The sequence below is a fragment of the Labrus mixtus genome, chromosome 7 (assembly GCF_963584025.1).
Source record: "Labrus mixtus chromosome 7, fLabMix1.1, whole genome shotgun sequence".
Taxonomy (NCBI): domain Eukaryota; kingdom Metazoa; phylum Chordata; class Actinopteri; order Labriformes; family Labridae; genus Labrus; species Labrus mixtus.
Window position 1 is genome coordinate 23171659 of NC_083618.1, and position 72089 is coordinate 23243747.

Consider the following 72089-nt stretch of genomic DNA (forward strand, 5'->3'; position numbering starts at 1 on the left):
ATATTATTCTGGACGTAGTTCTGGTTTTCTTGATTTCATGGCAGATTTTGTCATGTTTTCTTCATGTTTCCAATTAATTGATATGAAATTGACCTGAGGGCCACGTTGAGGGTTGAAAGGGGGCCACATGGGGCACCCAGGCAGCCAGTTGCCCACCCCTGGTGTAGAGACACTTTCTGGAAATGCTGCTTGTGTCTCAAATATTGCAAAATATTACGAGGGGACGGCCAAATGCTGAACTCCAGATTTATTAAAGGGGGTCTACAAACTAATAGGGGACATCATAATGGCTGCCATGATTACTTCTCAGTATGTTTTCCTTATGGTATTTTAAAAACTGTGCTGTGTGATGTTTGGTTTGTGTTAAAGTCTTGATGTCACAGCTTTGTTTTAAAATGAATTTACTGCGAGTGATACATTCATATTCACGCAGCTTGAACTGAACATTTTATAGGGAAAATGTCTCCGCCCTCGTTGAGCCTCGGCGCTGCGACTCGTTCAGCTGTTAGAGGCTTCAGTAGGTTTCCTGATTAGTCGAGTGTTTACCAGCAGGGCCTGATTCCACAGAGACACAACATCAATCCACATATCCATTTTAATTAACACTTCATCACAATTAGCTTTGTGATCGGCAACGCAGAGCGAGGGCACACACACACATTCATGCACACACACTCCTGAAAATGACAGAGGAGACGGCCCACAGAGACGGTGTGTGTGAGAATATTTTTCACGCGGAGGTGCCCGAGGTAAAACATGAAAACATAATGGAGGTCAACTGACCTCTCTGCTGTCCATAAAAAAATAATGTGTTACCTCGGCGCTGCAGCATCGGTTTGAATTACTCTGAACCTCCTGAGAAGATGTGAGAAATGAAAGACGGACAGGGGACGGCAGGGGTCAAAGGTCACACTGGACAGAGAGGGAGAAGACGGCTCTCAAGCGGCCGATGATGCTCATACCTGCCAAAGCTGTGATCATGAAAATAATGGGAATTTTGGAAGGAAAAAGGGTTTCTCCTTGTAATGATCTGTGTCTAGTGCTACCGTCAATCTTTTGAAAATTAATCAAATTCATTACAAGCTTTTTAATCCGCAGGCTCATCTTCTCTCTGACCCTGTTTCTACTTGTTTTTTTCAAGCTTTCACATATAACTGTTATCCTGTTTATCGCGTCATTAAGAGTTTTACTTAAACCGATCAAGTTGCTTCCCTTCAGTTTTCAGCGTGAGCTTCATTCAAGAATGCAAAGAGACACATCTTTCCCCCTGGACTTTACCCAGTGTTTCTCCTGCCAGTCCCCTCGTTTTTCTTGTGCAAAAAGTCTGAGTCCCGATTTCCACATACACCATGCGCCGCAGCTTTACGGTGCTCAATGCTCCTGATTCCACATCACGCGCCCTTGGTCTGTCTCCAGAGCGTGCCAGCAGTGTTAATCCATCCTGCTGTGCTTCAAATACACACCAAGTCGAACCAACAGGAAGGAGCCCGCTGCAAACACATGCTGAACAGAATAGATCGACAAGGACAGGAAGTCAGACAAGCTTACGCACAGAGCGTCCGGTAAATTTCAAAATAAAACACAACATACTAGTTGGGTCCAAAATCTAAATTCTGTGACCATTGTCTGGCTAAGATGTTTTGATAATTGATCTGACCTCTATGGACCTTTTTTTTTTTTTTAAATTGCCCCCAGGTCCCTCCCAAAAATCCCCGGGCTTTTTTGCATGTTGAAAAAATTAACTTTTGAACCCGAGCACCTAGAATCATGTATGAAGACACTTTTTTTTAATATAAGTCAACCATGAGGATTCTGATTCTGACATCAGTTTGATGTTATGACATCATATTGACCCAGAAATCCAAGATGTAGGTTTTGGACCCAACATACAGACTCCTGATCGTATGATCACTTTATCAACATTACATCAAAACAGGCACCGAATGAGCAACAAATCATCCTCAGGAAGACAAAGCAACATGTTGTTTTCCCCTGTATTCCCGCATGATCTTGTAGTTCTCCTGAGATCTTGTGAACCCGTGTGTACAGCCGCTTACTTCCCGCTCCAGAAACGGACCCAGTGGGGCAGGACGGAGCAAAATTATGTGGAACTTGCAGGTGAGTGTAATTCTGCAATAATGCTTTCTAGAAGACGTTATATAAATGTGAGAACGCAGCAGGATATAATCAGGAGAATTCACCTGGAGCGAGTGGGGGGAGGGGGCGGTGACGTTTATCCCCTGTGATCGCTGCACAACCATAGACTGTCTGCACGCCACCTCTACCATCTCCGTGCTCTAATGAACCTGCTGCATTATGTTTCCTGTTCTCCAGTATGTTCTTCTCCACTCTTTAGTTCAGATTGTGAGGCGCCGCTTTAACCGATGCAGCTTCACTAATTCAAGAATCCTGTAAGAATAAATTTACAGACACTGAATCCTGTCCAGTTTGTTTATTTATGTTTGGCCTTTGTTTACCGATTCATCAAACAAGTCGTATTCATCATTAATTCATGAGACTTATTTCTTCCAAAACAAAATCATAACCACGAGTTCCCCACAACAAAACAGAGCACTTCAAATTACAGTTCATTCAGAGCGAGAGTTCATTAGCAGCGTCCAATCAGGCTGAGAGGAGCCGGCTCTGAAACAAACAGCTGGAGAGAGGAAGGAGGCTGATTGAACAGATGGGTTTACATTTTCCTTTGAGCATTTAGTTTTTTTTAAACAACTGAGCTGTAACACAAAAAAAACATGGCACCCAAAAAAAAAGCACTAGTTACCTGATATCTTTAAATTGAATCCCACTGTGTTTGATACCCAGGAGTCAGTGTGAAAGTGGTCCATCTGTTAGAATTAGAATAAAACACACTTTTTTGTAACAGTCAGAAGAAAATCAGATTACTTGAACCCACATGGAGCAAAGGGGGGAACTAGCATCTTTAAAGCGAAGACAAAAAGCTTCTGCAGGAATCACACTCTAGTCAAAGCTCCTGTTTCCACAGCGTGCGCAGCCGCCCGGAGTGTTCCAGCAGCGCCACTATGCTCTACTCTGTTTTATCTAAACTGCAAGGGAGCTCGCTGCAAGCTCACATCAAGCTGGACAGGAAGTCAAAATAAATGTTTAATATTAAACCAGAGAGACTTTACTGTGATCTCCACATAGAGTTTAAATGCACAGTATGTAAAATCCACCACCAGGGGGCTCTCCATCAAAACAATAACAAGAGATGACGTCGAGGCTGGCGGGGAATCATGGGAGTGATTCTCTCTGCTACCCCTCCCCCCAACACCCCAGATGAAAATGAACTCAGAGTCGACAGTAGTCACGACGACCGGGAAAAACCGACCTGAGGAAGAAAATGTGTTTACAGACGAGCTAATGTACGAGAGTATAATTGACATGACGTTTTTATCACAGCAGCACATACAGCAACAGGACAGTAGTTTTCAGTAGCAGCTCATGCTTCCTCATGCAGCGGTCTTTGACGTAACATTCGGTGTTTCCACGGCAACGATGAACATGTCGTGTCTGTCATGGCGGCTCATCCTGAATGTTAACGTCATAAAATTCTATGCGTTAGTATGCCGGGATTCAGCTCTGTAGTGGTTGAAATGTTCAAGAGGAATCTCACACACACACACAGAAAAAATATACACACACACACACACACACACACGCACACGCACACGCACACACACACACACACACACACACACACACACACACACACACACACACACACATAAAAAGGGAGGCACACTGATGAAGGCAGTGAGCTGCATGGCAATACATCTTACACATACAGAACTCTATTACACTGTATGCCTGCAATTAGAGTCAAAGTGATGGAGTGAACACACACACACACGCACACGCACACACACACACACACACACACACACACACACACACACAGTGATCAGTCTATTTGTCAGTGAGTTAGTTAATGTCATTGGCTTTGCTGAGAAGAAGTCTCCGCGGTCTCTTCTCAATCAACACTCATTGATCGGCCTCCTGAGTGTGCACACATGGCATCACTGTGAACATGTTTGTGTGCAACCATTCATGCATGCGACTGCGACAGTGCGTGTAGAAGCAAGAGAGTGTGTGTGTGTGTGTGAGTTGTATAACTGTTGTGCACTTGACGTACAGCCCTTCTTAAACAGATTTAATCTCTGAAGTAAAGCTGAGAAAATGTGTGTTTGCATGAAAACTCTGACTCGCGTTTAGGAATAAGTTTGAGACCAGAGACATTAGAAGCAGAGGATGAGGTTGTGTATCAATGTTGTTAAGATGCATCACATTAAAGGTGATCCACGTTAGCACAAATTTAATATGAATATACGATGTATGACTGAGAACGATGGCCAACTTCTTCGCAGTAGCTAAAGGCAAGGCAAGGCAAGTTTATTTATATAGCACATTTCAACAACAAGGCAATTCAAAGTGCTTCACACAACATCAAAAGCATCATGACAGAGGGAAAAAAAGAAATATTAAAATAGAAAATTTAAAAATCACTAAAACAAACAATTCAAAATCACATAGAAGACCCATTCAGACATTCCTTGGCATTTTTACTACCTCCTGATATTCCAGATTTTATTAAGGGAGTCGGTTTGGTTTACTGTAACCAGGACACACTTTATCTTGAATATTCAGTTTATTGCTTCTTTCCTACCCAGTAATTGGTATCACACGATATGTTTAAAGTCCTTCTAAGGACTCTTCAATTAAAGCTAAGCTAGAGGTTAGCGTTTAAACGACTTCATGTCTAGACTTCCTGCTCTGTGCACGGCTTTGTTCACAGTCCATTTAGCAACTTGAGAAGCGTCCATGGCGGAGAAAACGGCCTCTCCAGATATGTCACTTTCATTTCCTGGTTCATAAGAACCTGTGTCCACCTAGCATTTTTCTCAGGCAGAAAAGCGCTCGCTGTGCACTCTGGAGCACTTGGATGGAGCGCTTGTGCACTGACAATAAAAGTGCTGCACATGCGTGTGGTCTCTATGGCAACAGTATGACGGACACTGCTCCACTGTTTTTATAAATAGATTTTAGAGATCGTTTCTTCCTCTACACTATGAGCATCAAACGGACGATTTGGGTAATCGGAACGATCTGCAGGAGACAAATATCATATATTTTGAAAAGAGCGCCGGTGATGTCAACAGCGCCTTTCCAAAAGGTTAAAGATGCTAGGAGCGGCTGCACAAAAACAGCGAAGCGCTCAGAAAAAGGATGCAGGGCGCTGTGTTTTTTTTTTCTGGCCGGCCGCCTGCTGCTGCAAACGCTCTCTCCTTCTTGACAACAATTGAAAAAGGACGCCGCGCCTCAGAGGGCCTAGCATCCATCTGAGGAGCGGCCGTTCATGTGTTTGTGCTGCGTCACAGTTTAACTGTAAAAAGTAAGTCACACAGACTGTTTTTAAATCCAAACAGGAATTACGTTTGAAGCATTACTAAAATGTATTTATCATGCAGGTTTTTAGAGCGACTGAGTGAGAGATACATAAATTAGCATGCCTCTTAAAGTCTGTCTGGATTAATATTAGCTTACATTTCTTGTTTTGTCAGTCTGATAAGTGACAAAGTGTTGCTGTGTTTTTTGCCCTTAAGCAAAGAAGCCCCGAGGGAACTGAACCGCTTATTCAGGCGAGGTCTAGACCTTCACTGCTCATTGATCCACATTGTTTCGATGAGTGTCTGTATGTGTGTGTGCTGTCATTACTGCCGATTGCTAATTGCTAGCAAAGAGAATAATGAAGCAGTTTCAGTTTGTGTGTGTACATGTGCACACTCTATCATTTTGCTGTCGTTAGCACTGCTGCTAATTGCTAGTACGCAGAGTAATTAAGCACTCTGTGTGTGTGTGTGCGTGTGTGTGTGCGTGTGCATCATCAGTCACTGTCCTGTCTTTAGCACTCCGGCTAATTGCTAACAGACTGTGTTATGGAGTGCTCCCTCGGGACTGTTAAACAACTTCAAACTTCGATACATTCAACACACACTGCTCACACTGACCGTGTGTGTGTGTGTGTGTGTGTGTGTGTGTGTGTGTCTGTGTGTGTGTGTGGGAGTGGGGGTGCTGCTTATCTGAGGATTAATGAAGGTAGCAGGTGAGGTATGTGCACTCGTCAGAATGTGCAACAGAGAATCACTTACTAATGTGTCTGTGTGTGTCGTCCTAACAGTTATTTTGTCAACCAAAAGGTGAGCGAGAAATGTGACATCGAAGGGGCTTTGGGTTCTGTTCAAACCAATAAACAAATATTACAAAAAGAAAAATGGCCACTGATCTCTCTGAAGTGAAACAAAATTGTGAAAACAAGTAGAACTGACAAACCAAATCAAAGAAGTGAGCAGTGTACAAAAGAAATATCCTAAGTGTAAGGCCGGAGATATACTTGCAGCCATCTGTGTCATGAGTGTAATTTTTGATAATATTTAACTATATGAGACGCATGTAGCTAGACAATACCACAAGAGGGCACACCGGGGAGCTCAACAACCTGGTGTGTGGGATGTAAACTACAAACAGACGCTTGAGAAAGTTACTAGAATTTTAAAGGTAGAGTCAGCAGCTTCTTCTTACAAAATAAAATACAGACTTCAATCGTCCCTTCTGAGCCTCCGTATATGTGTGGTGGTGACTGTGTTCTGCAGAGACCCTGTCCTCTGACTGGATTTTACTGATCTGGTTTGTTCTGGTTGACTCGGGACGTTTCTGGGCGGAGCTGGTGTGTTTCCTCCAGCCAATGACAGCGCAGCAGGTGAGTTTAGGAGTGGATACAATTCAGTGATCAGAGTTTGTGCTAGCTTGTGCTAGCGTGTGTTAGCTTGCAGTGTAGGTACAAGCAGTAAACGTACACATTATGTCCTGCAGGGAGTGAAGAGCCCAGGAGAAGGGGCCCAGTTTGAATGTTGTTTTAAAATTCTGCAAAGAAAAATTCTACTGACTCTAACTTAAATTCTGAGATCAGAACAAATAAAATATTAACTTCAATAATCAATAGTAACATCAGATCATGTTGACGCCTGCAGTGTTAACATGCGAGCAGAGCTTAAGATGAAGAAAATCAACAGATAGCTTTTGTCTCTGCCTCCACAGAAATTTCCATATTTGTAAGAAATGTCAACAATAACTTTGATGTCAGCCGGCGCTTACTAGTTTTCTTTCTCTGATTATACAAGCCCTTAATAATAATATAATCATAATTCTTTGTAAACCCGAAATCATTTAAATCAGTGTTTCACATCCAAAGAAGAAACCTCGAACCAGCAATCAGCACTTTTGTTCTCAGTGAATGGTGAGTCATCGTATCAAACATCAGTCTGGTAAGAACAAACGTAAGAACACTGCAGTGAAGAGAGAGCTGGTCACAATTGACAAAAACGGGACTAAAAGGATTTTAGAAAACCAGGGAACACATGAGTTCAAAACTAGGATCTCTGTTCAGCCTGACGCATGCTTGCAGCGGGCTCCATTGACTGCAGTGCGTGCTGTGGAAACACAAGCATTGACCAGAGAGGGCGCTGCAATCAGCTCCAGAAAGCGTTGCTCTGATGGATCCTGTTGAAGCGGCCAGTCACACAGTGGTTTGTCCTGAGCCGCCTCATTCTGTGGCGTTACCTTTTAGTGTCTCTTTTCTCTTTTGACGAAATTCATCATCAGTGTGTTTTATTAAGACACTCATGAAATGCAACAAATGCACTTCAGTCAGTGCATTCACTCTCATGGTTGGCAAATATACCTGGGCAGCCCGCACAAGTATCGTCCATGTGTGGGCAACAAATTTTAAAAAATGTCCCAAATCCAAAAATTAATGCAAAAGTCCCAAGAAATGCAACGACGGAAAGGTACACAAAATGCATTAACTTTAAGTTCACTATAATGCAGAGTAAAAAAAACACCAATCCTGGAAACACATGCAAAAGAAGAAACACTGCACATCCCATGATCAGCAGATCTGTGCAGTGAAAGAATGACAGGAGTGAGGTGAAGACGTCTCTGTGGTCCATGCATCGCTGACTGCTGTGAGAAAAAAAAAAAATACTGGAGGTGTTTGTGTAAAACGTATGTAAGATCCAGCTTTGTGGTTCTTTTTCAGATTTAAATCAAATCTCTCTTAGTATGAGTGTTGGATTTACTTACCTTACCTGCTGAGACGAGAGTGAAAAAGTGAAGACAATAAATGGCAGAGATAATGATGTGTGTGTGTGTGTGTGTGTGTGTGTGTGTGTGTGTGTGTGTGTGTGTGTGTGTGTGTGTGAGTGAGTGAGTGAGTGAGTTTGAAAGAGTGTGAGTCCCTGAATGTAAAGAATGAAAAACAGTCAAAGCAAACCGTAATCGATCAAACAGACACAAATAAATGAGAAGAAGTGAGAAGAATTAAGAATAGAATTAAAATAGTGAGAGGAAGAGGGTGTGTGTGTGTGTGTGTGTGTGTGTGTGTGTGTGTGTGTGTGTGTGTGTGTGTGTGTGTGTGTGTGTGTGTGTGTCTCCCTCACGACAATGAATGGTGAGTAAATGTGTTTAGCTCCTCTGGTCCGACTGCAGTGTCAGCTCAATATCAATCATCTGCTCTCTCTCATATCCACACACACACACACACAAACACACACACAGACACACTCACTTCATCATTTACAAACAAGCCCACATCGTCTTCCTCTTTTAATTCTTCCCTTTATTTGTCATTTATTTAAATCTCTTTGATCGATGAAAGTGAATCAGATCGAGTGCAGAAGCACATCAATGTTCAAGCACGTCTCTTGGTGTCTTTCATCCCAATCATTCAAACACAATCACACACACACAAATACACACACCTTAACACACACACATTTGTATTTAGTTACATGTCTTGACCATAACCAAACCTCTTTTGTTTGGGACTTGATCCCTTAGTGAACTGAATTCATACCTCAAAATCATCACAGTCAAATATTTAGGCGACTGCATGTTATGAGACATACAAAGAAAAAAAACTAAAGAGATCTTTGTCTTCTAGATTACCGACATGTTACCTTTAATTTAGGAATAAACTTCAGTTTGATCTGTACATATGTCCTTGATCCAGAGTTTATCTTTCTTTTCCTTTTTTTAAGATTTATTTTTGGGCATTTTATGTTTTTATTGGAGAGACAGGACAGTGGATAGAGTTGGAAATCAGGGAGAGAGAGAGTAGGGAATGACATGCGGGAAAGGAGCCACAGGTCGGATTTGATCCAGGGTCGCCCGCTTAGAGGACTATAGCCTCCATGTATGGGGCGTGCGCTCTAGCCACTGCGCTACAGCACAGATTGTTCCTGTAAATATACGTCATAGCCACCTCCTCAAAAATTAAATACAGCTAATTTCCTCATGTAGAGTTATGTTTTTTCGCTCCTCAAAAATACTTTCTTTCTGCTATACCCAGCCCATGTTACCCTGAATTGCTTGCTAGAGCTTGTTAAATTATAAATAACCCCTTCTCTCATAGTCCCCTTACACTCATGATTGTCAGGTGTTGAGTCACCAGACGGCTCGGTCAGGTGTTATGCAGCTTCTTGTCACAGCTGAATCACTTCTTTTGCTTCGCGTGGAGCGGTGCGAGTGCCAGGTCACATCACATCAATGCACAGTCTTGAGAAGTCCCAGCTCTTTATTGTGAACAAGCTTTCTTTGTCTTAACACCTGGATGTTTGTGTCAGGGTCACCCAGACCACAAGCCGAAACGTGTTGGTCTAATAAAGTCAATCAAGTTGCTGCGGGACCTTTTTCACCTCTTCAAGCCTTTCACTCTCACCTTGGAAGTCGATGGAGTCGTGCCAGAAAACCTGACACTGCTTATTGTGTTTCAGAGTTTAGATTCCTGTTTTATTTTGTTTCTTTCTTCTTTTTTTGATTTAAAAAAATATTTTGGGGCTTTTTGTAATGGAGAGATAGGACAGTGGATAGAGTTGGAAATGACATGCGGAAAAGGAGCCACCGGCTGGATTTGAACCCGGGAGGACTACAGCCTCCATGCATGGGGCATGCACACTAACCACTGCACCACCAGTGCCCAAGTTTCTTTCTTCTGTCATGATGCTTGTTTTCCTTATGTGGATTTTGTATTGCTTTACGTCCTAGTTTAGTCTTAAGTGTTTCCTGTTTTATTTTGTAATTTCTTATACTTGTGTTTCTCGGTGTCCTGTGAGTTCTCTGTGTCTTTAGAGTTTCCTGTTTTATTTTGTAATTCTTGTCCCCGGTGTGTCTTGTCTGACTTCCTCCCTTTGTTTGTTCTCTCTCTTTGATCGCCCCTATTATCTTTACCTGTTTCTGATTTACCCAGTGTTTATAATCTTTGTGTTCCTTCTCTTTTGTGTCAGTTCATACATCTACCGACCCGTGTTGATAAGTTGTACTTCCCAGTAGTGTTTCCTCGTGGCTCTTGATTTTCTCCATATTGATTTTTTTTTCGAAATGAAGGCCTATAGTCAACATGTAGGCGGGTATTTTTTTAAACTGAGGTTTTCCTCCTCTGGTTAAAAAAGTTCTCAAAAACATCTTCGTCCACATGAAAAAGCAAAAACGCATTGTTACGGCTGAGATGATGAACACCAATGTCCTTGACATGTAAAAATGATCTCGCCATTCCTCTTCAACTACCATTTCATTTTCAAAGTCGTCCAATCAGGCGTCTCCGCTCGTCAACAAAGTGGGAGAGTAACTGTGTTTGTATGTGTGAGCAAGCAAAGAGTCCAGTTCGCAACGTTAGCATCAGCGCTAGTTTGGCTACGTCTGCCATTGCACTAATCTCATGTAAACTAAAGTGACAGCGTCGCACGATGACGTCACACGGAGGAGAAACCGGGGCACAGCGTGACGTTACAAGAACAAAACTCGGTTTTCCCCATCTACACAGAAACACCTTAAATTGAGTTTCTGAACATATTCACCCTGGAAGGAGTCTAAAGGAGAGTTTACAGTGACCTAAAATGCACAGAAGAACCTCTGTTGGACCAGGCCTAGGTATGTTTTTGTCAGCCTTTTAGTTTTGTTATCTGCACCAGGGTCCTCCTCTTTGTTTTTGACAAACGGTGACACTGAGAAATTAATATAAAAAAATGTTATGCATTTTTTATAGTCCAACAAATAGCCTACTGCATATTTTTTTGTGTTCTTAACCAGTTGAAATGTTCCTGATATAAATCACTTAAAAGAGAATATTTATGTGGGTTATGTTTACTCAAACACAAACCTATGAACAGATTTTTGGAGCAGTCTCTCTATTTCCAGCTGTGGATTTTTACAATAGTTAAAGCTTTATATTTACCCTCTGAACAAGTGATGATCAGAAAAAAACGTTGTCACCTTCAAGAACTACATCTCAAATTAATCCACATGAAGATGGAACAGCACCAACTACACACACACACAGTCGGGATAGACCATCCATCATCAATGTTTGGCTGAGGTTCCCTAACTGTTGCTTCATGAGGGATAATTCAGCCTGTTAACTCTCCACTGAGGACGAACACAAACACCTGCTGTCAGTCCCTGCATGTTTGTGTGATTCCCCATCATCCTGTTCCTGTTCTTTGTCCAGAGTTTGGTGCATATTTGTCAAAGTATTCATGTTTAGACGAGGGGGGAGTAAATAATGAGTTTAATCTCCAGCTGTTCTGTGGTCGTGCTCAGCAGCTCCCACTGCAAATATAAATAAAACTGCAGGAGCCTGAAGCAGAAGTGAGCCGACAAAGAGAAAAAAACATGACGAGTGCTATGTTCCCTCAGCTTAAAAATTAAACACATCGAGATATGCCTGAAGCCATCATATGAGACTACTTAAAGCTGCAAAGATTTGCTACAATTTATCCATAAATATACAAACTGCATTTTAACTGTTTACCCCCCTCTGTTCTGAAAGAGGCTGTTTACCCTGGATCAACCGAATAAGGAAGCTGAGTGCCATGTTTTTGAACCACACACAGTTCTGCTCGAGGGCTTCGAAAGTCGTAACCCAATTACAGATGTTGCAGAAAGTTTTACAGAAGTGGATTGAACACATCCAACCATACTTTTAACCATGCTGTCTACAAAAATAATTTCACCATCCAGATTCTCGCTCTGTCATGCTGTGTTTTCAAGGATTTCTTTTTTTTTTTTTAGTCCTGCAGCCCTCTTGTTTTCAAACAGAGCAAATAATTTACATTCACATTTTGCACAAACTAAAATATGACATGTTTGACCCCTTAAAATTCTGGACACATTAACTAAACTGATCACAAGCAGGACTTTGGATCTAACATGGTTTGCTTTTATATTTGACTCCCAACATGCAAATGAAACACAGCAACACACTTGTTGTTTAATCATGAAAAACTGTTATTCATTCATAAAGTCACCCAGCAATTATCTGCTACAAAAGAAGAGATTATTTATGTTTCAGATTTGAAAATGAAATTAACTTATAGAGCACATCCAAAAACAACTCACGTTGACCAAATTGCTGTAAAATCAATAAAGAAAAATTCTCATCCCCCCCAAAAAAGAGAGAGAAAACTATGAACCATGAAAACTGACTAGTAACCCACGGCTGCTATGACCAGCGTAATGACTGTGCGGCTTCGTTATGGCACTGTTGCAGACTTGAACTTTGCACTAAGAAAAGTGCTAATATAATGTGAGGTGAATATAGTGCCGGATGAGAGTCTGTGTTATAGCGGGGGTGGGGGTAGGTATGGGGCATTATTAATTAGGCTGACTGGGAATTAGGATTTTTTTAATACGTATATTTTGCAAAAATATAACTCTAATCAATCAAAGAATGCAAATAAATGAGAAGGAAATAGTTGAATTAAAAAAGTGAGGGGATGTGGGCTTGTTTGTAAATGATATGTGTGTGAGTATTCTTGTTTTGCTATCTTTATAAGGACCAATAACAGTTTCCAACACTCAGAGTGAGGACATATCTTTACTGTGAGAACATTAAGCCTGTCCTCACAATTTAATGCACAATTTTAAGGTTAAGACTAGATGTTATATTTATTTTGTTTGGTTTGAGACCTTTAGTTTAACTTTGTATTCAATGGTCCCCAAATCCTACCACATCATTCAACTGATAGTCCTGGTTAGCACAGAAAAACAGACATTTGTGTATAAACTGTTATGAAACGGCCATGCGGTTGTCTTGGATGTGAACCTCAGTGGCAGCTTGTCTGCTCTCCTCTCTTCACCTTGTCACTACACCTTGTCTTTCATCCCTTGGTCTCTCTCTCTCTCTCTCTCTTTGTCTGACTGTCAAATCCTCTCTCGTCCTACGTCTCTTCTTAAGTTGTTCAGGAGTGGCGGTCTACCTTTTATTTAACCTCTCTCTATCAGAGTCACTACTGCCAACACACATGCACACTCACTACATGCCCACATAATGGAGAGACCTATTGGAAATGCTAGGATTTTTGTATTCTCTTTTTCTTACTTTATCTCCTTCTACCTTTTGGTCCAAAACAATTGCATTTTCAAGATGATGAAAGTGCTTGAAAACTCACAACACATTGCAGACTTGTAACAAGTGGTGACATTATTAAGTTTTAAGGCGTTAATTGGCTCCATAGCACCCGCTAGAAAATAGAAATGAAGTGGCACCTGCAGCTACAATCATGTTGTAGTAGATACACCGGTTAGTACTCATGTTTTATGTGCAAGCCCTCGGTTTGTTTTAACCAACCCTTACTAAACATTTTATTCAATTTACCTAAAACTTGGCCATGTACAAATAATATATTGATTCAAAGTTGTTCAAATCTTGAGTTTTCCTTGGGAAAGGGCAGGGCGCTGGCAGCAATTTCAATGTTTGCAACAAAATAAATAGTATTTGTAATATTTTAATGTCAAATATGCCCCGAATTTAACATTTTTGACAGGATTTGTAAGGAAGAAGATAGGCCCGCGCACTTGCTCAAATGCCACAAAAAGTTTGAATTCATCACGTTTCGACCAGTCAATCTGCTGATTTTGCACTGCCTTGCACCTATGTGATGTGCGTGTAACTACCTCCTTTTTCTGTGATAAGATTTGTAACCCAAAGAATTCTGTACCACCAACTAAGGCCAAGCAGAGGGTACATGTACACTTTGATGTCATCCTTTTTCCTCAACCTAATCCATCTTGAATGTGCTCAGAAAAGCCTAAAGACCATGAAGATACTTTATTATGAAGATCTGAAGTTAATCAAACGGTGACACTCTGGCAGGACAAACATCAAACATAATAAAACATGGACGTAGTCGCAGTGATGTCACCCATAGGTTTCCGAAGAGGTGTTATGAAGCACGATGATGGTGGTCGCCATATTGGAATTCCTCAACCTAACTTTCGATCAATCTAGTAACAGGCAAAGATGTGGAGCTAAGGTGGTTCTAACATCTCCTGGGTCCATCTGTCTCCACTTACCAAGTATAGGAATTATGAATAACTCTTTGTAAAGTTGGACATTTTGATATGGGACCCAATGAGGATATCTTCGCTTTTGGAGCCAGCCTCAAGTGGACACTCGAGGTTCTGCAGTTTTTCGCACTTCCGTAATTGGCTTCATTTTTCAACAATGGAGAATGCCGCTTTGCTTACACACATCTCCATATGCCAATTTCCAGGTTTGGTCACATTGCCATCTACGGGCAAGTTAGACTTCAAATACATTTGCATTGCGCGGTCTACACTCGCTGTATCTTGAATGCGACATCGATGTTATTTTACACCATGTTAAGAAAATAGCAGGCAATATGTAACGCCATTGTGCAAAAGCCTGAACAATTCAATGCCTTATTGACCTTAATGACCATCAAGGACACATCACTCCCTGAGTGCTACAAGTGTTGCTTGCAGCTTTTATGTATGTACAAATGTTTATCGGTCTCGTCTTCCTCTCTCTCTCTCTTTCAGACATTTGTCACAGTGTTTATACTTATTGCACCACAAATCAATAAGAAATCCTGCAATGCATCATATTTTCATGGACAGCTTCAGTTCCCAGAGTGCCAAAAGATCTATTGATTCATTTAATGACTGAATGACTTGCAGGATCTGTCTCGTTTCACACAGAGCCGTCTGCTGCTTGTTTCTTCACAGTGATGAGACCCGGGAGGTAATTTATTTCCACAGTAACCGCCCTGCACAACATAAAGGACTGAGAGGAAAATTATTTGGGTGAGCAGTCAGGGATGGAAATGACTGCATTTATCTGTACAGAGGGTATTCAGCAGCAGGGCATGAAAAAGAGATACTGGCAGCAATAAGGATGACTCTTTAAAACACACACATATTCACACACTGTTGTGACCGGCTTCCTCTTTCAGTTGACCTCACCTTGTTGAGCCTGCAGACTACCTATCGATACTTCCCTCCAATCCCATTTATCAATACTCCACACTGCTAAATAACAACGTCAGATTCACATATCGATATCCGACACTGTTGTATCAAATTAGAGCTCTTTTTTCTATCAATACCAAGGACTGTGTGTACCCAGGACTGTGTGTATTCAATGAGACAGAGGGCAGGATCAATGGCATGCAGCTACTGCAGCCATTCCTGAAGCCTTATCAATGCCAGCCGCCGTCCTGACAAATGATAACTCAGACGGATCAATAGGTTGTGCTGATGGTAACGATGCATCGCCCGGTTGTTACCCCTGTATCAGCACACTGAAACCTTACAAGCCCTCCAGAAATTGTTGAGAACATTTCAGGACAGACTGCACCTGAAATCTTTCTCATAAAGTATGCCAAACACTTTGTTTGTGGTTTTCAAATTTATAAATGAAATGCTATGAAAAGTTACAAAAAGCTTTGCACATCCATTTCATAAAACAGGTGTGTAGAAGAGCAATGTGTCCTTCAAAAACCTTTAAACCTTAACCTCTTAACTTCAGACTTTAGACTTTATTGTCCCTATGGGGAAATTCCTTCTCACAGCACCATTTATGTCCAAACATACAATTTCCACCCAAAGAACAGTACATACACAAAACACAGAGTCTAAAACAAGCAGAGTTAAACAACAATCAAGAGTTCGCACTCTGACCTGTTCAGCGAGGCCTTTTGTTCAGGGCCGCTATAGAGAACAAACCATATGACGTATTTTTGTAGGCCAACCCGGAAGTAGCATCACCATGGGGTCTAACGAGAATTCGCCTATGGGATTTTTGCATTGGATTTTGGATCACTGCAGAAAATAAGCTCTGTGGCAAACGCATGTTTCTGAAGCGTAGGCGTTTTGTTCAGCAGGATAATCTTCACAGATGAACACCATTTTTATGATGTTTGAAGTCTTAATGCGGCCGACAGAAGTAAAAAGCTAACATTATGCTCCAAGCGAACTACACCACGGTCGGATGCTTGTGACGTCACTAGCGTTATGCTTCAGACGATCTCTGATAAGCTAATCAGCGTAGCTTGATAAATTGTTTACTAACATAATATTTGCCTTAACCTAAAGATTAAACCTGCATGACAGATCTCCGACTAGTGAGAGAGTTCCCGGCCTCTGTTCCCGGCCTCTGTGCCCAGCGTGATGACTTTTAATGTCCATGACAACCACTGTATTCACATTAAGCCACTTGTTAGCAACCGCCTTTTTAAAGACGCGTAAAATTCACAAGTGGGAGTATTTCCTAATGTAGTTTATGTGGTCTAACAAAACACCAACATCTCTTAAGCTTGTGTTAACCACAGACCTTATTTCAGGCGTCTAACCACAAACCCATTCAAAATCCCCATTGACTTTTAGATGTTAGACCCCATGGCGCTAAAATGCTAACTTACTTCCGGGTTTTAGGACTCATTCCTGTGGCGCTCTATAACAGCAGGGATTAGGCTTTTCCCAAGGATCTTCTGCACCTCAGTGCTCTGTACCTCCATCCTAATGGAAGTGGGGTGAGGTGGGGGTCCAGTGGATCCTGTTCTATTGAGGTTGCAGTGTGTGTGATGGCCCTGTTGTTGACTTCTATTAGGCTGTGGGGGTGGAGACCAATTATTCTGGCAGCTGTGATTTTGATGTATATGAGTTTGGTGTTGTGTTTAACAGATATCATGTAAAAGAAGCAGGTGGAACAGTACATAAGGTTAAGTAAGATGGTGTTGGTAAATACTATGGCACTTATTCAACAGGTCCTGGCAGAGCTCCGGTCCTTATAAGAACAAGACAAACAGGTTACTGATGCGATGAGATGTGTCACACATACAAAAGGACAATGAGATTCATCATAAGGAAATAAACACAAAACAAGAATAGATTGGGAGGAGTTTACTGACAACTCATGAGCCAGCTTTCGATTTTAGATGTTTTACCGGCTGTGTTTTCAATCTTCACTCGCAGAGAAAATGGCTTCGCGGACGGAGAGGGAGCTCACCTGTCCTGTCTGCCATGAAATGTTTGAAGACCCTGTTGTCCTGTCATGCAGCCACAGCTTCTGTAAAGACTGCCTGAAGAGCTGGTGGAGAGAAAAACGGATACGCGAGTGTCCGATCTGTATCAATCGCTCTATTTAGTGATCCACCACGCAACTTGGCTTTGAAGAACCTGTGCGAGACCTTCTTACAGGAGGGAGCTCGGCAAGCTTCTGCAGAGTCTGACGCTCTCTGCGGTCTGCACAATGAGAAGTTCAAACTCTACTGCGTGAACCATCAGCTGCCCGTGTGCCTCGTCTGTCGGCATTCAGATTCACACGCTGGGCACAGAATGAGAACTATGAAAGAGGTCGCACAGGAGCACAAAGTGGAACTCCGGAAAACCCTGAAACCTGTAAGAGAGAAACTGAAAGTTTTTGAACGAGTCATAGCGAACTGTGACCAAACAGCAGAATACATTAAGGTACAGGCTTTAATCACAGAGGGGCGGATCAAGGAGCAGTTTAAGAAGTTTCACCAGTTTCTACAAGAGGAAGAGGAGGTCAGGATATCTGCTCTGAGGGAGGAAGAGAAAAAGAAGAGTGAGGTGATGAGGGAGAAGATTGAGGCTCTGAACAGAGAGATAGCAGCTCTGTCAGGCACAATCAGAGTCACAGAGAACGAGCTGAGAGCTGATGATGTTTTGTTCATGAAGAACTACAAGGCTGCAGTGAACAGAGTCCAGCAGCGCCCCCTTCCAGATGATCCAAACCTGGTCTCAGGAGTGCTGATATTCGAGGCCAAACACCTGGGAAACCTGGCTTTCGGAGTCCACACCAAGATGAGGAAGATTGTTTCCGTCTCTTCTGTGATTCTGGATCCCAACTCTGCTCATCCAGAACTCGTCCTGTCTGAAGATCTGCGCACTGTTCGATGCAGAGAGAGACAGAAGCTTCCCAACAACCTAGAGAGGTTTGATTCCTGCCTCTCTGTCCTGGGCTCTGAGGGCTTCAACTCAGGGACTCACAGCTGGCGTGTTGAGGTTGGAAACAGTCCGATGTGGATTCTGGGTGTAGCAGCAGAATCAGTCAGAAGAAAAGGAGACGTATTCTCAAAGTCTGGGTTCTGGAGAATCCTGTTTTATAAAGATGAATACACAGCATGGTCACCAACAGGACCAGAGACGGGAACAGAAGCTCTCCTCTCAGCGAAGAAACTTTGTAAGATCAAGGTGAAACTGGACTGTGACGGAGGAAAGTTGTCATTTTATAACTCTGAAACAAACACACACATACACACCTTCACACACAGGTTCACTGAGAAAATGTTTCCGTACTTTAACACAAACAGAGAAATTCCACTGTTGATATCTTGAGAGTAGCTGTAAAACCAAAGTGTACAGAAGAAGCCGGCACAATTCTCTTAATGATTAAAATGTGATCAGCATACAATAATTTGGGTTCATATGTGGACAGTTTTTATGGTTCATTCTCTAAATCGTTCTTGGTCTTGAGACCACTTTCTGAAGGTCTCAGTCTTGGAATCGAAATCATTCTTACTCGACTTGACTCGGTCTCAGACTGGGCGGACTCTGGATATTAAATCAAGACCGGTCAAGACCACCTCTGATTGGCTTTTTCCAGGTGATTAGTAGAAAAACGAATAACTTCAATTAATTCATAATTTGATTTTTATCCCCCGGTCATGGCCACAACCTTCCCGGTGTTACGGTCTAAGTGAGTGACACGCCCCCCTGCACACTTCAGATATATTTATGGTCTTGGTCTTGTCTCGGTCTCGCCCTGCCTTGGTCTTTGTCTTGACTCGGGTCTTGATCCCTAAATGTCTTGATCTCGGAGCACTCTGGTCTCGGGTATGTCTTGCTCTCGGTTAGTGTGGTCTTGACTACAACACTAGTTCATTGATTTAAATATAATTGGAAGGACTATTTTCATTATCAACAGATTGATACAGTGACAGCTTATGATTGCAGTGTTTAAATATGTACGTTTAAAACATATGTGGATCAGTTGAATATTTAAACCTTTGAGTGGGTGTCTGTGTAAGGTTTGGTATGACCTGATGTAAAGGACAATGTTTGTTTGAATGTTTTCTGTTCGGTCTTTTTAACCTGTATTGTTATGTGTTGTATGAACCTTTTGGAATCACCTCTCTGCACAACAAATGTACCTTTCTAGCAACTAATTAAGAAACCTTAACCTTTAGCTAAAAAAATTTCACTAGTGAGTGGAAAACCGTGTCTTTGTCACTGGTAGTTTAAAGATCACTTTAAGATGTTTGATCTGGTTGGGGAGAAGTTATGGGAGTTAATTGGGCTGAGATGAGACAAACAGAGAGTGGAGCCACAGAGTCTTTTGACCTTTCTCTGTCTCTCTCCTTTTCTCTCGATCTTGATGTATAACTTGGGAATATTTTGGATTATTCCATATCTGTTTTTTTGTTTATTTTTGTCTAAATAAACATCTAAACTTTCATGAAGTGGTTCAGTGGATTTGTTTGATGTGAAGTACGGACGAAGGAACTTTAAGAGCGTCAAGTTAAGGCTTCATTACACTCCCTCAACCACCGCCCGACGCCCAGCCTCCACCATCATCCCGACAACCACCGGCGTCATCATTAATGCACGTCCTGCTCCGACCTCCACCTCAGCGGTGAGGAAGTGTGGACAACAGGAACGTGAGGAAGAAGATATCCTTCCTGCAAATGATCCCATCTCCCCCTATCCTATTTTTCTTAACAATGAGTAAGGTCTTTTTCCTGCTCTTTTGTAAAGCGTCTCGAAATAACACTTGTTGAGAATTGGCACTTTACAGATACTGATTGATTGATTATTCTTCACATCTGGTTAGTCTTCTAAACGTTACACACGGGACATTCTACATTACATGTTGGTGTGGTCATGCACTTGATGTTTAATTAAATACCTGATGTGCAAATGAAACAAACGCAGGCCGAGTGTCTGAATATTGAGCCTTTCCATTTCATCCTGTGTGCAGTGAAGAAGAGTAAGTGGCATAAACTCAAAACAGGTGATTGTGTGGTGAATCTTTCTCCTCGTCGTCTTGGCTGCTTGTTCCTGTCAGGATGCATTATGGGAAGCATGTTGGCTGTTAAAGGTGACGACGGCCTGCAGAGAGCTTCAGGTTCAGTCTGCCGGCAGCTCGGGAGATTTCACCTGCTGCTGTAATCACTATCGACATAAACAGCAGCTCCCTCTGACCTGCTGAGCTCCTGAGTGTGTAAATGGGACAGCTCCAACCAATCACAGTGTTGCTTCTCCCCGGGGGCATTGCAGGAAAAATTTGAAGGGTTGTTGAGATGATTTACAGCATCAGATAAAGACACATTTTTACCATACAAATGCCTTTTCATCTCTATTTCTTTTCATGTTTTTTCCCCTGGCGTTGCTTCTTTCTTGTTAACTGCACAACATAATGATGATGGTGGGTTTCTTTACCGTTTGACCAATTGAAAACCTCTATCTTTTTCTATTGTATTTCTAGCTCACCCAAATATAGCTCGAAACAGAAGAACCCAATTGCCAAAATTGTGACGTGATGCTCATGAGTGTTGTGCAAACGGCTTTCAAATGAAGTTCAGACATTAAATGAATAGCAGTCTTTGAGTAGAATTTACTAGGAGATGGTCCGTGTCACAGATGGAAATCCCAACATACTTTTAACATGAAGTCATCTACATTCATGTTAAATGTCAGACCTGCGGGCCAAATACTGTCAGCAAGTGAGGTTTAAGTTTGTGGTGTAAAACGTTAACCTTGATCCAGTGCAGTCAAAACCGATTGATTTAAAAATGTTTCATAAACCAGAAGCAGCAAAATGAAGCAATATTTACATCCAGATGAACATAGCCTCGATCTCACAACCCAGTGGCAACAGTCCAACAATTATTTAGCCTATAACACATCCATGACACCACATAGTTTGCTTTTGAGACTGACAACATTGGATAAAAGCCTCTAATTTTGAATTTTACTCACTTTAAAAGTCCAATCATTAAGATATCTACAGACTGAGATGATAAAGTGACCTTACTATATGATCAGACATTAAGGAAACATGTTGAAGTGCTGGCTTCTCTGACAACAATGCAGCAGCCAGTATGTCCTCCTTCTAACTTTAGATTCTGGTCCTGAATGCTCTGGATTTGTTTGGACCAGAGAAGGTAGGCGGTTTTAAGACACCCCCCCCCCACACGTCCATTTTGGAAGCCCCTCAGTTTGCCAGATATGAGAGCAGTTATCAGGTCAAACCAACAGGTGTTGCAGTGATGGAAGCGGGCAAGAGAACTGGTTCAGATAGAAGTGATTGTACCCGACCTAAAAAGCCTCTGCATGTTTCTAATAAGCTCCACGAGCAGAAACGTGCTCAAACTAGGATCAACATTGGAGATACTTTTGAAAAATGGAGAGCGGTTAGAACGCAGAAAGGTTTACAGACCGATGCAGAGCTGGCAAATGCACAAGATGTCAGCGACCCTCGAGGGGGGTATTTCAGCTTCGCTTTTTCAACTGGAGGAGGTGAATACGTGTCGTCTATTTTCATATACAGTCGATGCCTGAACCCTGCAGAGTCTGTTATATCAGTTAATTTACTTTGACCATGTGTAGGTAAGGATTGATCTGCAGTGAAATGTTCAGCCGCTGAGATAATGTTCAAGTCACCACTTCACGTGTTTACAAGTCTGCTAGAAGTGTTCGACATGAACGTGCATGTAAGCCTCTCTCTTTTTTATCTGTGAAGTGCTATAGCCTTTGGGGCGTGTGTGTGTGTTTATGAGTGTGTGTGTGTGTGTGTGTGTGTGTGTGTGTGTGTGTGTGTGTGTGTGTGTGTGTGTGTGTGTGTGTGTGTGTGTGTGTGTGTGGGGTAAACAGACCCTGACAGCAGTAGCACTCTCTGCAATAGGAACACGCAGACACACAGCAGTGAAGTGGAAACAGGGAACCTTTTTATTCATTTTGCACTCAGCTTCACATCGCAATGCATTCAAAGACCACCTGTTAGGAGTCAACATGGGCGAAGGTCTGTTCGGCTGCAGGGAGAAGTGCTGAAGCTAGGTGAGACAGGTTGCAGGAAGCTTAATCCACAGCTTGACTTTATGTGCCTTTCTTTTAGCTGACATATTTTAAATTATTGCTGTAAAGAACTTCATAAGAGAAATTGTAAATAGATGTTGGGACACATTCATAGAGTGGGTTTAGACCCCACGGAAAACAATGATTTTTTAGGACAAAGACAGTATTTACAAATGTTTATTTTGTCTTTTATCTGAAGCTTTTATGACATATTTTTCTCCACATTCTACTAATGTGAACTAGAGCACAATTTTCCAAAGGTATTTTGACTGAAAGCTTTTTTTAATTTAAAGGTTGTAATCGTTCTTAATACGTAATGCAATCTCTGGAAATTGAAAAAATGTTCACATTTCATAATTTTTGTCATATGTGTCAGATTACACACTGTGTGTGTTTTTTAAATAAAAACTGTCCTCTGTTTTTCCACAAGTGAAAGTGTTTGTAGTATATGTCTAGTATTATTTTATCTCTATTGTGATTCCTTGCTTTATTTAATTAATGTAAATATGTTTGTTTTTTTAACTTTTTGCTATTTTTACTAATTATACTACTGTTTTTGAAATTTCTCCCAATGGGGGATCAATAAAGTTTATTTTTATCTTTATTATTTATAACATCATGGTGATGAACGAAGGTTGGAGGGGTGTCCTGTGAATTTTTGCCCAGGTCGGCACTAGACTAGAATCATCGCTTCTTATAGTTAGGGTGCATTCACACCTGAGCCGTTTGGTCCGTTTGAAATCTCTGGTGCGCTTTGTCGGATAGTGCATTTGGTTTGGGGTAATGTGAACGCTCAAACGAACTCTGATGCTTACAAAAGAACCAAACTCCTTTTTTGTTAAAAACCAGAGTTCAGTTCGCTGTATAGGTGAGAACGCATTCTGGACCAAACGAGGGAAGTGAACCGAAATGCAATGCATTGTGGGTTGAATTTGTCCATCTGTAAATGATGTAAAATAGGTTTTTCTGAGTGTGGCTAACATTAGCATTGCTAACAACACCAGCCTTCAGTTCTCCTTACAGGTTAACGTGCTGATGCCTGTGCTGGTTAAACTGGCAAATCGACCGGAGCGATGTGTGGTTACATATACGGTTGAGGACCAAACGGCACACTTTTTCTTTTAATAAAACAAATTGATTGAAACTGTTTTGAGATTTTTCATGAAGCAGTAGTTGGTGGGTCCTGAGGCCACTGTTGTAAAAGTTACTGTGTGTCATGAGAATGAGCATTCAGGCAAACTTACAGCTTCAAATACACATAAAATCCAAGCTAGCAGCCTTTTTATGCTTCTGCACATATTTGATAAATGAACTCTTGTTTTCAGAAGTTATATTAGAACAAGAGCTTTATTTTATGAAGCAGCCTTTAGCGTGTCAAAGTTTCAGTCGTGGAAGATCTGTGGGAGAGAAAATTGAGCTAAGAAAAAAAAAAGACTTGAAGAGCAGTTTGAGTGAGCAGAGCTGATTCAGGGAGGAGGAGAGCCTCTGAGAGAATTTACACAGAGATGGGCAAAAAAATAATAATGCATCAGTGAGATGATGAAAGGACTGAGCAGGAAACGAAAAACAACACAATGCAACTTCTGACAAAGGACGCCATTGAGGGTTGAGCAGCAGTGAGGAAAACGGTACATTAGGCGCTCTTATCCTATCATTTGCATCATTCCCTTTATGCTCGTATAACAGGAGCCTGAAGGAGACACTTCACAGTCCAGATGAAGAATCACGCTGACATGTAAAACATTTATCAATCTCCATGGTAACAAACGCAACCATCTATATGACATGGCTTTGGGGGAAACAAAGATTTACAGATATAAAAGTTATTATTGTGTCATCAAACAAAATTTAGATTTTTCTTGAAGTTGAGATATTACCATGAAGAGCGGTAGTGACACTGAGCAGATGGTCCAAACCTTTTTGAACCTTAAACTGAGGGTATATATGAGGAATGACTCGTTTATAGAGCCAGCCTCAAGTGGCCAACAGGGGAACTGAATTGGCAAGTTGGTTTCAGGTTGCTTTTTTCGAGAAAGGCTGCAGGGGTGCACCCAAATTGGTGGCCAAGGGTGGCATGTGCCAACGTCATGCCACTCCTGCAAAAGTCAGTGCCCCAGGTGGGCCACCCTAGTTAAAAAAAAAAAAAGTCTAGACACACCCCTGAATGACTGGCTAGTTTTAAAGTTAGTACCATAGATAATAAAAAAAAAATTGCATCGCTGCATGGTGTGGAAGCCTGAACTTGTCAAACAAAGAATAGACTTGGGAGACTTGTAAAAACAAGCAGCAGAATTTCAGGGAGGTGTCAGGTTGGGCTTTTGACCTTCTATAATCAGCAAGCTTGGGCCACACTTGTGATCTCAGATCACCCACTTCACAGTTAGTTTGACCTTTGACCCTCAGGTCGTCGTTTTAGAGCTCCTGTGAGGAAGACTAAAAGACTCCAGGTCTCGTTTGTACCAAGTGCAATTAATATGTTAAACAACAATTAGCCATTTGTTGCTCTTTTTGCACTTGAATTTCACATTTGCACACCTCCACTTTGCACTTTAATAACTTGAATTTCCATTCTGGTATGGGCTCTTGTCTGATTTTTTAAATTCATTTTGGTTTATGTTCTATGGTGATGTTGTCCTTGTGTTTCTTGTGCTCCTGTTGCATAAAGAATCTGAATCTGAATCTGAATAGAGGTAAAGGAAAGCAACTACTGCTGCTTGTGAAAGGAGACGGAGCAGATAGATCATACACCAGCTCTTTTCATGTGCAGTAAGTTCTTCATCCTGTTGATGTGCACACATCGGTGTAATTAATGCATCAGATGTCATGGACTTGGAGCACAGATATTTGGCTGTCAAAGAGCTGCTTACCGTGATTTAAACAACTGACAGGACACGAGTGAGACACACACACACACACACACACACACACACACACACACACACACACACACACACACACACACACATACACACACACACACACACACACAGAAATCTGCATAACCAAAGTGAACCATCATGTCTTCATCCACACTGTCACAGCTACAGAATACACACTGATCGAGAACACACACTCACACAGAGACTGATGTGCAGCCTGTAATCTTCATGACAGATAACATGTCTATAATTACAGAGCATGTGTTCTCTACAGTCGTTAAAAAAGATCCTGAGACGATTCCTTCAGCTGTCAGCTCTGCTCATCTGTGTGTGAAATGTGATCTTCGATCTTAAAAAAAAAAAAAAAAAAAACTTTCTTTGTGACTCGTTGATAATAATGTGTTAAGTTACATCCCTGCATCTCTCCATTTTTCAAAAAGCTTCTCCAATATTGATCCTAGTTTGAGCACGTTTCTGCTCGTGGAGCTTATTAGAAACATGCAGAGGTTTTTTAGGTCGGCTACAATCACTTCTATCTGAACCAGTTCTCTTGCCCACTTCCATCGCTGCAACACCTGTTGACCTGATAACTGCTCTCATATCTGGCAAACCGAGGGGCGTCCAAAACGGGCCGTATGGGGGTGTCTTAAAACCGCCTACCTTCTCTGATCCAAACAAATCCAGATCATTCAGGACCAAAATCTAAAGTTAGAAGGAGGACATACTGGCTGCTGCATTGTTGTCAGAGAAGCCAGCACTTCAACATGTTTCCTTAATGTCTGATCATATAGTAAGGTACCTTTATCATCTCGACCCCTGACTCTGTTCCTTTGTAATAATAAGCCTTTACGATTTCTGTTTTCAGTCTCCATGTGGCTGCACGTTCAGAGCGCTCGAATGCACAGCACGTACCCGCAGACATCACGACAGAAACGTCCTCCCCGTCAAGCAAACATGACAGGCGATGACAGTCTCTGCTGGAGCTGATGAATAGTTTATTACCTACCTGCTGTCAGACAGCAAACATCCATCTGCGGTTACACTCGCAACCGACTTCACTTCATTCAAACAAGCTCTGTGTTTTCATGACTCTGAATATTTCAGGCTGTGGATGTTTCCTCTTTCATTATTCATCTTCTGTTTTTTGTTCTCCTCCTCGTGTCTTCAGAAGGATGGCACACCGCTGGTCTGACAGAAGTTTAGTTTTTAACGCCCCGTGTCCACCTGGTGTGTTTTTCAGAGCAGAAAGCGCTGACTGTGCGCTGAGAAGAAAAGCGCTGCACGTCCGTCCGGTCTCCATGACAACAGTCTGTTGACATCGCTGTTACTTTTTACTGCGTGTTTTATATTTGAAATCGTTTATTTCCCGATCAGACACAGAGCGAGGAGGATGAGGGGACAAGACAACAACGCCTTTCTGGAAAATGAAACATTTTGAATTTGAGTGCTCGGAGCAGCCCCCACAAAAAAAGGTGGAACGTTCGGAAAATAGACACTAGGCGCTGCGCTTTTTCTCCAGGCGCCCGGTTTCTTCTGCGAATGCTCTCTACTCATTGAAAACAACTGAAAAAAGAAAAGAAAAAATGCAAGGTGGACATGCAGCTTAGCATTTAAAAAAATCCACATGAAGTTTATTTTGTTTTTTTGAAGATTAAAGATGAGTTCCTCTTCGATTGTTTTATCATGTTTGTCATGCTAAGAGAAGGCCTGTCGATAATTAGAGAAGGAAAGCAGAGTCAAACTTTTGTTTTTTTGCTGTTCCTTTTTTTAAAATTTGGATTATCGTCAAATTAGCACCCAAAATAATAAAAATAATAATGACAGCGTGTTGACGGCTTCTAAACATCCCTTAAAGAATTTACAGCAGACTCCATGTTTGAGAGTCTGTTGTAGAATCTGGCAAACATTTCTGTGTTTATTTACATGTGTATTTCATTCATCGACCAAATTAAACAATTAATTACGAACATAAATTCTCAAATCTTGAATGAAAAGGAGCAGAAAGAAGAATATTCTAAAATAATCTGCTCGTCTTTCACAAGACATTTATTCACAAAACATGTAATAAAAAAGGATTAAAATACACAAACATGAATCAAACAAAGGGGGACCGGTAGTGGGTAGTGTGCGCACCGCTGTCCCATGTACGGAGGCCACAGTCTTCGAAGCAGCCACATGGAGACTGAAAACAGCCCGGGTTTGAATCCGACCTGTGGCTCCTGTCAGTCTACACGCTCTCTCTCTCTTTCTCTCTTTCTCTCTCTCTGATTTCTGAATATATTCACTGTCCTGGCTCTAAAGAAAACATGAATAAAATGATCCAGAAACTAAACAGCATGTTTCTATTTGTAAGCTTTTCATAGATTTGAATTGAAATGACTTAAGTGTAACCCTCATGTTTGTGCTGCTGGTTTGTGTGTTTTTTGATGCAGTGCCTCCATCTGCTGGATGACTCGGGTATTACAGCTTCGACTTTGTGTCAGTATTTTATTTGATCCTTTATGAGTTTGTGTTGCAGGAACAAAGCTGTTCAAATGTTGAACACAAGTAAATTGTTCATATGTAAGTGGAGGTGCCACATAAAGCGAGGCGCTTAGTTTGACTTCTCCCCATGTCACCCCCACCCCCAGCTGTGTTTTCTCCCTGCCTGGCTAGGTCATTGATAAAAATAGCAAACAGGGTTGGGGATAAAGCGTCACCCTGCCTCACCCCTGAGGGTGTGGGGGAATCACTCAGTGTATGTTCGTTTGGCTTGACACATGGCAACAGCAGCTTTTTAGATTGATTGTATGGCTCTGTGAATTCCTGTTTGAAGAAGCCTGACTGTAAGAAGGTCTCAGAATCAAAAGCTTTTTGAATATCAATAAAGGAAGCAAAGGTTAATCTATTTCCTGAATTATTGTTTTTTAATCACAGTACGTATACTGTATGTACATGATCAGTAGACCTACAGGCTCTACTAAATCGTAGGCTATATGAAGCAATCTTTCATTTTAACAAGTTTGTATGGGAGAGTTAATGAGCCTACTGTCCAAACTTACATTTGGTTTATACTTTAAATTCTGTATTTGTTGGCTACAAGCCTGATCGTAATGTTTTAGCATTGAAAAACAAATATGGGCCTAGTCTACTTTGGTCCGAAATGTACTGACCTAAAGAACATGACTGATTGATTCCTAGATTTCCCCATTTGAAATAAAACGGCCCAAAAGCTGCAGATAGACAGCAATGTTATTTTTTTTTTTTCATATTTGAGACTGTTACTTCAAGAATAGAAATCAAAGGGAACTTTCTAGTGTGATTTGTTTCACAATTTTCTATCAATTCAGTCATGAAAAGTAAGGTTTATTTAATAGGTCCTAGCCTACTCAAGGAATAACAAAAACAGTTGTTTTATGTTGTCTTTTTTTTTTTTCAAATTAAAAGAGTCACACACACACACACACACATACATACAGAATAAATCAAGTGTAAGACTAGCCTATAACATGTTTAAGTGAAAATAAATGTTAAAATGTGGTTATGCTATAATTAAATGTTGTCAATTGTTCGGTGGTTTCAATAAAGTTTTCTCATTCAAAAAGCTATTGGAGATCTGTTTGAATTACTGCTCCTGTCCTTGTTTCCCCTCGAAACACGGCGTAAGAAAATACTGCCGCTAGATGGAGACTTAACGTCACAGTCCGACTAAATCCCCTTTATTGTAAATAATCAGGAGTGAATTTATCTTAAAACACAGAGAATCGACGAAACAGCGGTTCGTCCTCTGGTGTTTTGACTTTGTTTAGTAAAATGTTACAAAACAATGCGGAAAAAACGGTTGTGTAAATTCAGGTTGTGTAAGTTCTCGTACAGTTAGCCGGAATAAGCTTGACTTTGGGTTTCCGGTTGGTGTGAGTGCAACTTTCAAAACAAGAGTTCAGGATGATATAACTGTGACATTCAACACACATTCCTTTTGCCTTTTTTTTGTCTTAAGAGAGGATTCATTTATGGAATGTGATTTACATCCACTCTGTTTTATTATGGTATTAAAATTAGACTACTTTTTAGAAATCAAGAGATTAATGCTGAATATTTAAGAGTTCAGAGGTCACATCCTGACAGATATTTTAGGTGTCAGAATTGACAGCTAATAATAATAATTTATACTTTATTGATCCCGCGAGGGGAAATTCGTTTTTTTACACTCTGTCTACTAAACATGCTACACAGACATAGGCTGAAATACACACACATGCACAAACAGGATCCTATGGAATCGAACTATCAACCCTTTTTAAAAGCAAGGGGGGTAGAGGGAGAGGCAGAAAGAAAGAAAGAAAGAAAGAGAGAGATGGAGACAAACAGACAACAATAACAATAACAGTTCATACAGATATATGGCTGATAATAATGGTTAAAGTAGGAGTACAATTAGCAGGGACAGCACTGTAATGATAATAGAATGACCGTCATAATGCAAACCCTTAGAAATCACAGGACTTAGAATACACAATGATGATTAAAGAATTTTTTCCTACCACTATATCTTTTGTTGCTTTGCTAAAGTGCTCATGATGGATATGCCGGGTCTTTGTAATATAGCAATAAGTAAGGTCTTTTACCTGCTTTTTGTAACATAACAATAAGTAAGGTCTTTTACCTGCTTTTTGTAACATAACAATAAGTAAGGTCTTTTACCTGCTTTTTGTAACATAGCAATAAGTAAGGTCTTTTACCTGCTTTTTGTAAAGTGTCTCGAGATAACACTTGTTATGAGTTGACGCTATACAAATAAAAATTGATTGATTGATTGATTAAAGGGGAGTACTGATGATCTAAATTATTAGAAGCAGTTGGGGTCGAACAGTTTATTATTATTTATTTATTTATTATTTATTATTGTGTGTAATAACACAAGGACACCTTCCCATCACGTAATATGTGCATTACGTGATGGGAAGGTGTCCTTGTGTTATTCTTCAGACAGGTATGCAGGACACGTCACGCTGTCTGTTTTTATTTTGAAGGCTCCGACCGGAAGTGTTCTGTGTCAGTCTTTACGCCGGTTCAATCAGGAACACCTTTCAGCTCAGAGAACTGCAGAGAAGATGGCGGCGTTACGAGTCGTGGTGCTATCGGGGAGCTGCAGGGCTCTCCTCGGCACATCGAAAACTATCAAGACCCAGACGGTGAGTACGTGGATGAGTGTTTTATTCACCCCCGCTGATGTTTTCTCCTTCGTGGCCACAACGAAGCGGCACTGCGGGGCGTCCTAGCACCAAGCTAACGTTAGCCCGGTGTCAGTCAATGAGGGGGGAAGCAAGGTCACTCGTGTTCCCACACGTTTTTAAAATGTCTACAACTGCTGTGGCGTTACCTCTTCTGCTAACTCGTCCTCCTCTTGATGAAGAAAACGACTCAGCTGAATTTACTGCCTCATAAACAAACACCTTGAGATATCTACAACTTGAGTGCTGAAGCTCTGCAAAGGAAGCTAGCTGCTAAGCTAACTTATGATGCCGTCTCAACCAGCCGGCGACTGACCAGGTCAACAATATTTAACATCTTTACTGCCCGTGTGGACATACGACAATGTGTGTGTGTCATGGTAGTGATGGTGAATGTTTCAGTCCTGATCCTAAACCGTAATTTTAAGAGTCACTCTGTGGAGAACAACACCGGCTAAAGATGAACAGACGGCTAACGGGTTAGCATTTCAAGGACTGTGAGGACTTCCGTTGACGTCAGACGTCATCAGGTTTTTTTATATTGCTTTGCTCTTATTCTGTTTGATAAATGTTACCTCCAGCTGAGGTCATGACCTTTGTTATAACGCTCTGCGACATTATGGAAACTGTACATGTGCTGTTATCTGGATGATGAACGAATTCGGTCAATTAAGGTCACAATATTAATTAACTAGTTACTTATTAACAAGATAATAGTCATTATTAAGCTCTTATTAGAACCTTATTCTACATAACTACAGTATGTAGCGAATAGGCCATACACTAAGAGATGTCCCTCTTTAATACTGCTTATTGACAGGACGTTAAGAAGTTGTTGAATATGAATTATTATATTAATATGCTTTGCTTACTTCTACCTTTTGTAAGGGACAAACTAAGCAATGCATATTAAGATCATAATCCAAGGGAGTTCTTGAAAAGTATCAGATAGAAAGGGAAAGCAGCAAGCTCAAATTAAAGCTAAAACCGACGTGTGAGACGGATCATAAGGAGAGGTTAAGTATCACTTGGTGTGCTTGTCAAAGACAACTTATTTTATTTCAGTAAGTTTTGTAAACACACAGTACAGTTCTAGCTTGTTACGTCTTTTTTTGTAAAGACCTCGTTTTTATTTTAGTCTGCGTTGTTTTGTAGTTTTCAATAATGATAATTACCTTGAGGATTACACTTCCTACAAACAAGCCTAACATTTATTAATGCCGGTGAGCATTGGGCACCCTTCCTCAACTTATCTTCAACACTCAGGTGTGTGTGTGTGTGTGTGTGTGTGTGTGTGTGTGTGTGTGTGTGTGTGTGTGTGTGTGTGTGTGTGTGTGTGTGTGTGTGTGTGTGTGTGTGTGTGTGTGTGTACACTGAAGCAGGGATGCCGTCATGTGACACCCAACGCCTGGTTACAGAACAGTGATGGACAGTTTCATAAGATAAAACCACAGTAAAGAAAGGACATTGTGATAAAAATCTAATCCAGTAGGTTTGGGTTTATAGTCACTAAAGCACAAAAAAAAAATCATGCTTTCTGTTTTTATGTTCATCAGGTCTTCACTTTGTCATTTTCAAAATATTTGATTCTTTTGTATCTTCAAGTCAAAATGTTTTAAAATTCCATTTTCAAACCTTTTCAGACTTTTTATCTTCATCGCCTACTACCACTACCACACTCTGTTCCTCCTTCTCTTAAGAAATTACTTTGTTTTGTTTTTCTTGGGAGTTTTTTGTTAAGCGTCAGCGTCTCATTACTCATGATTGTTGAGTGATCGGGGGTCTCTAATGGTCACCTTCACATTGATGTCCAGTAACTCACTGGAACCTCGTGGTCTTCCTCCCCTTTAGGCCAACATGTCGATTGCCAGCCTGTCGAGGAGTAAGAAAGTTGCCCTGTCGACTCTGGGCGTGGTCACAGCCGGCGGGGCGGGTCTCGCTCTGATGCTGCACCAGTCTGTCAAAGCCTCGGACCTGGAGCTCCACCCCCCTAACTACCCATGGAGCCACGCGGGACCTCTGTCGTCGCTGGATCACGCCAGGTGCGATGGACAGACGCGCATTATCCAAATACACTAAAAGTTTTGCAGCCTCAGAGGACTTTTTTTGTGAATCTCAAAGCTTCTGACACACCTTTCATTTTACAGTTTGTAGAGCTTAAACATATAATCCCCCCCTAAATGAAAACCCCTAACGCTTTGTTTCCCCCCGCCTGTCCCTGCAGTATTCGCCGTGGGTACCAGGTGTATAAGCAAGTGTGTTCAGCCTGCCACAGTATGGAGTACCTGGCCTTCAGGAACTTGGTGGGAGTGTCGCACACAGAGGCGGAGGTCAAGACCATCGCTGAGGAGGTGGGTCTTTGTGTGTGGGTCTAGCAGGCATTACTGAGTCCTGCCAGTAGATGGTGCCACCCAGCTGTGTCCTCTGTTATTGTCAGGCGTTCCTCTAAAGAGATGATGTTGTGTACAGGTTGAGGTGGTGGATGGTCCTGATGAGAGCGGAGAGATGTTCACCAGGACAGGGAAGCTCTCGGATTACTTCCCTAAGCCCTACCCGAACCCTGAGGCCGCCAGGGCCGCCAACAACGGAGCCCTGCCTCCTGACCTCAGCTACATCGTCAATGCAAGGTAACAAAACGAACAGTAAACCTACACAGTAAAAGTGTGACAACAGTTCTTCTTAAATCTTTGGTGTTGACTTGTTGTGTCTCACTCACTCAGACACGGAGGAGAAGACTACGTGTTCAGCCTGCTGACAGGTTACTGCGAACCTCCAGCAGGAGTGGCGGTGAGAGAGGGACTGTACTACAACCCATACTTTGTAGGACAGGCCATCGGCATGGCTCCACCCATCTACAACGAGGTGCTGGAGTATGATGATGGTGAGTGACTGTGCACTGTGTATGATATGTACCAAATCTGCGTCTGGTGCAGTAAAAACACACTGAGCTGTGCAGACGCGGCTTTCACCTTCAATCTGAACGACGTGTTAAGTGACCATCAGATGTAACTAATCCATTCGGACACGTTTATACGCTGCTGACGCAAGCGGGAGCAACTTGGGGTTAACCCTCAGGCATCAGTTTAATTTACTACCCTCTTAAGTAAGTAGGACAAAAATGTCCATAGTGATGCATGAAGGTTAAGTGTTTGTTCAAGGAAACAGACATGTAACTGCAGGAGCTTGGGATCAAACCCCTGACCTTTTACTACAGAGAGGACTGACTCTACCACTGATCCACAGCCGCCCCCGTGCAGTTTGGACCTCAGACTGTAGAAAACATGCGACAGAACAAACAAAGTTTCATATATTTGTTAGACAACTTTATTCTCCAGGAACACCTTTGTGACCAACTGAAAACAGCTCAGTGACCCACTTTTGCCCCCCGTTTTGCCCACCAGTTGAGAACCACTGGTCCAAAGCTTCTTTCCCAAACAGTCAATCATTTCCTCTATTACAGCAGTGTGTCACATCAACATCTTCTTTCTAATATCTTCATGACATCTCAGGTGTTGGGGTGACCCTGTAATGTATTTAACTTCTGGATGTCAGTGTGAAATGTGTTGATTAGTGTGTCTTAAAGTTCTCTGAAGTTTCCTGTTATTTCATCTTCTAGATAAGAGAAGAATAAAGACTTATCACTCCAGGGTTCCTATGAATGCTAAATGCTGCAGTAAAAATAAAACATTGTGCTGATTGTTGTTGTTGTTTTTTTTTCATAGGAACTCCAGCCACCATGAGTCAGGTTGCTAAAGACGTTTGTACTTTCTTGAGGTGGGCCGCAGAGCCAGAGCACGACCAGCGCAAACGCATGGGACTGAAGGTACGACACAAACACACTTTATTACTACACCTGAGGTTAGGTACAATATTCTTTATTTACAACACATTACTTTGGGGAATTAAAACATTTTCTCATTCTTATTTTAAGAAAATTAAGTTTCCAGATGTTTGAAGGAGATGTATTCTGCTGATCAATATTTAAATCCATAAATATAACTTTACGGTGTTGGATGGCTATACTAAACCTCGGTTAAGTTTTAAACACAAGTTACACATGTTGTTGGAGTAGGCATGTGGTGAGGGGGTCTTAAAGAGACAGTAGCTGAAATGAAGCGTTTCAGGCAGAGGCTGAAATGAGAGATTTTACTGACGCCAGTATCAGATAAATAAAGATGTTTTTGAGCTGCACATCTCACAGCGCTTCTCAGTCGGTGTCCCAGACTGACATCATTAATGGTGAGAGTGAGGATAATAGATCTCCTTTAATGTTGATGAAACCTTCAGGTCCTTCCACTTAAACAAAGAAACATGTCCCACCCCCAAAGGAAGGGTCTCTGGTCTTCACATGACCCCCTTCATGATGAATAAAAGGCAGTCTGAGCACACAGAGATGGTCAAAAAAACAGGCTGTAAACATGAAAGTTGCTTTGGAGTTAATCTTTCGGTTGTGGTTTCCTCTGCAGCTGCTGATGGGCTCGGCCATCCTCGTCCCTCTGATCTACTACATGAAGAGACACCGATGGTCCGTGCTGAAGAGCAGGAAGATCGCCTACAAGCCTCCCAAGTAAACGGACACAAACGCACCCCTACCTGGGCCTAAATACCACCGGAGAGGGCTGCGTTCAACGACGCCACAACGCTCACCTCACACAGAGAACAAGCAGACAGAACAACCGACACACACACACACACACTCACACATGCCTTTCTAAGAGCGGGTAGAGTAATAAGAGTATGATGTTTATTGCTACAGAGAAATGCCTTTATTTTAGTCGTTGGCGTGGTGGAGCGAATCCTGTGACAAGGTCGCGTCAGTCAGAGAGTTGTGGCATCCTTGAACGCACCCTTCCCAAAAGTTTGTTTTATCTGCTTTGAGTCATCGCCGTTAGCAGTTCCACGTCCTGACATCTGCTATCAGAAACTTTGTCTCAATGATTGATTGGTTACCCATCTTTGTAAAATACTCGATAACCACGGGAGCGTTGGGGAAAGGTTGCCCTCTAAAGTTTATGTAAATCCTCTTTTGTCTTTTCCACGGAGTCACTCGGTGGATGGAACGCAGCCTCTGAACGTCTGTTTTACTGTACAAAATAAATTATCTTAAAGGAAACTGTCCTGTGTGGGGGTTTGTTTTGTTCTCACTCATACACACATTTCACCTGTTTCTGTCTGACCCTCTAAAGCTGTCCTGTAAATATTCAATAAACCTGTGAATGATTGACTCTTCTTTTGGGGGTGCGGGGAGGGGGGTACTTTCTTTTTATTGATTTTCTTCAGATTAAAACAAGAAAAAAAAGAAAGAGGGTATTAGTCAAATAAGGGGTAGGAGTCGATTCTGGAGACGAGACACATTCAAAAAGTGGTCTGACCATCTCATCCTGTCATGTAAGTATTAAATAAACCTGTTTATGGTCGACTCTTTTTTTGAAGTTATAATTCATTCAGCAGCAGACTAGGACTTTAAGAATCCGTTGAATATGAGGGCACTCATTTTTCTTACAAGATGTGTAAAGAAAGCCAGTTTTGATTCTTTGTGTTTCATGAAGTTTTAACAGACCTTGATACGTTCAGCCTTCATCCTCTGGACGGGACATCTACAGTCAATTCAGCCGAGTGAGTTTAAATACTTTCCATGATGCTGCTGAAGCTCGTAGTTTGTCTGCTGTCTGGAAATGGATTCATTTTAAGTACTGCTTTAATTAGATTTGATTTGATGTTGCATATTAGTTTTTAAAGTGAAGCCAGCTGACTAAAACATGTATTACTTCTAATGGCCAGCAGAGGGCGATTGTGCAAAAGCCTGCCAGAAAATGAGCCTACTCCTCACCTAATTTATGGTCCATTAATCTGAAGGTTCAAATCCTCTTCAATACAGCATGATGTTCATTCAGTCGATGATGATCGAGTAGGGGGCCCCCCTGAGGGCTTACAAACTTAAACCAAAGCAATATGCAAACTTTTTCATAGACAGTAGGAAACCTCCTTCAGTGGGCCCCATCTGACAGCGCTCACTCTTGTGGCCCTGCTAAGCGTCGCATGCATGACGGCTCGTCAATGAAAGTCAGCAAAGCAAAAAGAAGAGGAAGCGTCGGGACACTGCAGTGTTTCAAGTTTGAGGTGCAGCAGCGGTGGTGATGTGGAACAATGCTTTAGTTGTGTGCAATTTTATAAAATTCTGGTCATTAAAATAATTACTAGCATTTATTGGACAAAAGAAATCAACCAAAAACCACCCTATTGTCATAAACCGGCACGTGGGTAATGGCAAAAGACGAGAGGAGTCAGAATTTTACCAAAGAAAATGAATAATTTATTTGGAAGCACCTAAAGAAAATTTAAAAAATCTGCAGCAGTGGTCATCTTTCGGTGCACCACAGCTGCTAGGTGCACATAGGGGAAAAACTGCCTTGGTAGACATAAGGGTGATGGATGCTGGTTGGTTTGTTTTAAATTTCAGTTTAGTTTTAATTCATTTTTAAAGCTGGTTTGTTACTTTAGTTTTTATTAGGTTCCAATTTGTTGTCTCCGTGTCCTAAATGGTTCATAGTTCATTTAAAGAGGAAGGAAATGCTTTATTCAAAAACATGCAAATCTACTCACTGAATAAAAAATCATGTTCTCCAGAATAGTGAAGCCCTAAGTGTTCATGCATGCTTAGTATACACTTAATTTAACTCGGCTTTACCGCCATAACGAGTACATGTCAGTTGTTTTTCTCGAGATCTCGACTTCTTCATCTCACTCAGGGTTTGTATGTAGTGTTGATGATTCAGTCCTTTGTTGACTTTTGTTAACATTTTAGTTATTTTGCGTCTTATTAAAATCACTTCATTTTGACTGTGTTAAGGTGTTTTATTTCCCCTCATTGGGTCAGTTTGTGGGCTGTTGTTAGCCCCATAACAGAGCGGTGAAGGCAACAAAAGGACACTGAGGATAAAATTATAAAAAGAATAATAGGAAATGAGTTAACATGTAAGAAGAAGATAACATTTTAAAGAAATAACGTAAAAACAAGTTTATAAAAGTGAGTTTGAAGGAGTGATTTAGAAGAAGAGACTTGATTCTACCAGATTCTTCTTCTCAGGGCCCTGATGGAGGAAGCTGTTTCTTCCAGTCAGTAGTCCTTGATTACATAAAAGATGAGTATGAAAGATGTATTTTAACATCTGCAAAACAAATCCCGTCCTCGCTGCAGCCTGAACACCCAGAGAAAAAGTCAGATAACGATCTGATGTTAGTCACAGAAAGTGAAGCAGTCTGCTTCCCCGAGTCGCTCTTTAGGTTGACTTTAAATTGACTTCCCTTGTGCCTGTAGCATCACATCGTTACACACATCCTCCCTTTCATTCAGAGTTAAATAAACAAGTGTGCTGTTGGTTTAGAGCGGCTTCAGGCCTTCATTAGCAGATCATCTTATTGTGAAAAGCTTTTTCCTCCCCGCTGCTTCCCCATGCATTCACACGCCACCAGCTTCATCTGCATCACAACACACACAGATTAGCCTAATAGCATTAGTGGGATCTCCCCGGATCATTACGATTGCAATTATTTCTATTATTGTTATTATTATGAGTGTTATTATTAGATTAAAGTCGGTCACAGACCTGCAGCTAGAGGACGCATTTTGAGCGGGAAAAAACTCAGCTGATTTTCTCCTTTGGTAACTCAGAAGAAAGGGGGCTCAGTCAGTCTTTGTTTTTGAGTCACTCTGGTGACCCCTCCTTTTTCAAAACGCTCCTCGTGCTAATCTCAGATGTGCACGCTAAAACCCTTCAGACACACGCGTCCTCACACACACGAGATGTTTGTGTCTCCTGCAAAGTTTGCAAACACTTCTGTTTTGCAGAGTTGATGCAAAAATAAATAAAGTCTACACACCGACACTCACAGAGCGGAGATTATCCGTTGTATGGAACCTCAGGGAGTCTCTTTCTCATGGAAAAACCACTTCTTCTAATTCTTCTTCTAATTGGTGGCCGGTGTAAATCCTCCTCTCTCATTTAAAACCAGCAGGCAGCGGTTTGTCTTCCTGCTGCTTCACATGTTCCTCACACTTCAACATCCGCTTACCTTCTCAGGTCCACACCAGAACTCTAAGACCAGGTTTTAATCAGAGGAAAAATTAATATGTGGTACCTTTTTATTTTATTTTGAAGCCTGAGTATCTTTGAGTTGTTTGCAGGTGTTTTGTCAGCACACTTGGAGCTTTCTACATCACCGGAGTAGTTTATCAGTCACATGATGGCGGCCTTGCAGGCTCCTGTTAAAGCAGAAAACAGGCTGGCGTTTTCCATCGACAGGATTCTTGGACTGGAGCTGGAGAGACCGGAAAACTGCCTGAAACTCCATCGGCCCTGGACAGGTGAGGAGCAACAGCTTTTCAAACTTCTGTGAGAGCTAAAAGAGGGACGGTCTGCTGTGGAAATTAAAAATACACAACAACAATCACTTCTTTGTGATCATGTTTTTACAATAATTTAAACAGCAATTCACTTTAATGTTTAGTGTCCCTTCAGAATAAAAGCGGCGTCATGGAAAATAAGAGAGACAGCTGAGTTATACTCTCCACATTCAGAGGAGTAATGTGAAGGTTTTGCATATCTGTGTAAAAATAAGAGGATTAATTAGCTCATGGAGAGGGAGTGCGATTTAATACTGAGGGTGCCATGTGCAGGTAAAAGTCAAGCTAACAATCTGTGCTAGATGTAAAATTTTACACTATAGCGACAAATCAGAGTCACAAAGACAATCAGCGTTTAGCTTCCCTGACTTCCTGAATCCGAAACGATCGAGGTGAAAGGGCGCTAAAAAAATCTATTTTAGTGATTCCTTCTTCAGTCAATTCGCTGCATTTGTGTTTTTTGACTTTCAGCTAAAGGGCATGACTTTTCTGGCAGGTTAAATGCTTCTTTAATTCTTGTTTGTGTGAGAAAAGCCTGCAGCAGCTCTAACAAGAATGAGCACATTTTCCTTGCACAACATCCCACAGTAGACTCAAAAAATCACCAATGATGACAGCTTGCAGCTTGCAGGCAAAACTGACATTGTTATCAAAACATCAATCCCAAAATCTGATCAGGAATTTTTATGGAACGCTTCTGTTGGTAATTAGTCATCTTTGTTTAATTATAACTAGTCCATCGCTTTTTTTTACCACCAGGTTGGATTATTGTATTTCTCTTTTATCAGGCTGCTCTAGTAAGACTGCAGAAAATCTGGAACTGAGTCCTTTTTCAAACATACAAAGCTCTGAATGGGCAGGCACCATCGTATGTTAAAGAGCTAATAGTGTCATATTACCCCTCTAGACCATGATGCTCCCAGAAAAGAGTAAATACAGTCTCTAAATGTACTATGGGAGGTAGAGCCTTCAGTTATCAGGCCTGTTTGTCTGTTTTGTGTAATCATTTTAATTTGTTTGTATTTTGAAATATTTACCCAACTCTTCCTTAAATGGATTATTTATATTTAACCATTTCATTGTGATTCTGTCCAGTGTTTCTGATATTTTAAAGATGTTTTAATGTTTGATCTTATTTTGTCCTCATGACTCCAGAGATCACGGCAGAGAAGGAAAACAGAGGAAACAGTTTGAGTTTGAAACAACAACAACAACAACAACAACAACAACAACAACAACAACAACAACATCCTCCTCAGCAGACGAGCTCCACCAGACCGACGTCAAACTGGTACGCAGGACGCAGGCCACGCACGGCCTTCACCAACAGCCAGGTAATAAAACAAGTGATCTTTAGTCAGTAAGATAGCCGAGAGTAAAAATAATACTGTGACGTTGGTCTTTTAAAGGAGCAATATGTAACTCTGACCTCTAGTGTTTAAAATGGGTACTGCAGTCAAAATTCTAAACATTGTAGAGAGCTGTCTCCCCCCGCCCCCTCCTCTCTATAGTCCATGCTCACACAGGTTGCCATGTGGTGGACTCTGAAGCTTCAGTGTTTAGCCAGCTCTGCATCGGTCTGTAAACCTTTCTGCGTTCTAACCTCTCTCCATTTTTCAAAAGCATCTCCAATATTGATCCTACTTTGAGCACGTTTCTGCTCATGGAGCTTATTAGAAACATGCAGAGGCTTTTTAGGTCGGGTACAATCACTTCTATCTGAACCAGTTCTCTTGCCCGCTTCCATCGCTGCAACACCTGTTGGTTTGACCTGATAACTGCTCTCATATCTGGCAAACCGAGGGGCGTCCAAAACGGCCGTGTGGGGGTCGCCTTAAAACCGCCTACCTTCTTTGGTCCAAACAAATCCAGAGCATTCAGGACCAGAATCTAAAGTTAGAAGGAGGACATACTGGCTGCTGCATTGTTGTCAGAGAAACCAGCACTTCAACATGTTTCCTTAATGTCTGATCATATAGTAAGGTCACTTTATCATTTCACTCACTACACATCTCACTGATTGGTCCCTTTAATCTATATTTGTCCGTGTTTGTCCTGTAGGTGAAAGTACTGGAGTCGGTGTTTCAGATGAACTGTTATCCAGGGATTCAGCTGAGGGAGCAGCTGGCTGAGAGGCTGGACCTGGACGAGGACAGAATACAGGTTCAGACAACAGAAAGCACTCTCAGAAAAAACCTGTCCTTGAGTTAGATAAAAGGCGGTGTTGTTCTCTGATTTTAGCTCTTCTGCCATTTTGTCTGACGATTTCTCCTCTCTCTCTCTCTCTCTCTCTCTCTCTGTCTTTCTTTCTCTTAGATTTGGTTTCAGAACCGGCGGGCGAAGCTGAGGCGTTCCCTCAGAGAGTCTCGTCTGCAGCTGGTTCAGACGGCTGTGGCTGACCTGCAAGTCGGACATGACATCACGGGTCAACTGAAAAAGGATAAGCGAGCTGAACACGACCTGGCTTCTCGTCTTCAGCTCGTGGTGGAGGAAGAGAGGGAGAGATGATGACTGTTTCTCATATTAAGATGGACTGTTTACTTTTAAATGCAGCCCTACCATGTGTCTTTGAGGTTCACTGCAAATGTAACGCTCTGACTCACTATTGTGAGTTGTACTCTTGGGTAGGATGGCGGGCTCTGGCGCCCCCTAGACTCATACACTGGTACACCCCCATCCATCCAACCAACCCTCCATCCATCCATCCAAACCTCTATCCATCCAATTTATCCATCCAATTAATCCATCCATCCATCCAATTTATCCATTCAGCCATCCAACCCTCCATCCATCCAACCCTCCATCCATCCAACCCTCCATCCATTCAACCCTCCATCCATCCAACCCTCCATCCATCCATCCATCCATCCATCCATCCATCCATCCAACCCTCCATCCGTCCAACCCTCCATCCATCCATCCATCCAACCCTCCATCCATTCAACCCTCCATCCGTCCAACCCTCCATCCATCCATCCATTCAACCCTCCATCCGTCCAACCCTCCATCCAACCCTCCATCCGTCCAACCCTCCATCCATCCATCCATTCATGCAGGCTAAGCAAGTCGCCCCCAGATGTCCCTCTCCCCAGCAACGTTTTCCAGCTCCTCCTGGGGGACCCCAAGGCATTCCCGACAGAAATTGGGAAAAGGGCTTTTTGGTATTCTGCACCCTCAGCCTGGAATCTGTTGCAAAAGGACTTGAAACTCAAGGAGCTGGTGTCCTTTCCATGTTTTTAAATCTAAAATGAAAGACTTGGAAGCAGATTCTACAGGATGTTGATGATTTCAGCCTGCCTGGCTGTACAGCTGACCTTCCAGAAAGTTATTTTTCAGACTCATAGACAGTTCTCTTTTAATGCACGTTTCCTTTTTTGTAAATTGAACTTTGTGTCTCTTTGTGTTGTTGCTGCTGGCTGTCTCGGCCAGATCTCCTTTTAAAGAAAGAGGTTCTTAATCTCAATGGGACTGACCTGCTTAAATAAAGGTGAAATAAAATTAAATAAATTAATAAATTCACCCGTTTCTACGAGCTTCTAAATCTGGCCAACAAGCCTAACCCGCCCACCTTTGCAGGTTCCTCATTGGCTGATATCTATGTGGATGTATTTGGGTATTTTTGGATTTATTTTTACATGATTCTCAGTTTCTTACCTCCTCTATTTAAATGTTGTGTGCAATGTGTTTCATGATTTCCCTGATGAAGGCCACAAGCCGAAACACGTCACTCTAATTTGTTAATAAAGTGGATCTTCATAGTAAAAGTGTTGCTGGAGCTTTTTGACCTTTTCTTTCACCCTTCATGCACCTTGTTAGTTGGTGAAGTTGTGCTGGATATGGTCACATGACCAACCATCACAAATACAGATTTTTCAGGGTCAGACATAATATTGTGTTGCAGGAGTATTTTCCTGCACCATCTCAGCTTTACATTTGTATCCTTGTATTTGGTTGGAAATCAGTTTTTCTCTGGGTGTGATTACACAAAACTCAAAGACACAAATGGAACATGGATTTTTCACAAACATTTTATTCGTGCATATGGTGTGATGCTCTCTTATCTGAGAACACCTCATTAATTTGTGTGCCCAAAAGACAAAAATGTACTAGACCAAATATATTGAACCCCAAAAATGAGTTGAATAAATGAGTTGTCTTGTTTCCGAGTCAACCCGAGGATTTAGGGTCTGACGGTGACGGTGCACAGGCCTTTGATGTCTCTGAAGAGGGAGCAGTCAAAGTCGGCAGTCAGGGTCCTCTCTCCGGACTTGTAAGGGACGATTGAGGTCTCCGAGTCTGAGGGTGAAAATAGAGAAAACAGGTGATGTCTAACTGAGGGTGCCATGTGCAGGTAAAAATCAAGCTAACAATCTGTGCTAGATGTAAAATTTAACACTAGAGCGGCAGCGTTTAGCTTCCCTGACTTCCTGAATCCAAAACGATCGAGGTGAAAGGGCGTAAAATAAATCTATTTTAGTGATTCCTTCTTCAGTCAATTCGCTTAAGTAAAAATCCAAAGAGTGTGTGCTTGGTTGCTCCATGCGAGATATCCATTTTTTATTATACGTTGAATTAGAAAGCCTCCAGGAACTGGCCTACAGATGAATCAATCGTTAATATTTACATTTTTAGTGTCGTCAGCCTCAAACCTTGTATGGCTTTCATGGTTTCCAAATGCTATGTTGTACATCAGCGCATGCCGATAAACTCACTTGACTTCGTACTCTCCTTTCCAGAGGCCAGTTCCAGAGATGGTCAAAGTGCAGTTCTTCAGCGTCTCGTTTACAGGGTTCATGAAAGAGATTTCTGCGTTCAGAGTCTTCAGTTTGACACTCTCAAAAAATGAATTCAATCACCCTTGAGGTTCAGGTTTTTCTTACAATGCTCTGAGCTCGTGACCTTTTAAAGAGGCACTTGTTAATGTGAAATCATTTTGTTTTCCCAACATACAAGCCATCATGACACTTCATATGAAGGTTGAAAAGGTTTCATCTTGTAAAAAGAAAAAAAGAAAATGTATGTTCTTGCAAAAATGCATTCCATGTTAGGGTGTGCTTTATAACCATGAATTAGTTACACCACCGCTCATACCAAAAGGGCAAAGTCAATATGATGTTGTTATTGAGTTAAATGTAAAATTTGCAATAAAGTTACTGACTGGTGACATGGTTCCGGGCACCAGACTCCAGGGTGCCGGGCCTCCTTTGACTCTCTTTATAAGTTTCACATTTGCACCTCTTCAATACATAAGATAGGAGCTTGGAGGGGAGCAGGGTATATTCGACCCTGAACACATCACACACCACCACCCAGGAGTTGGCAGCAGAGGACCAGAGACAGAGAAAGACTAAGTCTGCACACCAGAAGCTGCTCCATTTAACATTGTAAGGTTTCTGGCCCTCGCCTTTCATCAGACACGCATGCATTCATCTTCCTGTGTCTTTGGGTATGTTTTTTGTCCAGCACACAGTACTCAGCTTTTTGGATGTTGGTGCAGTTTGATATGTTCGCAGAGGGATTCATCCCATGAACTGAGACCTATAAAGAGCCAGCAACTACACAACTCGTTCTTCACTGAGTCTTTATAAGCCAGCAGTTTTTTTCAGTTTGTCTCCACAGGGTTTAGGAAACATATGGTTATAAGTACGAATGCTAATGCTGTTAGCCAGATAATTACATTTTCCTGTATGTGTTAGCATTAAGCTAATGAACTAACATCCATCTAACATAGTGGTCCATCTGTGAGAAATGTTGTCCCCCCCAGTTAACAATGCACCTTTCGTCATTACTATCACACTGGTATCCTCTATTCTTTGTTTTGGTTGATTAGCATAATCCACGTCAGTAGCTCTAAATGGAAACACTGGGGAATGTTGTTTTTGACGTACCTCTTCAAATCGTATGGACACTTTTGGCGGTGGGAGGATGACTTCAGTTGTTTCCCCGTCTGTCTCTCCTGTGGACACATTCCCTATCCTGTTTGGAATCCCATTCCTCTCCATCTCCCTTATCTCCGTCTCCAACGTGTGAATCTCCAACGTCTCCGTCTCCAACGTCTCCATCTCCCTCATCTCCCTCATCTCCGTCTCCAACGTGTGAATCTCCAACGTCTCCGTCTCCGTCTCCCTCTTCTTCTTCTCCTCCTCTCTAATCTTATTAAGGTGCTTGTAGTGTTTGAGGACGGCTCTTCTGAAGACGACCATTTCGTCTATTTTTCCTGTAAGGGAAGTAATTTAATCATTGTTTCGGACCCAACATCCAGCTTGAGCTTGTGTGATGTGCTTTTCTCATGAACCCACCCTCCTCAGGTTTATAGGTGTTGGTGATGTCGACCCTTGCATCACTACCCACAGCTTTTGTTGAGATATTTTGACCCACTAAGTCAGTGAAAGCCTCTGTTTTCTCCAGTGAACCATCAGGTTTGACCTGATAGGACATACAACCACAGACAATAGAAACGAGGAAGACAAAAATTCATTTAACAAATCCAGCAGTGGACTATTTGATCATAAATGATTTTGACTGTCTGACCTTCTTATGTTCTTCTCTTTTAAACAGTTGTCTTTTTTTATTGCTCTATACCTGTCCTGTAAAGGCTGTAGTATTGCTAAATGTTATTTGAATGGTGTTAGGTTCAAGCTCTGCTCACTGACCAGCCAATCGACAGAGTCAGCGTTGACCTCAGCAAAGACAAACGGAGTATCGTATTTGATGTCTGTGTCTCCGTTCAGGATGGCTGCTTTTGGGGATGGACCGCAGCAGAAAACACCTACAGGAGAGAGAGAGAGAGAGAGAGAGAGACTTAAATTCTGTCATGGATTATTCCACCTCGGTGTGCAATTGTTTTGCACACCGAGTTTTGCATGACCTCAAAGTCATTACCCCATTGCTATCATTAATCCATCAGTGGATTGTAATCAGGTTATATATAAGTAATGAGGTTGTTATATGAATAAAAACAATATTCATCAACAAAGACTTCCAGGAGGTGTGGAGAGTGAAGTTGTATTTTCAATTCTTCTAAAAATCCCTTTTATTATGTTATTGGAATCATTTATATTCACTGACTCTAAAATAAAAAAAAGGCCAGAGTGTAAAATAATGAAAATAAATTAGGTCATAAGAGTGGGGAGGAAAAGGTTTATGGCGATGCATAACAGAGTCCATACCCTGGCTCTGCTCCTGCGGTGTCGGATCCAGAACCTGCCAGCCGTCGTATTTACCGTCTTTTGACATAGCTGGCCGCCTCATCCACCCCTCCACCCACACGTGGAAGTTCCTGTAACACAACACCACATTCAGACTGTGCAACAGTTTAAAAGACTAAACAACTCTGGACACATAGATTACCCTATGATACCGTGTAATCCTTCTGACACTGACACTGTAAAGCACTGTTCCCATCCAGATCTTGGTTTGGAAACAACACACTGCCAAACTGAGGTTAATTATTTGCGACATCAACTCTCTGGGCAGGTTTTAACAGACTGGCGTGATTAAGTGCCACAATTTCCCATAATGCAAGTTTAATTACCAATATGGAGGATGGCTTTGAAGTGGATTTTGACAGTTTTGCTGATGACATGTTTGTTTCTTTTGGACCACATTTTGACAAGAGGGAGATTTGGGAGAGGAGCATGCATCAGACCCGCATGCATTCATCTTCCTGTGTCTTTGAGTATGTTTTTTGTCCAGCACACAGTACTCAACTTTTTGGATGTTCGTATTCTAAATTGGACTATAATTGCAGTGTTGAGCATTTTAAAATCATAAGCCTTTGGTTGTCCTACCAAAAGCTTTTTTGGTTGTCCTACATTAACTTTATTCTTCTATTCTATTGGGGGGAATCTCCCCCAACTGGACATTGGAAATTTTGCAATCCTTGAGGCACCTCTCTATCAGCGACCTACATGTTTCATTCAGTCTCAAAAATAACTTTCAGCACATCAATAAAACTCTTCACCACAACAGAAAACACTGTGACTCTTTATTGGAAGAAGAAAAAATGAAGGCCACACAAATCCAACTGAAACTTCAAATCCAAACCTCTTCGTTTGGCCCCTTACCAAACATGAGTGGTATTTCTGTTTTGGTGGGTTTGCTTAGCAAGTACTGACACACCAACAAGAAGATCCAATCAACAAAAACTGATACAGTTTAACCCCTGTGGGGATCTGGCAGACTGCTCAGGTATATTTAGTTTTGTTTGATGAAGGTGTGGTGTGAACAAATCTTCATGCCAAACGGAGACCTGGCACCACTGAGCTGATTATTCGTTGGAAAAAGCAAGCTCACACAAGGAATGTATACCTTGCATGACTATAAGTTTCAGTAATGAGTATAAACTATAATCAAAAATTAATCAAATTAACTCTTTTCATGCTTCTTTTGGAGCATTGACTTCAAACCTGGGGTCCTGGACGCCCTTGGGAAGGCACCAAAGAACTTATGATACAATAATAAATGGACTTGAGTATAGTTATTTTCTAGTCTTCTGACTACTCAAAGCGCTTTTTCACTGCAGATCACACCTACACATTCACACACTGATGGTAGAGGCTGCTGTGGAAAGTGACCATCAGAAGTAACTAATCCCATTCATACACATTAACACACAGTCTGATGAAGCAGTGGGAGCAACTTGGGGTTAAGTATCTTGCCTGTAAGGACTCATCAGAGCTGGGGATCCAACCCCTGACCTTCTGGTTGAGAGACGACCAACTCTAGCGACTGAGCCACAGCCGCCCATGATACAACACATCTTGAATAGTTTCATACGCTAGTGTTTGTAGGCCTATTTTGTTGGGATTTATCCAGGACAACTATTGTACTAAAAATGTATGTCCATTTTTGACAGGAGAGGGGGGCTTCAAGATCAGATCAATGTTTTGCATGAGGAAACAGAAAACAGCCTGAAGCACCAACCCCATGAAAGAAGAATTGCAGAGTGCAGTGGATAAAACATGGTGTATAATGTTAACATCTGTGTGTGTGTTCTCACCAAATACTGTCCTTGGTTTCTTTACCCACAATTCCATCTTCAGATTGGTATCGTTCGATGGTGAGATTGACGTTGTTGTCGTGAGCTGAAGAGAAGTTGGTGACCACGCGGCAGGGGATTCCGAAAAACCGCATCACTGAGAACCAGATAGAAGGACTTGAGATATTTTCACATAAAGTCATAAATGTGTTTTCCAACATTCTGCAGCTCTGATAGGCAACGATTAAAACTAGGGTTGGCAGAGAAATGTGGCACCAGTTTTACTCTTCTTTCTCATTTTGGTCCACTTCAAGTCTCACTTTTGGAAGAACTTTGAGACAGAAAAAGACAAAAACTGCCTGAGTTGTAAAGTCCCCCATTCATAAGGCACATTACATAATGCTCATTAAAGGAAGAATATGCAACTTTTTGATCCACAAGATGTCGCCCTTGAGCTCCAGCATGAAACCAAAACAACTCACGCTGCATTGTTGTGTTAGCATGCTAATGCTAGCGCTCTTTAGTTTGCTCGTAGCTTCACACTGCATGTAAATTTACACGCAATGACCGTGATCTAGAAACGCTTACATGACATTCAATTAATCAGTGAGTACAGTATGTTATTCTTCTTTTCTCTAGTCCCTCAATTAAACAACTTTTATACGCGAGGGGATGAGCCGGCCAGCCTTCCTGGCGATGTAAACAAAGTGAAGATAGGACTCGCAAAGCTCGGAAAGCATCACAGACAGTGGGACTCGGGTGTTACACCCATTGTAGACAGTCATGACTTAGAGAGTTATTTTCAGAGGATATACTTGATTTCTATTACATTCAAGTCTGTACAAAGTACAGTTAGCCGACTGGTTTACAAGCTAGGTCTGTAAATATACCGACACGAGTATGCAGTAAATATAACATTTACCGAAAAAAACTGAAGAATCAACTTCTTGGATGGTCTGTTAACCGCACAGCAAGCTATGTATGTTGTCAGATATGTGTTAAACAAACTCTACAAACGAAGAAAAAAAGACGAGAAATCAGACGGATCAAGCTGCTACCTAGCCTCCTGAACTGACAGACAGATGCAGTGCGCAGAGCTGTCAATGAAATCTGCCACAACCCGTATATGGACATAGCCATTTTACGTAATAAAATAAAATCCATTGAGTTTAAAAAAAACACCTGTTGGTTTGACCTGATAACTGCTCTCATATCTGACAAACCGAGGGGCGTCCAAAACGGACGTGTGGGGGGTCGCCTTAAAACTGCCTACCTTCTCTGACAGTGCACATTAATCAACATTTCTGTAAATGTGCCAGTGTTAGCCAGCAGGCAAATTTTCAACTGTAGTCCTTTGGCAAGATGTTAAGCTAGGCACAGGTTGGCTAAAACATGTTAAAGAATACACACACTAACAGATAACAACAGTAATAAAACAGTAATAAAACATATAACCATACAACCATTCATACAAACCACCATGGGTTTGACAGCACAGCTACAACAATACATAGCAACAGACAAACATGCACTCAGATTAAATACTATAAAAGGTGTTCACATTTTTGATTGCTTAAAAGCCTGTCCTTAAGATGGTGGGTGAATGTATGGTGGGAGGTGCAATTTCTAATCTCCACTGGCAATTGGTTCCATAATTTAGAGGCTCTCACAGAGAAACATAATTGACCAAAGGAGCTGGACCTAAGAGGGACTACACAGTCCCCTCTTAGGGCAGACCTTGTGGTTCTGCTGTTGGAGTTTTTCTGCTGTATAAAAGTGCAGAGTGGTGGGGGAGCCTTGCCATTGATAATCTTAAAAATTAGGCATGCGTCAGTGTGTTTTAAAATATTTTCCCAGCTGAGCAAGTTATATTTGTCAAGGATGTAACAGTGGTGGTAAAGCTTGGGTTTTCTGTCCAAAACTTTAAGCGCTTGTTTGTGAAGTGATAAGATAGGCCTTAATGTTGTGCTATTCACCTGGGTCCAGCTCGTCATACAATATGTTAAGTGGGGAATGATCATAGCATTCATGTAGAGCTTTGCTACAGGTGTTGTCAAACAGTTCCTTATATATCTAAAGTTGGCTAGATTGTATTTGGTTATTTGCATTACCTTGCTCACCTGGTTTTTGAAGGATAGAGTAGTGTCAAGGATAATACCTAGATATTTAAAATGTGTAACTGTTTGAATGACCTCCCCAGACACATAGACCTTGGGTTCACAGTGAGATACAGTGTTAGTCTTGCTAAAAAACATACAGACTGTCTTTTTTACATTGAGATACAACTGTGAGTGAGCAAGCCATTTATGTACATGTACCATTGTATCACTGAGTTTGGCAGCAGCTTGGGCTTTGGTTTTTGCATGAACATAAATTACTGTATCGTCAGCATACATCTGAACCTCACTTCCAGTGCAGACTGATGGCAGGTCATTTATATAAAGGCTGAACAGAATAGGGCCCAGGATAGATCCCTGGGGTACACCCAGTTCATCCCTCAGGGGTGGTGATGTCTCACCACTAACCCTTACACACTGAACTCTATTTGACAGATATGATCTCATCCAGTCAATTACATTGGTTGAGAAATTAAAATAAGACATTTTGTGAATGAGTATTTGATGATTGACAGTGTCGAAAGCTTTTTTAAGATCTAAGAAAATTGCTCCAACTATGCCTCCTTTGTCCATTTTTGATTTGATGTTTTCCACAAAAAAACAATTTGCTGTCTCAATTGAGTGATTGGCTCTAAAGCCAAATTGCATGGGGTGTAGTGTAAAAGGACTACTGTTAAGATGCTCAGTCAATTGCTCAGCCATACATTTTTCAGAGATCTTAGACATGATGGGTAAAATACTAATCGGCCTATAGTTATTCATATCAGTTGTGTGCCCAGATTTATAGACTGGAACAACAATGGCTGACTTCCAGTCCTTTGGGAATTTTCCCTCCTTAAAAGAGGTGTTAATGATTTTAGTTACTGGCCCTGTGAAAGAGGCAGCATGTTTCTTTAAAAACATAGAATCCAATCCAAATATGTCTTTTGATTTGGAATTGTTAATAGAAGCAATTATAGACTTAACCTTGGATTCAGAAATCTCTGTCAGAGTGAAAACTGGCTGTGTAATATCAATTGGTGATGAGTATAGGTGGACCACTTTGAGGACTATGTATAGTCAGCCTCACAGAATTGACAAAATGGCTATTAAAAACAGTCACTATTTCTGCTGGTCCCTTATACAGGGTTCCATTGTCTTTGATCTCCAACTGCTTTGTTACTTTATTATGTCCTTTCCCTGTTAGTTTATGCAGACAGTCCCAGATTTGTTTATGATTTCCCTTAGCGTCATGTATAAGATTAACAAAGAAGTTAGATTTAGCTGCTCTGATTTCCTTTGTTACTCTGTTTCTAAAGGACACAAATATATGCCTGTCAGTCAATGACTTGGACTTAAGAGAGTGCTTCAGAGCATTATCTCTCTCCTTCATTAATTTCCTTTTATCACTAGAAATCCAGGGGAGGGTGTATCTATTATTCCCTTTAGATTTGCCTTTCTTAAGGAATCGTTTTGTTATGTTTTGGATTGTGGACACGAGGACATTTGTGTCAGTATCAACATCTACATCAGCTATGATTTGGTTCCAGTTAATGTTTTTAATTTCCCTGTCAAATTCATCAATATCACGCTTAGGTATTCTTAATTGGCTAGATTTGGTGTTGGGTTTCAAGTGGAAGCGAGATTTAGTGAACTTTCTGGCTATAAGAGTAAGGTTATGGTCAGACAGACCAGTGACCATATTGAAGGATTTTGTCACCCTTTCAGGTTTGTTGGTGAATATCAAGTCAATTTGAGTTTTTGAGGATGAGGTTATTCTAGTGGGCCCTTTAATTAGTTGTGTGAGATCAAATTTATTTGAGACCCGTTGCAGTGTCTTATTAGTGCCTTTGTCCTCCCAATTAACATTGAAGTCACCCATTATTAGTATTTCCTGCCCTGAGCTGCACAGTTTCAAATTTGTCAAATAAAATAGCTTTTGCAGATGGAGGTCTATACACTCCAATGAGAATGAAAGACATCTGTGGTGATAGGCTAATATTAAGACAAATATGCTCAAGCTCATTCTCAACTGAGCAATGAACCTCTTTACATGATATATGGTCTTTGATGTATAAAAGTAACCCCCCACCTCTGCCAACAGCTCTATCTTTCCTAAAAGCATTATAGCCAGGAATATGTAGGGCTGAGGATGGGGAGTTTTTATTCAGCCAAGTTTCTGACAAACATAAAAAGTCCAAGTTAGAGTCCGTTAGAATATGTTTTATCTCATCACTTTTGGGAACAAAACTGCGGATATTCAAGTGACCCCCCCAGCATACCACTGGGTTTAACTTGAGGGTCCCACAGCACTTTGCCATTGTTCACTGTTTGAAAAAGGTTGAATTTTCGCAATTTTTTAATTGCTGGATTTAATCCTGCAGCTTTCCATTGAGTAGCGCTGACTCCTGTTCTGAGAGGATTTTTGATTGGCCCACGCTTACCTGGACCACCGTAGAGAGTGTTGACAGGAAGAATGGAGTTTGTTGGTTTGAGATCGACTGGTTGTGTGCTGCCTGGGGACTGGGCAATGATCACCCTTGACGAGGAGATTCTTTGAGTCTTGTCCGGGAAGACCTGGGAGTCGTCCGTGTGTTGGATTTGCTGCCGTGCGACCTCCCCGGGGATTAGCGAGGATGTACACCGTTTCAGCGATTGCGGCTCTCCCTCTTCCTCCTTGCCAGACAGACCCCGTGATCTTTGTTGCCGAGGTAGAAACACGGGGAAACGCCGTACTCGCGACGCTCCCGGGCAGAGCACCGGCTGCCCCGCTGGTGCAGACGCCAGCACACCTGGTACGATCCACAGACACACACCGCCATCCCCGCTCACCGAGATCCCTGCAACGCTGGACGCCACGTCCCCGGCAGACTGCAGGCCCCCCATGGCACTCAGGTAGAAGGTGCTGTTACTCCTCCTAGTTGTGAAAGCGGTGCAGGTACCATCTTCTGCAGGTTGGTTTAGCGGGCCGGGACACTGATGAATGTCTCCAGATAGTAAGAGGCAGATGGCAATTATCAGCGTGTGGCTTTGTTGTTGTTTGGACACAGTCCTGGCGGGTTTTGTTACCCAGTTGTAGAGAGACGGGTAAACAAATGTCATGGCTATGATGTGTCTCCCGAAGCCGAAATGTTTGTTTACTTGACTTGTGTGGAGGCTTTTCAGATCATTGGCGTGGATTGGCTTTTTAGCATCGCTGAAATATTTGTGATCTTTTAAAAACAGCCCGGTGTCGATAGGCTTCAATATACTTGTTAGTAACACATATACCAGAAGAGCTCCAACTACACCTGTCCTGCCAGCTGCCGCCATTTTCCTCCTCACACACACACACACACACACACACACACACACACACACACACACACACACAAAATGTCTGATCATATAGTAAGGCCACTTCATCATTTCACTCACTACACATCTCACTGATTGTACATTTAACAAATCGCTGAATCTCTCAAGATGAACTCTCAGACACACTCAGCTGTATGAGGGCGTTCGTTGTGTTTGCAATAACAGCCAAACCCAAACTGATGACATCATCAGATTTCATCTCAACTCTGAGCTGTATAAAAGAGATGAGATGAAGGGGAAAGTCATTTCTGCTTCTGATCTTCTTCAGGCATCGTCAACGATGCCTGAAGAAGACGCCTGGAGTGAAATCAAGTTTGATTTTCACTCCAGCACGTGTGTTTTTATTTGGATGTGCGTACCCGACATCTTGTTTTGATCTTTATTCAAAGTTTTGACCCATTTTTAACTCATTAAAGTTTTTATTTGTCGATAAAACGAGAAAGTCGTTTTTTTTCTGTTTATTTCAATCAATCAATCTTTATTTGTATAGCGCCATTTCATAACAAGTGTCACCTGGAGGCGCTTTAAAAAAAAGAGCGGGTTAAAGATCTTACTCCTCTTTAAGAAAAATGGGGGAGCTGGGATAATATGCAGGAAAGATTTCTCCCTAACACACCGACACATTTCAGTGCAAGTGGATCAAATGTATTCAAATTGAACCACTCTAAGCATTTCTATCAATCCCTAAAGGATTTAAAAACTTTCATCTTGAGACCTAAATTCTACCTTTTCTGATTTTAATCGGGGTATGATGTTTTTTTTAATTTTACTTCACTGCAGAGCTAGCTTTTTCTACATGTCTAAAGTTACTGTTCTCTGACATGGCGCTGGTCTCTGGCGCTCAGATCAGCGCTCTACCTTCATGAACTCTTGTTTAAAAGCTGCACATGCTCAGTAGCTTCTCTTCAATACAAGAGAGTACATATGTCCACCGCCCGATGGGAGGCAGCAGAGGGACATAAAGAGCGAGTCATGCAGCGCCACTGGTTCAGAGCACTGACTGTTTATAAAGATCAGAGCAGGTACATCAAACCTCAGCAGAGTACCAGTATAAGTCAATGCACATACTTAAGTTAACCTAAAAAAATCATAAAAAGAAAAACCAGAAAAAAGTATAAAACCCAACAGATGTTACATAAATAGTTTCTACTCTGACTGAAATATTGTTATAAAAATAAAATTTAATGAAAGATGTCTTTAGTGTGATGCTGCCATGCAGTGCAGACTCTGACCAGCAGAGGGAGACAGTCTGCACCATATTTTAACAGTGCAGCCTTTGCTGCTTTTATGGTAGTCTAGTTAAATGGCAAAGCTTTTCTTGCCTCTACACATGTCACACTACTTAGCCAATCAGATCTTTTTCTCAGAACCGGCACCATGAGTAAACACTGTTAGTGTGAGAATACATCCTTGCATGATTAGTGTTCACCTGCCTTGTCTGGGTTTCTCTCCTGGGTCCCAACATTTACCAGCATTTAGCAAATCATGGCATTGCGGCTGGTTATAGCTCCAAAAATTCAAATAAAGTTAGATTTACACTCACAAAAAATGAATTCAACCACCCTTGAGGTTCAGGTTTTTCTCTGAGCTCGTGACCTTTTAAAGAGGCACCTGTTAATGTCAAATCTGTGACTCCTTATTGGAAGAAGAAAGGCTGAAGGCGACCGCCACACCCAAACCAAAGTAAACCTTAATATCCAAACCTCTTTGGTTAGCAAGTACTGACACACCAACCTACAAAAACTGATACAGTTTAACCCCTGTGGAGATCTGGCAGACTGCTCAGGTATATTTAGTTTTGTTTGATGAAGGTGTGGTGTGAACAAATCTTCATGCCAAACTGAGACCTGGCACCACTGAGCTGATTATTCGTTGGAAAAAGCAAGCTCACACAAGGAATGTATTCCTTGCATGACTATAAGTTTCAGTAATGAGTATAAACTATAATCAAAAATGAATCAAATTAACTCTTTTCATGCTTCTTTTGGAGCATTGACTTCAAACCTGGGGTCCTGGACGCCCTTGGGAAGGCACCAAAGAACTTATGATACAATAATAAATGGACTTGAGTATAGTTATTTTCTAGTCTTCTGACTACTCAAAGCGCTTTTTCACTGCAGGTCACACCTACACATTCACACACTGATGGTAGAGGCTGCTGTGGAAAGTGACCATCAGAAGTAACTAATCCCATTCATACACATTAACACACAGTCTGACGAAGCAGTGGGAGCAACTTGGGGTTAAGTATCTTGCCTGTAAGGACTCATCAGAGCTGGGGATCCAACCCCTGACCTTCTGGTTGAGAGACGACCACATGATGATGACCACAAAGATGACCACACGGCAGGGGATTCCGAAAAACCGCATCACTGAGAACCAGATAGAAGGACTATTTTCAGTCGACGATTTTCACATAAAGTCATGAATGTGTTTTCCAACATTCTGCAGCTCTGATAGGCAACGATTAAAACTAGGGTTGGCAGAGAAATGTGGCACCAGTTTTGGTCCACTTCAAGTCTCACTTTTGGAAGAACTTTGAGACATAAAAAGACAAAAACTGCCTGAGTTGTAAAGTCCCCCACTCATAAGGCACATTACATAATGCTCATTAAAGGAAGAATATGCAACTTTTTGATCCACTAGATGTCGCCCTTGAGCTCCAGCATGAAACCAAAACAACTTGCGCTGCATTGTTGTGTTAGCATGCTAATGCTAGCGCTCTTTAGTTTGCTTGTAGCTTCACACTGCATGTAAATTTACACGCAATGACCGTAATCTAGAAACGCTTACATGACATTTAATTAAGCAGTGACAGTACAGTATGTTATTCTTCTTTTCTCTAGTCCCTCAATTAAACAACTTTTATACGCGAGGGGATGAGCCGGCCGGCCTTCCTGGCGATGTAAACAAAGTGAAGATAGGACTCGGAAAGCTCGGAAAGCATCACAGACACAGACATTTGGCTGGTTCGAACTGGTTTTCGAGCCACTCTGTAAGGATGGCACTGCTACCGGTCCAGTGACTGGGTGAACGTCCGTCCTCAAAAGAACTCCCCCAATTTCCCTCCAACACACCGTAGTCATCCTGACAAACAAATGGACAAGGAAATCTGAACAGAAGTGTGTGTGTGTGTGTGTGTGTTTTATTGCAGAATGATAATCATATCAGTCCTTATTTTCAATTTTTTAGAAAAGAATAAAACTTAAAAAGCCAGAAAATATCAGTACTTCTTCTGTAGAGAAGAAAAGTTGGATGAATAATGTGTAAAATATGTACTTAATATTCTTACTGTGAAGCAGGTATAATGTTGACATCAATCACAATCTTAATTTGCTGTGTTAGCTTTCTAAGGGCGCTTAATTGAACCGAACACCCGAGTGGAAAATCCAGCTTTTACTTTAAACAAAGTGGCTTAAAGTTAACATTTTCAAACATCAACATTTGGAGCTATAGAAACAGAGTGTGTCCTACCATGGCACTGATCACGCGGCCAACGTAGATGGGGTTACAGCGAGCTGAAACGTCATCAGCGGGGTCGTCCTCGTGTTTGTATATCGCCAATTCGTCCCCCGCTCCTCACTGGGATGATCCCCTGAGGACAGAGATGGACGTCCATCAAATTCATTCATCCTTTGCTGGAACATATTTTCCTTTACCCTTGTTAGAAATGAGGATTTTATTGGTAATTGCAATATAATTACACCTTAAAGACTGTATAAGAAATGGATGCAGCCATCTTGACATCACCCTCTGGTCTTTGGACTACTGTTTTGAAGCCACAGGTGTGTCAATATGGCCGTCACCATCTTGATTATTGGGAGCCACGATTGACCATATTTGGAGAAGACGAGATGTGCTGCCTGTCAAGAAATGCTACCACTGAGTGAAACGATATCAGAGGTTATCCTAATCCCATATTGATTAAGCTACCCCAAATATTAACCCTTGATATCTTAAGTTACTACGTACTCCATATGCATCTATCTAACTTGCAGACTTTGTTTATTTCTGTCTAATGACATGCACCCTGGGCCAACATCTAGTTTTTGTAAAAAAGAGAGCAAGTTACGGAGCACAGGTAGTGTCGCACGCCCCAAGTACAGAGGCTATAGTCCTCGCTGCAGCAGCTGTGGGTTTGAATCTGACCTCTGCCCTTTGCTGCATGTCATCCCCCAATTTAGAGTCAGCAGTTAACCTAACGAGCATGTCTTTGGACTGTGGGAGGAAACCGTAGTACCCAGAGAGAACCCACACATGCACGAGGACAACATGCAAACTCCACACAGAGAGACTCCTGTCAGACGGGGATTCAAACCAGGAACCTCCTCGCTTTGAGGTGACAGCGCTAACCACTGCACCCCCATGGAGCCAAGTTAAGAACAGTTCCTACCCTGTAAAATCTACAAAACAGATGCCCGACTATTCAAATATTTCATTACTATTTGTTGGTATTAAATGCAAGCATTGATTTTCCTTTTGGTCTAAAAAAAATCAGATTAAATATTTCAATGAAGGACTAACCTGTGGTTGTCGTGATGAAGAGCTGGTCCTTATCAGTTTGAAAAGCCTGCGTCAGTTTGAGTGTCAGAGTGAAGGACTGAACTCGCCTCACAATCAGCTTTTCCAAGGAGATCTCGCTGGTGTGGTGCACTTCATTGTTGGCTTCACAGTGGAGCTCCACTCCTGTGAATAGAGACACATCAGAAATAAAAAATACGTACGTAAGTAAGATCCTTACATGGGGTTATGAGTCTAGATGGCAAGCTTCAAAAGTTCATTATTTTTTAGAATGGGTGTGTATGTGACTTCCTGTGCTTCTGCAGCCAGCCTCTAGTGGACACTCTAGGAACTGCAGGATTTTGTACTTCATCATCGGCTTGCCGCTTGGCCACTTCCCGTTGTGAGTGACATAACGGGCAGATTCAACAGGATTCCTCCGCGTCATGCACTCTAAATACTAAATACAGAATTAACACAATTCCTGCATATGAAACATAGGGTCAGGGGCCAGAGGGACGAAAAAAAAAAAAAACTCTTGTGGGCGGTAAGTATTCATCCATTGCACGGGTACAGTTTTCTCCTTTTCCACAGCTGGAGAAACTCAATACACACAAACTTCAATCCTTGGTTTGGGAGCATGAAACAATGATTCCTCAAAATTCCCAATACTGGACTGCTCCACCAGAGGGTAGCAAAGAACCCATCCTATCTTCATCTTCTGTTTCAATGTCTCATTGTGATTTACCCGGAGAATTCGAAACACCTGCAAAAGAATGGAGTCAAATGGCTGCAAGAACTCAGGATCCGTGGAAAAAAAAGGTTGGAAAAAATTAGAGATGCACCGATACCACTTTTTTTCAAACCAAGTACAAGTACAAGTAATTACATTTGGGTACTCACCGATACCGAGTACCGTAATCACTTTGAAAGTAAGTACGTGCTATTCCAGCGCGTCTGCACGTCTTGCTGGAGTCTTCTTACGGGCTGGTTGAGCTGCAGTTGAATGTCTTCCAGTTGGGAGTAGGCTAATGCCGAATGCTTAAAATGTCCAATAATTTTACGTCCGACTGACACCGCGTCAGCTACACTCCCCTGAGCCAAAAGTCCTTCGTTAACAGCTAGCTGTAGCGAGTGAGCCACGCACGGAAGGCTGGGGTTGCGGGTTGTCTCTCGACATTTTCTCTCGCTTCTACAGCATTTGCTGCAAAGTTGGCTGTAGCTGTCTCCCGCTGCTAGCTTTAACAAACTCTGTGAACTCTGCGGTTTTTAAGATGTTTAATCAAATTACTTGTATTGAAGGAGCTAATTTTCACCCCTCCCCTTGACAATTTTGTAGTGCAAAGTTTCCAGTCTGCTCTTCTTTTGTCGTCATCGTTTACGCTAAAATATCTCCACACTGCTGTAACGGGTCATCCCTAGAAAAAATGGAGTAGCATGACAAGGAAATTAAAGAATTGACAAAATGTATTGATGAAAACCAAACTCACTCTAAGGACCAATTCCAAACCTTAGTTGATCAAAACAAATGTTATTTCTCTCACCTCAAATCTACCAAATCCTCCACAACGGAAAGAACTGAAACTTAAATGGATCTGATGACAAAAGGCATTAAAACTGTGACATCAGACGAAGTGAAAAATTCTGAAAGTTCTCTTTTTTCAGAGATTCGATTCATGATGGAACAACTTCAAGTGGAAATGCAACAAGATGTGCGTGGTCTATATAAAAATGTCCAAGACAATTATGGCAACTTAACCAAAGGGATCGACTACTGTGTAACACAGATCAGCAAACTTTCAACAAAGGTGGAACAGTTGGAAAACCTTTTAAAGGAACAGAAATGTGATCATGCAAATAGACTGACAGATCTAGAAAAAACTCTGACTCTGAACTTTGTCTAACCCCTGTAAGTTCTGATTCCCACAAAAAAGAATCCCATCATATACACAAAGTTTGTCTTTTAATGTCGACATTTGCGTGGAGTATAACATTCATCATAACGTCATTCATAATATTTACAGTCTGCGGTTAACCACTGAGGTGGACCTTTAGTTTTTAACATCACACAAACTCTGTCTCACAAAATCTTGCCAACTAAATTTTCTAACACTTCAGAATTACATTTTCCCCCAATTTAATAGTCCTGACTAGCTACAGTATGTTGCCATTAGCTTCTTTGGCATGAATGGGAGTCTTGATCGGCTAAACCATTGACCGTAAATAATGGGCTACACTGAGTACAGTTAGCCGACTGGTTTACAAGCTAACGCTAAACAAGCTAGGTCTGTAAATATACCGACACGAGTATGCAGTAAATATAACACTTACCAAAAAAAACTGAAGAATCAACTTCTTGGATGGTCTGTTAACCGCACAGCAAGCCATGTATGTTGTCAGATATGTGTTAAACAAACTCTCCAAACGAAGAAAAAAAGACGAGAAATCAGACGGATCAAGCTGCTACCTAGCCTCCTGACCTGCTGCTGACCTGACAGACAGATGCAGTGCGCAGAGCTGTCAATCAAGTCTGCCACAACCCGTATATGGGCATAGCCGTTTAACGTAATAAAACAAAATCCGTTGAGTTTAAAAAAAACACCTGTTGGTTTGACCTGATAACTGCTCTCATATCTGGCAAACCGAGGGGCGTCCAAAACGGACGTGTGGGGGGTCGCCTTAAAACCGCCTACCTTCTCTGGTCCAAACAAATCCAGAGCATTCAGGACCAGAATCTAAAGTTAGAAGGAGGACATACTGGCTGCTGCATTGTTGTCAGAGAAGCCAGCACTTCAACATAGCATGTTTCCTTAATGTCTGATCATATAGTAAGGTCACTTTATCATTTCACTCACTACACATCTCACTGATTGGTCCCTTTAATCTATATTTGTCCGTGTTTGTCCTGTAGGTGAAAGTACTGGAGTCGGTGTTTCAGATGAACTGTTATCCAGGGATTCAGCTGAGGGAGCAGCTGGCTGAGAGGCTGGACCTGGACGAGGACAGAATACAGGTTCAGACAACAGAAAGCACTCATTAAAAATTGGGAAAAAACCTGTCCTTGAGTTAGATAAAAGGCGGTGTTGTTCTCTGATTTTAGCTCTTCTGCCATTCTCTCTGACGATTTCTCCTCTCTCTCTCTCTCTCTCTGTCTTTCTTTCTCTTAGATTTGGTTTCAGAACCGGCGGGCGAAGCTGAGGCGTTCCCTCAGAGAGTCTCATCTGCAGCTGGTTCAGGCGGCTGTGGCCGACCTGCGAGTCGGACATGACATCACGGGTCAACTGAAAAAGGATGAGCGAGCTGAACACGACCTGGCCTCTCGTCTTCAGCTCGTGGTGGAGGAAGAGAGGGAGAGATGATGACTGTTTCTCATATTAAGATGGACTGTTTACTTTTAAATGCAGCCCTACCATGTGTCTTTGAGGTTCACTGCAAATGTAACGCTCTGACTCACTATTGTGAGTTGTACTCTCGGGTAGGATGGCGGGCTCTGGCGCCCCCTAGACTCATACACTGGTACACCCCCATCCATCCAACCAACCAACCCTCCATCCATCCATCCAAACCTCTATCCATCCAATTTATCCATCCAATTAATCCATCCATCCATCCAATTTATCAATTCAGCCATCCAACCCTCCATCCATCCAACCCTCCATCCGTCCAACCCTCCATCCATCCATCCATCCAACCGTCCATCCGTCCAACCCTCCATCCATCCATCCATCCATCCATCCATCCAACCCTCCATCCATTCAACCCTCCATCCGTCCAACCCTCCATCCGTCCAACCCTCCATCCATCCAACCCTCCATCCATCCATCCATTCATGCAGGCTAAGCAAGTCGCCCCCAGATGTCCCTCTCCCCAGCAACGTTTTCCAGCTCCTCCTGGGGGACCCCAAGGCATTCCCGACAGAAATTGGGAAAAGGGCTTTTTGGTATTCTGCACCCTCAGCCTGGAATCTGTTGCAAAAGGACTTGAAACTCAAGGAGCTGGTGTCCTTTCCATGTTTTTAAATCTAAAATGAAAGACTTGGAAGCAGATTCTACAGGATGTTGATGATTTCAGCCTGCCTGGCTGTACAGCTGACCTTCCAGAAAGTTATTTTTCAGACTCATAGACAGTTCTCTTTTAATGCACGTTTCCGTTTTTGTAAATTGAACTTTGTGTCTCTTTGTGTTGTTGCTGCTGGCTGTCTCGGCCAGATCTCCTTTTAAAGAAAGAGGTTCTTAATCTCAATGGTACTGACCTGCTTAAATAAAGGTGAAATAAAATGTAATAAATTAATAAATTCACCCGTTTCTACGAGCTTCTAAATCTGGCCAACAACCTTTGCAGGTTCCTCATTGGCTGATATCTATGTGGATGTATTTGGATATTTTTGGATTTATTTTTACATGATTCTCAGTTTCTTACCTCCTCTATTTAAATGTTGTGTGCAATGTGTTTCATGATTTCCCTGATGAAGGCCACAAGCCGAAACACGTCACTCTAATTTGTTAATAAAGTGGATCTTCATAGTACAAGTGTTGCTGGAGCTTTTTGACCTTTTCTTTCACCCTTCATGCACCTTGTTAGTTGGTGAAGTTGTGCTGGATATGGTCACATGACCAACCATCACAAATACAGATTATTCAGGGTCAGACATAATATTGTGTTGCAGGAGTATTTTCCTGCACCATCTCAGCATTTGTATCCTTGTATTTGGTTGGAAATCAGTTTTTCTCTGGGTGTGATTACACAAAACTCAAAGACACAAATGGAACATGGATTTTTCACAAACATTTTATTTGTGCATACGGTGTGATGCTCTCTTATCCGAGAACACCTCATTAATTTGTGTGCCCAAAAGACAAAAATGTACTAGACCAAATATATTGAACCCCAAAAATGAGTTGAATGAATGAGTTGTCTTGTTTCCGAGTCAACTCGAGGATTTAGGGTCTGACGGTGACGGTGCACAGGCCTTTGATGTCTCTGAAGAGGGAGCAGTCAAAGTCGGCAGTCAGGGTCCTCTCTCCGGACTTGTAAGGGACGATGTAAAACTTGAGACGTATCCGTCTGTTTGGTTTAAGGTCTCCGAGTCTGAGGGTGAAAATAGAGAAAACAGGTGATGTCTAACTGAGGGTGCCATGTGCAGGTAAAAATCAAGCTAACAATCTGTGCTAGATGTAAAATTTTACACTAGAGCGGCAGCGTTTAGCTTCCCTGACTTCCTGAATCCAAAACGATCGAGGTGAAAGGGCGTAAAATAAATCTATTTTAGTGATTCCTTCTTCAGTCAATTCGCTTAAGTGAAAATCCAAAGAGTGTGTGCTTGGTTGCTCCATGCGAGATATCCATTTTTTATTATACGTTGAATTAGAAAGCCTCCAGGAACTGGCCTACAGATGAATCAATCGTTAATATTTACATTTTTAGTGTCGTCAGCCTCAAACCTTGTATGGCTTTCATGGTTTCCAAATGCTATGTTGTACATCAGCGCATGCCGATAAACTCACTTGATTTCGTACTCTCCTTTCCAGAGGCCAGTTCCAGAGATGGTCAAAGTGCAGTTCTTCAGCGTCTCGTTTACAGGGTTCATGAAAGAGATTTCTGCGTTTGCAGGAGTCTTCAGTTTGACCTTACCAAAAATCTGAAAAACAAAAAAATGTAGTTGATTGTTCAATTAAACTCAGTAAAGCTGTCTTGGGTTTTATAGACTCATCCATCTCTAAACTTCGACCTGAATGTAAACAATGGAATTTTTATAGGCGTTGTCAACCGGTTCGCTTTAGAAGGTCATAGTGTGAGTTTCAGTCTGTTTCACAACAAGCTGCATTTGTTTTTTTTGACTTTCAGCTAAAGGGCATGACTTTTCTGGCAGGTTAAATGCTTCTTTAATTCTTGTTTGTGTGAGAAAAGCCTGCAGCAGCTCTAACAAGAATGAGCACATTTTCCTTGTACAACATCCCACAGTAGACTCAAAAAATCACCAATGATGACAGCTTTTAGCTTGCAGGGAAAACTGACATTGTTATCAAAACATTATATCTGATTATATACAGGAACTAATAGTGTCATATTACCCCTCTAGACCATGATGCTCCCAGAAAAGAGTACATACGGTCTCTAAATGTACTATGGGAGGTAAAGCCTTCAGTTATCAGGCCTGCTCGTGCTACCTACGGTCGACATCATCAAAAGTGAATCTAAGATATGCAACTATTAATATCAGCTTTGCATCATCTATTCTATCCCAATTACATCATCATTACAATAACGTTAATATTAGACTGATCAGGTTATTATCACAGCTGTTAAATAATGTGACAGACAGCTGGACAAAGGTGGATGGCAGGTGATGATAGAGGAAGAAAAATATTTTCTACTAACAGTGACGGAGATCGGTGGGTCAAGCAGCACAAGGTCGACCTCTCTCAGGTATGGGTGGTCTGGCTTCTCTTTGTCTTTAACCAGGACTGAGATCTTCATGATGTCACACTCCAACATGGGCTTAGAGTAGACTGAGAACGGGACCACGATCGGCATTGTCAGATCTACAATAGAGAAAATTATTTAAGACGTCAGACCAAAATCCACAGAATAAACATACAGTATATGCTGTACTTTACTGGCTTTTGTTAACGATTTGAGATACCTGTCTTTCACTTTCTGCCTTTTTAATCAAAATCTCTGTCCTGTCCACAAAAGAAGATTCACCTTTTCCTGGCAGCAGTGTCTTTTCCAACTTCTCTCCCTGGATGTTTCCAGCTAGGTGTCCGGTGTAGTTCATGGCTTGAACGGCGATGTTGATGATCAGCGGCCTGTCAGCAGTACTTTCACTGCTCAGCACCAATTTCTGGCTCACATCCTTACCGTTAATCGGCTTTGACACCTAAAACAAAGAGAAATTTGAGGAAAAGAAGGTTTTATTTGAGTCACATATCCCACAACGCCCTGCCCATTCATTATGACCCAGAACTGTAAGGAACATTTCCTTATAAACCAAAGTTTGTGAGAGAAATTTCAAATGCATAGTGTCATACAGTTCGTAGAAAATTGGGACGATTTGAGATCTACATTTTCTTATCTCATCCTAACCAGCGATACCATACCATTTCATGAATTACACCAAAGGTCAACAAATGGCATACCCCGGTACGAATCCGGACCAAGATGCTGCGCTGCCCAGACCCAGACTTACTTGATGTGCACTTCTATTTTAACAGTGCAGCCTTTGCTGCTTTTACGGTAGTCTAGTTAAATGGCGCAGCTTTTCTTGCCTCTACACATGTCACACTACTCAGCCAATCAGATCTTTTTCTCAGAACCGGCACCACGAGTAAACACTGTTAATGTGAGAATACATATCAACTTATTTTCTGTGTTGGTGTGTTGATTTTGTGATTATGTGTGTGTATTCCTTGTTCCTCGTTTTTTGTCCAGCCTGATTCACTAAGAATGGATCGCGTTTCATCGTTTGTACTTTAGTGTTTATTTTTTGTCCTTGTGTTATCAGTGCACAGTTTTGCTTTGTGGCCTTGTGTTGTGGGTTTTTTGTTTTCCTTTTTTGTTTTCCTTGGAGCAGATACTGGAGGTGTGGTCTGAGGCGCCCTGCCCTGCTGGCACAGCTGCAGAGCATCTGACCTAATTAGAAGCAGCTTATCAGTTTACCTGTGTTTCCTGCAAGCTGCCAATTTCTCACAACATCACCAGTGGTACAACGGCTCATCCTCCCCAGTTTGGGAGGTTGTTTTATGCATGATCTTGCATGATCAGTGTTCACCTGCCTTGTCTGGGTTTCACTCCTGGGTCGCAACATTTACCAGTATTTAGTAAACCATGGCATTGCGGCTGGTTATAGCTCCAAAAATTCAAATAAAGTTAGATTTACACTCTCAAAAAATGAATTCAATCACCCTTGAGGTTCAGGTTTTTCTTACAATGCTCTGAGCTCGTGACCTTTTAAAGAGGCACTTGTTAATGTGAAATCATTTTGTTTTCCCAACATACAAGCCATCATGACACTTCATATGAAGGTTGAAAAGGTTTCATCTTGTTAAAAGAAAAAAAGAAAATGTATGTTCTTGTAAAAATGCATTCCATGTTAGGGTGTGCTTTATAACCATGAATTAGTTACACCACCGCTCATACCAAAAGGGCAAAGTCAATATGATGTTGTTATTGAGTTAAATGTAAAATTTGCAATAAAGTTACTGACTGGTGACATGGTTCCGGGCGCCAGACTCCAGGGTGCCGGGCCTCCTTTGACTCTCTTTATAAGTTTCACATTTGCACCTCTTCAATACATAAGATAGGAGCTTGGAGGGGAGCAGGGTATATTCGACCCTGAACACATCACACACCACCACCCAGGAGTTGGCAGCAGAGGACCAGAGACAGAGAAAGACTAAGTCTGCACACCAGAAGCTGCTCCATTTAACATTGTAAGGTTTCTGGCCCTCGCCTTTCATCAGACACGCATGCATTCATCTTCCTGTGTCTTTGGGTATGTTTTTTGTCCAGCACACAGTACTCAGCTTTTTGGATGTTGGTGCAGTTTGATATGTTCGCAGAGGGATTCATCCCATGAACTGAGACCTATAAAGAGCCAGCAACTACACAACTCGTTCTTCACTGACTCTTTATAAGCCAGCAGTTTTTTTCAGTTTGTCTCCACAGGGTTTAGGAAACATATGGTTATAAGTACGAATGCTAATGCTGTTAGCCAGATAATTACATTTTCCTGTATGTGTTAGCATTAAGCTAATGAACTAACATCCATCTAACATAGTGGTCCATCTGTGAGAAATGTTGTCCCCCCCAGTTAACAATGCACCTTTCGTCATTACTATCACACTGGTATCCTCTATTCTTTGTTTTGGTTGATTAGCATAATCCACGTCAGTAGCTCTAAATGGAAACACTGGGGAATGTTGTTTTTGACGTACCTCTTCAAATCGTATGGACACTTTTGGCGGTGGGAGGATGACTTCAGTTGTTTCCCCGTCTGTCTCTCCTGTGGACACATTCCCTATCCTGTTTGGAATTCCATTCCTCTCCATCTCCCTTATCTCCGTCTCCAACGTGTGAATCTCCAACGTCTCCGTCTCCCTCTTCTTCTTCTCCTCCTCTCTAATCTTATTAAGGTGCTTGAAGTGTTTGAAGACGGCTCTTCTGAAGACGACCCTTTCGTCTATTTTTCCTGTAAGGGAAGTAATTTAATCATTGTTTCGGACCCAACATCCAGCTTGAGCTTGTGTGATGTGCTTTTCTCATGAACCCACCCTCCTCAGGTTTATAGGTGTTGGTGATGTCGACCCTTGCATCACTACCCACAGCTTTTGTTGAGATATGTTGTCCCACTAAGTCAGTGGAAGCCTCTATTTTCTCCAGTGAACCGTCAGGTTTGACCTGATAGGACATACAACCACAGACAATAGAAACGAGGAAGACAAAAATTCATTTAACAAATCCAGCAGTGGACTATTTGATCATAAATGATTTTGACTGTCTGACCTTCTTATGTTCTTCTCTTTTAAACAGTTGTCTTTTTTTATTGCTCTATACCTGTCCTGTAAAGGCTGTAGTATTGCTAAATGTTATTTGAATGGTGTTAGGTTCAAGCTCTGCTCACTGACCAGCCAATCGACAGAGTCAGCGTTGACCTCAGCAAAGACAAACGGAGTATCGTATTTGATGTCTGTGTCTCCGTTCAGGATGGCTGCTTTTGGGGATGGACCGCAGCAGAAAACACCTACAGGAGAGAGAGAGAGAGAGAGAGAGAGACTTAAATTCTGTCATGGATTATTCCACCTCGGTGTGCAATTGTTTTGCACACCGAGTTTTGCATGACCTCAAAGTCATTACCCCATTGCTATCATTAATCCATCAGTGGATTGTAATCAGGTTATATATAAGTAATGAGGTTGTTATATGAATAAAAACAATATTCATCAACAAAGACTTCCAGGAGGTGTGGAGAGTGAAGTTGTATTTTCAATTCTTCTAAAAATCCCTTTTATTATGTTATTGGAATCATTTATATTCACTGACTCTAAAATAAAAAAAAGGCCAGAGTGTAAAATAATGAAAATAAATTAGGTCATAAGAGTGGGGAGGAAAAGGTTTATGGCGATGCATAACAGAGTCCATACCCTGGCTCTGCTCCTGCGGTGTCGGATCCAGAACCTGCCAGCCGTCGTATTTACCGTCTTTTGACATAGCTGGCCGCCTCATCCACCCCTCCACCCACACGTGGAAGTTCCTGTAACACAACACCACATTCAGACTGTGCAACAGTTTAAAAGACTAAACAACTCTGGACACATAGATTACCCTATGATACCGTGTAATCCTTCTGACACTGACACTGTAAAGCACTGTTCCCATCCAGATCTTGGTTTGGAAACAACACACTGCCAAACTGAGGTTAATTATTTGCGACATCAACTCTCTGGGCAGGTTTTAACAGACTGGCGTGATTAAGTGCCACAATTTCCCATAATGCAAGTTTAATTACCAATATGGAGGATGGCTTTGAAGTGGATTTTGACAGTTTTGCTGATGACATGTTTGTTTCTTTTGGACCACATTTTGACAAGAGGGAGATTTGGGAGAGGAGCATGCATCAGACCCGCATGCATTCATCTTCCTGTGTCTTTGAGTATGTTTTTTGTCCAGCACACAGTACTCAACTTTTTGGATGTTCGTATTCTAAATTGGACTATAATTGCAGTGTTGAGCATTTTAAAATCATAAGCCTTTGGTTGTCCTACCAAAAGCTTTTTTGGTTGTCCTACATTAACTTTATTCTTCTATTCTATTGGGGGGAATCTCCCCCAACTGGACATTGGAAATTTTGCAATCCTTGAGGCACCTCTCTATCAGCGACCTACATGTTTCATTCAGTCTCAAAAATAACTTTCAGCACATCAATAAAACTCTTCACCACAACAGAAAACACTGTGACTCTTTATTGGAAGAAGAAAAAATGAAGGCCACACAAATCCAACTGAAACTTCAAATCCAAACCTCTTCGTTTGGCCCCTTACCAAACATGAGTGGTATTTCTGTTTTGGTGGGTTTGCTTAGCAAGTACTGACACACCAACAAGAAGATCCAATCAACAAAAACTGATACAGTTTAACCCCTGTGGGGATCTGGCAGACTGCTCAGGTATATTTAGTTTTGTTTGATGAAGGTGTGGTGTGAACAAATCTTCATGCCAAACGGAGACCTGGCACCACTGAGCTGATTATTCGTTGGAAAAAGCAAGCTCACACAAGGAATGTATACCTTGCATGACTATAAGTTTCAGTAATGAGTATAAACTATAATCAAAAATTAATCAAATTAACTCTTTTCATGCTTCTTTTGGAGCATTGACTTCAAACCTGGGGTCCTGGACGCCCTTGGGAAGGCACCAAAGAACTTATGATACAATAATAAATGGACTTGAGTATAGTTATTTTCTAGTCTTCTGACTACTCAAAGCGCTTTTTCACTGCAGATCACACCTACACATTCACACACTGATGGTAGAGGCTGCTGTGGAAAGTGACCATCAGAAGTAACTAATCCCATTCATACACATTAACACACAGTCTGATGAAGCAGTGGGAGCAACTTGGGGTTAAGTATCTTGCCTGTAAGGACTCATCAGAGCTGGGGATCCAACCCCTGACCTTCTGGTTGAGAGACGACCAACTCTAGCGACTGAGCCACAGCCGCCCATGATACAACACATCTTGAATAGTTTCATACGCTAGTGTTTGTAGGCCTATTTTGTTGGGATTTATCCAGGACAACTATTGTACTAAAAATGTATGTCCATTTTTGACAGGAGAGGGGGGCTTCAAGATCAGATCAATGTTTTGCATGAGGAAACAGAAAACAGCCTGAAGCACCAACCCCATGAAAGAAGAATTGCAGAGTGCAGTGGATAAAACATGGTGTATAATGTTAACATCTGTGTGTGTGTTCTCACCAAATACTGTCCTTGGTTTCTTTACCCACAATTCCATCTTCAGATTGGTATCGTTCGATGGTGAGATTGACGTTGTTGTCGTGAGCTGAAGAGAAGTTGGTGACCACGCGGCAGGGGATTCCGAAAAACCGCATCACTGAGAACCAGATAGAAGGACTTGAGATATTTTCACATAAAGTCATAAATGTGTTTTCCAACATTCTGCAGCTCTGATAGGCAACGATTAAAACTAGGGTTGGCAGAGAAATGTGGCACCAGTTTTACTCTTCTTTCTCATTTTGGTCCACTTCAAGTCTCACTTTTGGAAGAACTTTGAGACAGAAAAAGACAAAAACTGCCTGAGTTGTAAAGTCCCCCATTCATAAGGCACATTACATAATGCTCATTAAAGGAAGAATATGCAACTTTTTGATCCACAAGATGTCGCCCTTGAGCTCCAGCATGAAACCAAAACAACTCACGCTGCATTGTTGTGTTAGCATGCTAATGCTAGCGCTCTTTAGTTTGCTCGTAGCTTCACACTGCATGTAAATTTACACGCAATGACCGTGATCTAGAAACGCTTACATGACATTCAATTAATCAGTGAGTACAGTATGTTATTCTTCTTTTCTCTAGTCCCTCAATTAAACAACTTTTATACGCGAGGGGATGAGCCGGCCAGCCTTCCTGGCGATGTAAACAAAGTGAAGATAGGACTCGCAAAGCTCGGAAAGCATCACAGACAGTGGGACTCGGGTGTTACACCCATTGTAGACAGTCATGACTTAGAGAGTTATTTTCAGAGGATATACTTGATTTCTATTACATTCAAGTCTGTACAAAGTACAGTTAGCCGACTGGTTTACAAGCTAGGTCTGTAAATATACCGACACGAGTATGCAGTAAATATAACATTTACCGAAAAAAACTGAAGAATCAACTTCTTGGATGGTCTGTTAACCGCACAGCAAGCTATGTATGTTGTCAGATATGTGTTAAACAAACTCTACAAACGAAGAAAAAAAGACGAGAAATCAGACGGATCAAGCTGCTACCTAGCCTCCTGAACTGACAGACAGATGCAGTGCGCAGAGCTGTCAATGAAATCTGCCACAACCCGTATATGGACATAGCCATTTTACGTAATAAAATAAAATCCATTGAGTTTAAAAAAAACACCTGTTGGTTTGACCTGATAACTGCTCTCATATCTGACAAACCGAGGGGCGTCCAAAACGGACGTGTGGGGGGTCGCCTTAAAACTGCCTACCTTCTCTGACAGTGCACATTAATCAACATTTCTGTAAATGTGCCAGTGTTAGCCAGCAGGCAAATTTTCAACTGTAGTCCTTTGGCAAGATGTTAAGCTAGGCACAGGTTGGCTAAAACATGTTAAAGAATACACACACTAACAGATAACAACAGTAATAAAACAGTAATAAAACATATAACCATACAACCATTCATACAAACCACCATGGGTTTGACAGCACAGCTACAACAATACATAGCAACAGACAAACATGCACTCAGATTAAATACTATAAAAGGTGTTCACATTTTTGATTGCTTAAAAGCCTGTCCTTAAGATGGTGGGTGAATGTATGGTGGGAGGTGCAATTTCTAATCTCCACTGGCAATTGGTTCCATAATTTAGAGGCTCTCACAGAGAAACATAATTGACCAAAGGAGCTGGACCTAAGAGGGACTACACAGTCCCCTCTTAGGGCAGACCTTGTGGTTCTGCTGTTGGAGTTTTTCTGCTGTATAAAAGTGCAGAGTGGTGGGGGAGCCTTGCCATTGATAATCTTAAAAATTAGGCATGCGTCAGTGTGTTTTAAAATATTTTCCCAGCTGAGCAAGTTATATTTGTCAAGGATGTAACAGTGGTGGTAAAGCTTGGGTTTTCTGTCCAAAACTTTAAGCGCTTGTTTGTGAAGTGATAAGATAGGCCTTAATGTTGTGCTATTCACCTGGGTCCAGCTCGTCATACAATATGTTAAGTGGGGAATGATCATAGCATTCATGTAGAGCTTTGCTACAGGTGTTGTCAAACAGTTCCTTATATATCTAAAGTTGGCTAGATTGTATTTGGTTATTTGCATTACCTTGCTCACCTGGTTTTTGAAGGATAGAGTAGTGTCAAGGATAATACCTAGATATTTAAAATGTGTAACTGTTTGAATGACCTCCCCAGACACATAGACCTTGGGTTCACAGTGAGATACAGTGTT

General features: G+C 41.7%; 3 protein-coding genes across 3 annotated transcripts; all 3 read left to right on the plus strand.

Moving 5' to 3' along the window:
* Positions 1–4366: 4366 nt before the first annotated feature.
* Positions 4367–19852, plus strand: LOC132977244 (E3 ubiquitin-protein ligase TRIM35-like). Its single transcript, XM_061041712.1, has 2 exons — positions 4367–4404; positions 17520–19852. The coding sequence occupies exons 1-2, from the start codon at positions 4367–4369 to the stop codon at positions 18730–18732; spliced, it is 1251 nt and encodes a 416-aa protein (XP_060897695.1). The 3' UTR covers positions 18733–19852.
* Positions 19853–30375: 10523 nt separating this feature from the next.
* On the plus strand, positions 30376–35675 carry LOC132977289 (cytochrome c1, heme protein, mitochondrial). The gene is made up of 7 exons (XM_061041823.1): positions 30376–30523; positions 32414–32604; positions 32787–32913; positions 33032–33189; positions 33283–33443; positions 34285–34385; positions 35029–35675. The coding sequence occupies exons 1-7, from the start codon at positions 30443–30445 to the stop codon at positions 35131–35133; spliced, it is 924 nt and encodes a 307-aa protein (XP_060897806.1). The 5' UTR covers positions 30376–30442; the 3' UTR covers positions 35134–35675.
* A 2858-nt stretch (positions 35676–38533) lies between these two features.
* hesx1 (HESX homeobox 1) lies at positions 38534–41747 on the plus strand. The gene is made up of 4 exons (XM_061041713.1): positions 38534–38927; positions 40122–40300; positions 41028–41129; positions 41283–41747. The coding sequence occupies exons 1-4, from the start codon at positions 38804–38806 to the stop codon at positions 41472–41474; spliced, it is 597 nt and encodes a 198-aa protein (XP_060897696.1). The 5' UTR covers positions 38534–38803; the 3' UTR covers positions 41475–41747.
* The last annotated feature ends 30342 nt before the right edge of the window (positions 41748–72089 follow it).

Excerpts from the sequence above, each read along its gene's own strand:
- hesx1 (XM_061041713.1), top strand. The coding sequence starts at position 38,804 with ATGATGGCGGCCTTGCAGGCTCCTGTTAAAGCAGAAAACAGGCTGGCG. Across the intron at positions 40,301-41,027 it reads CGGCCTTCACCAACAGCCAG|GTGAAAGTACTGGAGTCGGT; the intron begins GTAATAAAACAA and ends TTTGTCCTGTAG. Across the intron at positions 41,130-41,282 it reads TGGACGAGGACAGAATACAG|ATTTGGTTTCAGAACCGGCG; the intron begins GTTCAGACAACA and ends TCTTTCTCTTAG.
- LOC132977244 (XM_061041712.1), top strand. The coding sequence starts at position 4,367 with ATGGCCAACTTCTTCGCAGTAGCTAAAGGCAAGGCAAG. Across the intron at positions 4,405-17,519 it reads GTAGCTAAAGGCAAGGCAAG|TGATCCACCACGCAACTTGG; the intron begins GCAAGTTTATTT and ends CGCTCTATTTAG.
- LOC132977289 (XM_061041823.1), top strand. The coding sequence starts at position 30,443 with ATGGCGGCGTTACGAGTCGTGGTGCTATCGGGGAGCTGCAGGGCTCTC. Across the intron at positions 32,605-32,786 it reads TCGTCGCTGGATCACGCCAG|TATTCGCCGTGGGTACCAGG; the intron begins GTGCGATGGACA and ends CTGTCCCTGCAG. Across the intron at positions 32,914-33,031 it reads TCAAGACCATCGCTGAGGAG|GTTGAGGTGGTGGATGGTCC; the intron begins GTGGGTCTTTGT and ends TGTTGTGTACAG.